The 72,089-nt window shown below is 36.6% G+C and overlaps 1 protein-coding gene across 1 annotated transcript; it reads left to right on the top strand.

Moving 5' to 3' along the window:
* Positions 1-3,917: 3,917 nt before the first annotated feature.
* LOC112044891 (charged multivesicular body protein 7) lies at positions 3,918-28,258 on the top strand. The gene is made up of 11 exons (XM_024080886.2): positions 3,918-4,366; positions 5,288-5,507; positions 7,002-7,176; positions 9,387-9,553; positions 10,539-10,675; positions 12,064-12,151; positions 13,054-13,201; positions 14,243-14,404; positions 15,716-15,865; positions 18,832-18,976; positions 20,503-28,258. Exons 1-11 carry the CDS (start codon positions 4,098-4,100, stop codon positions 20,645-20,647), a joined length of 1,806 nt encoding a protein of 601 aa, XP_023936654.1. The 5' UTR covers positions 3,918-4,097; the 3' UTR covers positions 20,648-28,258.
* The last annotated feature ends 43,831 nt before the right edge of the window (positions 28,259-72,089 follow it).

Here is a 72,089-nt window from a genome sequence, read left to right on the forward strand (position 1 = left end):
AATAAAAATTGTTTTTAAAGTCTGTAGTTTTTTTTTCCACCGCTAAAAGCGGAAAAAGTAAATAACCATTTATTCTTCCTATAATTTAATCTACCAAATGTAATCAGTCTCAATGACACTCGAGTAACTGCAAATTTAGCATCCCGGGCTCCCCTACTATTATTCTTTAATCTGTGAATGATTATAAGAAAATGGAATAATTACTTTTTTTAATTAGAACACCGTATCTGTAAATGTAATTTAGCAGAGATTAAAATATGTGACAGAGATAAACTGAGATTAGCTGTTTGAAGATAGCATTGATAATATAATTATTTTATAATTATCAGTGTATTTATTGAATATAATTTGCTAATTCCTCTTCATACTATTAAAAAATGTAAATATTCAAAGGGCTATTTTATATAACAATTAAATCTCATAGACCGTGCCTATTATTCTTTAATCTATAGATTCTATAGACACATGCCTATTATTCTTTAATCTATAGAATCTATAGACACAAATATTACCGTGCCTATTATTCTTTAATCTATAGATTCTATAGACACATGCCTATTATTCTTTAATCTATAGAATCTATAGACACAAATATTAGTATTTCATGTTATCACCATGCGGGTGCTCTTTCCATCCCAATCAGAGCAGGGTTGTGACCAATGGGTGCAGGGTTAAAGGATTCCTTTAAAACTACTTAAAACCCTCCTTCTCTATTCACATTGGTCTCCTTGACCAGTTAAATTTACTATATTTCTACTAGAGCAGCTTCAGATTCTAATATAGAATTTGCTGTCAAGATGCACTATTTCAACAAAAAACAAATACTGGATAGAAACAGGCATTACTTTGCGGAATTTCATCATGAACGCGAGTCAATATCTCCCGAGGATGCTCCGGTTTCGGGGTGAAACATACGTAGAGAGTATTTTGTCGGACCAGAGTGACATTGTCGCATGGGTTTGTCGGCTTTTCAAGGATGACAGCAAAATAAACAAATTATTATAAAAACACATACATCTCAAAGGTGAATTCTACTTATATTAGGTGATTTAGTTTAGATTTATTATAAAGCAAAAGTGTTTTTATCATTTTTTTTTCTGTAGCAAGCTGGGTTTAAAACAGTCAGGCTCTTTTTATTATTAAGATTAAACATAGATAGTTAAATTCTTTATTGCACACAAAAAAAGATTCTTATTATAAATACTGACTTGAAATAAGTAAATGTCATTTCTGTATTTAAATCAATAATATAAAATGAACTCCCACATTATTTGTGAGAATTTTACAATAAAGTAAGTAATAAAACTGTGATTTTATAGCTTTAAAACAATGTTATCATTTTATGAATTCTATATTTATGACTTGAGAATCTCGCGGAATAAATAAGTACGCAAATACATGTAATGAAACAAACAAAAGAAAACAGGTTTCGTTTGTATGTACATGTAGTGGTATACTTTTTTAATGCAAAACGTGTATGTATATAACAAATCTAGGACCAAGAACCGTAACAAAAAACTTCAAACTTCAAGTACTTATGTCTTGGATAAACTAATAAGATAATCGTTAGTAAACTAGTATATCCAGTAACTCAGCTACCGTATCAAGTAATACAAGTACGAAATAATTTCATAGTTCCGCGTAAATGATTAAGAAAAGTGGGACGTTCAATTACCTTCACCGTAACAACTCTCAACCTACTAAAATAAATATTTCATTTCACACTATTTTTCTACGCATGTGTTATAATAACAAACTTACAGTCTAGTTACTTACCAAACACAGTTTCGATGAAGTCCTCTTTCAACAAAATTGAAGTTATTGGTAGTGAAATTATTGTGAAAATTGAAAAATTTTGGTGAAAATGAAAACGTGACGTACAATCTCACGGCGATGAGCGCAGTGTTACCAACTCTCCAAAATATTTATCCCTAAAGTTGTTGTCAAAAACTCCTAAAATCGCCTTAATTATTGAGTTGTCCCCCTAAAAAATATAAATTCATAATAATTTAGAAATAATATGCTGTCATATGTTTCAAAAGTCTATATTTAATACAGACAAAATACTACGTCTTTATCTGAAGATTCAGATTTTTTGAAATCATACATGATCATGAATAAATTTACCAATTTTTTTTATTCGATGAAAATTGCCTCCAATTGCCTCAGAGTGGTTGAAGAATAACGTATTATATGTCGTTATAAGTTGCTAGGCCAAGAAAGAAATATTAAAATTATCATCCATTTAAAAATATTAAAGAGTCAAAAAAATCCCTGAAAATACCCCTAAAAATTTCAGACCCCTAAAAAAATCCCATTTCACTTATTTGTCCCCTAAATCTGGGGGGAAAACCCCTAAGTTGGGAACCCTGGATGAGCGAACCACCACCGTTCTACCAGAGACAATAATTTATTGTCTAAAATAACTTAAACGTCAAATGTCAACTTGTCATATCGTGCGAGACATAGACTTTTTTTTATATTTTGTCCCCAACCTTGGGACCTTAGATACATAGATAATAACTTGGGACAGGCAAAGACGGGACATAGACAGGTGCTACGTTCCACTTGTAGATTCCAAAGGTCGAGCATAGTGTTTATAACTTTACCGTTCCATTTATTACGAGCGTTGCAATCCTAAACATATAGGAATAGGACCGTTTTAAGCGTTGACTAATCCAAAATAGCAAATAAAAAGTAAAATTAAAATTTTGCTCTATTAATTTTTATTCAATTCATTTCTGACCGTTAAAACCATGTTATAAAAATTTTAATTACCTAATTATGGTGTTTCTAAGTTTAATAACTCTTTTGAAGAAATTAAAATCATCAAAACTAACACGTTTTTTTTATTCAATGACGACTGCAATCTCACCGTTACGTGACGATGCTTTAGAAGTTTAGAAGATGGTGGCAGGTTTATTTGATATTTCAAGTAAGCCTGCCTACATGCCTGGTAGGTGCCAGTTTATCCATCATACCGGAACGCTTAATAACTTGGCAATACCTACGTCTGTGCCGGTAGTATGGTAATAGTATCCTATTAATCTGTGGTGGGGGTTTGAAACGAAGTCCATGGTAACGAATAACAATACGAGTAACAATTTTTGTTACGAAATTTTGAACATTTACAGATTAGTAAGTATACTCTACTAAAGTAGTCCGAACAAGCCTTCATTGGCATTTAATAATGGCGGTCTTACTATCTATTGTGTAAAGCACTGTCAATTTTAGTTCAGGTTTTAGCCGCGGGACTTCTTACCTATCTAACAAAAGCGACCGCACCAACCCATTTCTTGAAAAGAGTTGTTGTGAGCCTTTCATGAGAAAAATAATGACATTTCGCCGCGTCATCGAACAAAACGACTACGTGTGCAGCAGTATTTTGGATGTTCTGTTACCAACTGGAACGTAGCCTACGAATAAGTACCTTCATTCCTCAGACGAATACTTTTCTGTCAAAGTATATGATCAACGATCTAATGCAATTATAAATACTGTATCTCTAGAATCGATGTTTTATAGTTGTCATCGTGTCCATCGGTTTATCTGCTCCGTAAAAATACCTATTTGTGTAGTTGAATAGTTTAAAAGACAGCTAACAAATTCTTAATCAGTTTATGATGTAGTCCTATCATAATCATAATCATATCATCATCATAATCTAAGCTCGTTTTCTTCTAAAATTGACAGACATTGAATTTGGGTGCAATACTAGTCCTTAAGTAATTAGTCTGAGGCTAATATGTAATCTATCGTCCTGTTTAAGATTTTAAGGTTGGTAATGGTACATATTTTTTTTTTTTTTTTTTAATTTATTTTACGGCCTTGGATACAAGCCTTTATAGGCCTAATGGTACATATTTTATTTTAAACCACAGACCACTTCAATGGAAATGGTTTATGTGGTTTAATTCAATAATCAATCATTCATATTTCAACGTCAAAAAGTGACCAAAAGAAAAAGAAAAGTCAAACTGCAAAAATTAAAAATGCGTCGAAGTAAAAATACAGAATAAAGTGTCCTATATTTCTTTTAACCCATCCTGTGTGCCTTGATTGTATATTTAGCGTATTAGCAATAGAATATAATAACAATGGTGATAGCCGACGGATTTCCCGAGGACAAGTTACCGCAATGCTGGTCGGACGATGTGCGTATGAACGCACTGTTCGCTCCCTTCCGCTTGCGTTCCACGAATCCAGAGTCTTGGGAGATGAAGATGAAATTCTGGTCGGATATGGTGCGACAATGGTGCCGGTACAAAATGGACCCCATAGTGTCTGCAGCGGACGTGAGATGCGTGTTCCAGAGACGAGGGCGGACAGCTGCGTGTTTGGACATCGTTGTGGAGGAAATGTTTCGGTGAGTCTTTGTTTATCGAAGCTAGCGGACGCCCGCGACTTCGTCCGCGTGGAATTTAGTTTTTACAGATCCCTCGGGAAATAGTCGAAAAGTAGCCGGCAAACTTAAAAAACGTAATTGGAAATCGATTAATGCATACAAATTCTGATGTTAGTTAATAAGATAAAGTTGTCAGTACGATAACTCAGAGTCTGTTAAAACTAGAAAGATGAGATTTACTAAGAGTATGTAATTAATATATGTATATTAAATACATACTCTTATATAATAAAGTGGTAAAAGGTTCCAAATTTCAGCCAAATCGCTTCAGTAGTAACAAACACCCAAACACACATACATCCATACAAACTTTCACATTTATAATTTTGTAGTTACTTGTGTACAAAAGTGTTCTAAAGCCGATCTGGACGTATGGCTTGGAGCTGTGGGGCACAGCCAGTCACTCCAATGTTGAAATACTCCAGAGATACCAGAACCTAGTATTCCGCACAATACTAAACGCCCCCTGGTTCACCAAAACAGCAGACATGCATGAGTATCTTGAAATGCCGACTGTCAAGGAAGAAATAAGAAAGTACGCCATAAAATACAAAAGCAGACTACAAGAACACACAAATAGTCTTGCCAAATTGCTTATTATGCCTGGTAAGACCAAAAGGCTAAAGCGATCCACTGTGGATGAATTATGTGGTGGACAGTAATACCCCAAAAAAGGACCATAACACGAAGAGTCACTTAATGGAATGACCTTTAACTAGAAACATGATCTGCTATGAAAAATTCAGTTTATAGTCAAGCGACTGATCACTGATAGATGTAACTGAACACAAAAAAAAAAAAAAAATTTGTAGGATTGCTCATTAGAGCCATCACTAAAACTATGTGAAGTTTTAACATCATCCGGTTTTCTATTCACTGCAGGAATGGCGAACTGTCACCCATAACAAAATACCAACAGATATTACACAATGGGCCCGAAGGTTGGGTGAGGTGGGGGGCCCGCCTCGCGTTCAAGCCTGCAGCCCTGGCGCTGACTGCTGTCACATCTCTATTGCCTGCCCGACATGCCACGGATGCTAACGGATTGCCGAAAGCTAGCGTGGATTCCACACAGCGTTTTGTTTTAGAAAGTGCTGTGAAGGTGAGTTTTGTCTTTATATTTTACTAGCGGACCCGGTCAAGCTTCGCTTTGACTAATGTGCACTTCTTTTCTAACCTTACCCTACACTACCCTACTCCTACACTAGCCCTACTCTACCTCTACCCTACCTTACCCTTATATTTTATAACTAGCAGGTGTCCTGTGATTTCACCCTCATAGTTCTTGTTCCTGTGAGAATACAGAAATAAAATATAGTATACACTGACAAATAAAGTGGCTTTTTGTGTGGTAGAATTTTACAATAACACCATAAACTTTACCTCTTTAAAATAGATTAAGCAATTTCAAAAAGGGCACATGTTTGAAAATTTAAAATGTCTAGGAATTAAAAAAACTATTATTAGATATTTAAAATTGAAAATGTTGACATAATAATTCAAAAAATGTCTCTTGCTCATGAACAAAGACTTCACCATTACGTAAACATCGAGGCAATCCTTCTACTTGACGTAACGAATAAAGTGAGAAGACTTAAACGGACTAAACCATTTGAGTGTTTAGTCACTAGTGATAGTGTAGTGTCAAGTGCTACATGGAAAATCACGTGAACACTGCAACTTAAAGACATAATAGCAGAATAAAAATAGTGATAGTCAGTGAAAGACTAAGATTTTGTTATTGAGTACAAGAGTTATTGGACATTATCTTAGTATAATAATAATATATTATAAGTCTAGGTTAAAGATAAATTACTAATTAGTCACATAAGTAGGCTAGATCGTAATTTTATGAAGTACCATATTGGTACTATACAAGAAACAAAAAAAAATTAGACATTTTATATTTGTGAGATGTATAGAATATCTGACATGAACCCATTTCGAAGTTGATTTCATAAATAAGGAAACCAATGTCGAACAAAATGTTATGTGTATTGGTTTTATATATATATATATTTTTTTTTATTTTTTTTTTTTATTCTTTACAAGTTAGCCCTTGGCTACAATCTCACCTGATGATAAGTGATGATGCAGTCTAAGATGGAAGCGGGCTAACTTGTTAGGAGGAGGATGAAAATCCACACCCCTTTCGGTTTCTACACGGCATCGTACCGGAACGCTAAATCACTTGGCGGTACGTCTTTGCCGGTAGGGTGGTAACTAGCCACGGCTGAAGCCTCCCACCAGCCAGACCTGGACAAATTAAGTAATTAATTAACAATTAATTAATATTATAAATTAATCTCAATCTGCCCACCCGGGGATCGAACCCAGGACCTCCGTCTTGTAAATCCACCGCGCATACCACTGCGCCACGGAGGCCGTCATATATATATGTATATTCACAACTTTTGTCAGGACAACTGAATTAACAAATCAAACTGTAACCAAAATAAGACCTCAGAAGTGCAGAGAATGACCTTGAGTGTTACATCAAATGAAAGCTCTTTGGGTAGAGGATTTTAAAAATATTTTTATTATAATTTTGAAATATATAGTTTCTAAGTTATTAATATAATGATATTGGTTCCAGGACCAGGCCATAGAGTTTCTAAACAACTTCCCAAGTGGAGAAGATCGTATCGGCACCATCGAGGAGCTGATGAGAGCCAGCGGCTCCAGCTTCAGCCGCGAGGTGTTCGAGGTGTACCTAGGCTACTTGGTGGCTCAGGGGATGGCGGTCAAGCAAGGCGACGTTGTTAAACTTGGTATGTTTTTTTTTTTATATGGAGCTCGTTTTCCTCAGACTGTTCGTGAATTTGGGTGAGATACTGGTTGTTATATAATTTAAAACCACCATGCTGCAATATGTTTTTAAATTTTAAAAACTGTACACAAAAACTAAAGAAATGAGATGGAGTATTTATTTATTGGTAATTATTGATTATAATATTATATACTAGCGGACGCCCGCGACTTCGTCCGCGTAAAAATCGATATCTACTTTCAACCCCTATTTCACATTCTATTTTGCAAGTTTTATAACTTATACCTAATAAATAGTCCACTTATCATTTTACATTTACAAATGTACGTAGAAAAATTAAGGACTTTCCGTACAAACTTTCTACCACTACTTCACCAATTTCTGATTTTGTTTTCGCGACAAAAAGTATCCTATTATCCTTTGAGACCATAATCTACGTATTATGGTCTCAAATCGTCTTAAGTATCATATGAATTCATTCTGTAGTTTCAGCGTGATGCCCGGTCAAAAAAAAGGCAAATAGACAGACAAAAAATAGAAAGTAGGCTTCAGTATCTCCTACCTCTACTCTACTCCTACCCTACCCGTACCCTAACTGTATCCTACCCCTACCCTACCCGTACCCTACCCTACCCGTAATCTTCCCTTTCCCTACCCCTAGGATAGGAGTAGGCCCTACCCCTAACCTAGGCATACACTCCCCTACCCTGCCCTACCCCACCCTACCCCTACCCTACCTTTACACCTACCCTACCTGTACCCTACCCTACCCTACCTTACCCCTACCCTTAGCAAAATCGGTCCAGCCCTATGAGCGTGGTGCGATGACAAAGGAAAATAGAGACTTCTATGCTAAAATTATAATCTTTGGATCTACTGGACCGATTTGAAAGATTGTTTTACCAATAGAAAGCTACGTTATTTGCGAGTGTTTTAGAGTTATTGGCTATGTTTGATTCCCATATTCACACAGGAACGGGAACTACGTAATTGAAAGCGTGGGGCGTCATATAGCGGAATTTCTGCGTCTTTTAGAAATTTTGTATTATCTCCGAAACTATTGAACTAATTAACATACTATAAAGGGAAAATCTTATCTCCATAATATCCTTGTGATTATTAAATAATTTATTTTGATAAGGATTTAAGTTAAGTAGCATAAATAATGACGCAAACCTAAGTATATAAAATTTATAATTTTTAAAACACAAAAGGTACTTTATCTGCTAATATATAGAAGATAGATATATGGTGTCGCGGACTTTTTTGTAGAACTTTTAAAGATACATAAATCCTCTATACATTAATTTCAATTTTACACAATGGTTAAGGCAGCGCATGCGAATAAGTCTGCTTAAGAGGATTTTCGGTCCGACCTGTATGACAAAAACTGTGTTAACTCGGCGAATATATATCATACTAATATAAAATATAGCCTATAGCACTCCCCGATAATGTAGCATTCTACTGGTGAAAAAATTTTTGAAATCGGACCAGTAGTTCCGAAGATTACCCCATTTAAAAAATGTGACAAACTTACAAACTTACAAACTTTACCTCTTTATAATATTAGTATAGATATATTATAATTATTGATTATAATATTATATAATATTATACTTATAACTAGCTGACGCCGCGCGGTTTCAACCGCGTGGTTCCAGTTCCCGTAGGAATATGGGGATAGTATATAGCCTACAGCCTTCCTCGATAAATGGGCTATCTAACATTGAAATAATATTTCAAATTGGACCAGTAGTTCCTGAGATTAGCGCGTTCAATCAAACAAACAAACTCTTCAGCTTTATAATATTAATATAGATATATATTAATAGTAATTGTTGTTAGTGTATAATTTTGAAATAAGTTTGTTTATGCGGCTGTCTCAAGGAGATGCGTGACGTTTGTTTTTTTAATGAGTTTCACTGGCTTTATTATGTTGCTTGTAAAGACTCAGTATGGTTACTCTGTGTTTACAACAAAAAAAATAATTAAATAGTGATAATTGTTGTCTCAAATAGTGAAGGAAAAACATTGTGAGGAAACATGTCAAGTTTCTTAATTCTCTGCGTGTGTGAAGTCCAATCCGCATTGGGCCAGCGTGGGACTAAAGCCTAACCCCTCTCATTCTGACAGGAGACTCGTGCTCAACAGTGAGCCGATTATGGATTGTTAATGATGATGTTGTTGAGATGTATTATTATTTTTCAGCGGAACCAAACAAAAAAGTAACTCCAGTAACGGAATTGGACGAAGCGCTCGTCAAACTGATGTCGACCGAGACGCGACTGTCGGGCGAGGTGAAGCGACTGTCGCGAGAAGTTGCGACCGCCGACTTGGAAGCCAAGGCAGATCTGAAGTTAGGGAACAAATTAGCTGTAAGTATTAATATTATAATTGAGTTATTAGGTACAAGCTGACGCCGCGCGGTTTCACCCGCGTGGTTCCTATTCCCGTAGAAATATGGGGATAATATATAGCCGGAACACGGAAAGAATTTTTCAAATCGGACCAGTAGTTCCTGAGATTAGCGCGTTCTTTCAAACAAACAAACAAACTCTTCAGTTTTATAATATTAGTATAGATTTTGAGTTTTAGAAGAAAAACTGAAAATGTTCAGTTTAAATTCCTCAGCCTACAGTTGGCCACAAAAAAAAAAGACGTACCGCCAAGCGATTTAGCGTTCCGGTACGATGTCGTGTAGAAACCGGAAGGGGTGTGGATTTTCATCCTCCACCTAATAAGTTCCAGAAGTCCGCTTCCATCTTAGATTGCATTATCACTTACCATCAGATGAGATTGTAATCAAGGTCTTACTTGTAAAGACTAAAAACCTAATATTATGAAAACTAACAAATATTCACTATCAAGAGGTACCCTGATCAATATATCGATCAGATCTGTCATTCTCATATATACAGACCTTCTGTTTTGTGCCCTTAATTATAAGGCACAGATTCATCATCATCAAAATCAACCTATATTCAGCTCACTGAGCACAAGTCTCCTCTCAGAATAAGAGGGGTTGGGCCTTAGTCCACCACGCTAGCCCAATGCGGATTGGCAGACTTCACACACGCAGAATTATTAAGAAAATTCTCTGGTATGCAGGTTTCCTCACGATGTTTTCCTTTACCGTTTGAGACACGTGATATTTAATTTCTTAAAATGCACACAACTAAAAAGTTGGAGGTTCATGCCCCGGACCAGATTGAAACCCACACCCTCTGGAATCGGAGGCAGAAGTCATATCCACTGGGCTGTCACGCCATTTAGCTGAATATGGGTTGATAATGATCTTGTTAAGTTGACGATGAGAATGACCATGATGACGATTATGATGTAACAGGGAACTGTTTCCAGGCAAAGAACCACCTCCGTAAGAAGCTGAAAGCTCAGCAAAGGCTCGGCAGATGTGAAGCTGCGCTGGAGAACATCCAGGAGCTGGTGCTGCAGGCCAAGAACACTGACTTCAACACTGCAGTCGTTGATACTTACAGGTAAAGAGATATATTACAAAAAAAACCACATAAATTCCATAAAAATATCCATGTTCCCAGAAAACTTTCCAGTAGGAATAAGAATCACAACATATGTCTAAAACAGATTGGGTTTCTCAACCCTGTTAAAATTTCCAAGTGACAGCGAAACCCTTATTAACTAATGACCCCCCCCCCCCTTCCCCTAAAGAAAAAATATAATTTGACTGTTCAAGAAAATTAGGTTTTTATTTGAAGAAAAGTTAACACATACAGTACCAAAAGAAATGTCTTTGTAATATTACTATGCTTGTTTTTTGTCGCAAATGGATTCAATGTTAGGAGTAATTTTGGACAATTTTAATCTTAATTCTGACTCCGTATCAGTTATCAAGCCACCATTGTCAAATCTTGTCGCGAACCCCTGTCGTCGAATGGCGAACCCCTAGGGGTTCGCGTACTCCACTTTGAGAAACCCTGGTCTAGAAGATAGAAAGGAAAATGTAGAATATCATTGTTTTTCATTGACTAGAGGTGACCATTGCTATTGGTTGACACTTGTTTTGTTAAATTATTTTTTTTCTAAATAAATATGTGCATTTCTTTTCTTTTCACAAGAAATCTCGTAGTGCACATCTTAAGTCTACAGCATACATCTATTAAAAAGTGGATGCACAATCAGCAACCAAAAAACGTCCCCACTCAATGAGTGTCAAACACATCATCTTGGCACTCAATTTAGTAGTCGCATTTGCAAATTCAACCTTAAACTCAATCCTTAAGATGTAATTTTCTCTGCATTTCGATTTTATTGAATATTGGACTATATTTAAAGGCTTTAGATATAATTTTCTTTACCAATAATTCTAAATCTGTCAAAGCAATATTGGCCAGTTTTTAAGTGAAATTTTCTACATGATTGTGCGTTCTTTTATTATAAGAGGTCAATGGTCTACAGGAAAGAAAGTGATCTATAAAATAGAATAGAATAGAATAGAATCTCTTTATTTGTCCACACAGAAGTAATAAAATAAAAATAAACAAACAGAACATACAATACATACGTCTGGTCGTGGACAAAAAAGGTATCCACCTCAGCACGATGCCACAGCGAACTGTGGCGCTGGTTTTCAAGTGAAACCTTGTGTGTTCACGGACCTGCCTACTGGACGTGTCTTAATTTATAATATAATTTATACTAAGTAAAATAAAATAATGAAACAAAAAAGAACAGAGTCAAAAAATAACAAAATTAACATATTTTAAGAAATTAAATTTTAGGAAAATAAATTAAAAGGAAAAATCAAACAATAAATACGAGTAACCCGTAAAGTGAACGATCTGCCAGAAATAGAATAATGTCTGCTTGTTTTATTTTTAATTCATTGATGGTTTGGTTTTTATTGCAGGACAAGTGCCCAAGCCATGAAACGCACCATGAAAGATGGTGGCTTGGAGGAAGACTCTGTGTACGACACCATGGATAACCTGAAAGAAGTTAGTATCTGTCTAATAAGAAAATATTGCAAGTGTTGAAATATAGATTCTTAGATCCATATTTCTTTACATAAAACAATACATTGATTATAAAACAAAAAACTCAAGAATAGTAGACAGACATTTTTTGTTATTCACAGTCTTGTACCTCGTAGTGTTTACGCTCAATTATCTATTAATTGTTTAGTTAGGTATTATTGTGTACATAAACAATTTTCATGTTTCTTTTATTTAGTTGATATTTTCATATTTTAGCAATATTGCAATAAATACCTACTAAAACTTGATAGGTGTTCTCGCGAAGACAGTTGAACAAAGAATGCCGCCATGACAGCCAGCATCGTCTTTTATAGCCCCACTCTGTGTCAACACCAATATGGCGTCTGCCGCCATTATTGGTGTTTGTTCGTGGCCGGAAGTCATTGTCCAACCGTGTTCATTACATTCACTCATGTTTTCTATTTCAATTAAATCAAGTGACATTATTTTTATAACTAAGATTATTATAGATCACTAGTAATAGCTGAGCTGTGATAGCCCAGTGGATATGACCTCTGCCTCAGATTCCGGAGGGTGTGGGTTTGAATCCGGTTCGGGGCATGCACCTCCAACTTTTCAGTTGTGTGCATTTTAAGAAATTAAATATCACGTGTCTCAATCGGTGAAGGAAAACATCGTGAGGAAATCTGCATACCAGAGAATTTACTTAATTTTCTGCGTGTGTGAAGTCTGCCAATCCGCATTGGGCCAGCGTGGTGGACTATTGGCCTATCCCCTCTCATTCTGAGAGGAGACTCGAGCTCAGCAGTGAGCCGAATGTGGGTTGATGACGACTAGTAATAGCTAACACAAATGACTGAGAATCACCCTGCATCAAAAAGAAAATCTATAAACATTTGCAGGTAATGGACAGTTACAATGAAGTGGAGAAAGCACTCGGTGGCACCCTGGATGACCTGGACACGGCAGAGTTGGAGCAAGAGCTGAATGAGTTACTCTCTGGTTCAGGCCCCACGGGAGGCACTCCGGGGAAAGAGAAGAGTAGAGTCGGTGAGCTATTAAAGCAAGAGTTATATAGTTATACAGGGTGCTCGGGAGTATTTCCCCCATAACTTCAACGGAGGAGTCCACTTATAGGACCTTTTTTTTTTTTTTACTTCGTAGGGGGGAATATCCTCATGGACACCCGTTTGGGTACCGGCTAAAAACCCTCCTACCTCCAAAAACACTTATCACTTATAGGAACTGGACTGATATTTTTTTTTTACTAAAAAGTAGGTAGATTTACAAGACAGGTCCTGGGTTCGATCACCGGCTTGGCTGATTTAGGTTTTCTTAATAGGTCCAGGTCTGGCTAGTTACCACCCTACCGGCAAAGACGTACCACCAAGCGATTTAGCGTTCCGGTCTATCTATGGTTCTACTATGTCGTGTAGAAACCGAAATGGGTGTGAATTTTCATCCTCCTCCTAAGAAGTTAGCTTGCTTCGTTCTTATATTGCATCATCACTTACCATCAGGTGAGATTGTAGTCAAGGGCTAACTTGTAGAAAAAAAGTTTTATTTCAGTCGTTTTTTTAGCAGCTTATATTAGCTTTACTTGTAACTATGTATGTAAGAAAATCTTGCCATCTTAGTTTAACCCACTTCCTGGTCTTCGATTAGGATGAAAATTCCATCTTAGGTTGTATCGTCACTTACCATCAGGTGAGATTGTGTTTAAGGGCTGACATGTAGAAAAAAAGTATTATTTCAGTCGTTTTTTAACACGCTTATATTAGCTTCACTTCTAAGTATTTATGTAAGAAATCTTGGGTTAAATTTTGCACACGCTCTTAGTTCTGATGACAATACATGACTAGTTAATAAACGTCATCACAAATCCAATATGGCGGCCTCCCCAAGATGGCTGACAGGCTGTTTGAAATCCACCCCCATGATATGGATATTAAATGAAAATGTTATCAGGAATACGAAAAAAATAGTCACGTGACTTAAATCCAATAAGGCAGGCTATTTGAAATGTACCCCTACAATATGGGTATCAAGTGTGTTTTTTAGTTTTTTTTAATTCATGTTATTTTCTCACAGGCCCACTTCCATCCCCACCGAACGAAACTCCAAGGAAGCCCCGGAGGAAGACTGAGGACTTTGTGTTTGATGGAGAGGAACAGATGCTGGCGGAGCTGGACAAGTTGGGAGCTGATGAGAGCGGCTCAGCCAAGAAGGTAGCAGTGGCTGAGGATGTTGAAGGTATGCAGAAGCAATAGCCTAGAGCCGTGATAGCCCAGTGGATATGACCTCTGCCACCGAGTCCGGAGGGTGTGGGTTCGAATCCGGTCCGGGGCATGCACCTGCAACTTTTCAGTTGTGTGCATTTTAAGAATTTAAATATCACGTGTCTCAAACGGTGAAGGAAAACGTGAGGAAACCTGCATACCAGAGAATTTTCTCAATTCTCTGCGTGTGTGAAGTCTGCCAATCCGCATTGGGCCAGCGTGGTGGACTATTGGCCTAACCCCTCTCTTTCTGAGAGGAGACTCGGGCTCAGCAGTGAGTGAGTGACGCGATATATTACCACTGTATTATATCACTGCAAATGCCAATCACGCTGTTATCTCTATGAATGACGTCACTTGCTAATGTGTTGTTTCGCCAGCAAAAATTTTACGTAGATATTTTTTTATTTATATTTTTTTTTTATTGACGGGACAAAATAAAATATACTTTATAATACTTCAATAATTCAGTTTAACTGTTTAAAAAAGAGGCAAGTAGCTTATTAGAGGGGAACAGGAATATTGGTAATACTTAAAAGACTAGAGGACGTCTGCGTCAAATCGATGTTAACTTTCAACCCCTATTTCACCCCCTTTTCGGACATAGGCTGACCGCTGGTCAGCGGAAGTGTTTTTTTTTTTATATTTTTCTTTTTATAAAGAATATTTGCCATATCTTTTTAAATATGACCAATATTCCCATTCCCTTCCAACTAGTCGGGGAAGACTGTATTAGGAGGGGGTACGACAATAGACCAACGGGACGGGGATCGAACCACCACCCCTCGGTGATGAGTCCGACCGCTCTAACCGTTGAGTTATTGAGGCTATATAATTATATTGTTTATGTATGTTTTATAGTTTATCTGTACTATATTATGGTAGTCAAACCAACTCTTCTCGGACCAAGGCGCGTTTGGAACCTTCTAACTTTAATTTTAAGTTTTCGACTATTATTACCACCATTAGATTAAATTCAGACATAATCCTGACATTTCAAAAGTGCTTGTAAACTAAGCCTAATTGAAATAAATGAATTTTGAATTTTTGAATTATAACTGACTAGCTGACGTCGCGCAGTTTCACCCGCGTGGTTCCCGTTCCCGTAGGAATAAGGGGATAATATAGCCTATAGCCTTCCTCGATAAATGGGTTATCTAACACTGAAAGAATTTTTCAAATCGGACCAGTGGTACCTGAGATTAGCGCGTTCAATCAAACAAACAAACAAACTCTTCAGCTTTATAATATTAGTATAGATTTTGAATTATCTTTCTTCTAACAGATACATCGCCACAATCAAAGCCAAAGAAGAAGGAGAAGTCCCAGGAGTGGGATCCCACCACCAACAGGAGCGTGGACACGTGGGGCAACCGGCTCGACAGCCTGACGGAGAACTATGGAGAACTTCGCCAGGACAACAGACTGCATCCTGGTGAGTTGCACAACTACTGTGTCTCCGTGTATTTGATACATAGATTATTCTATCTAAACCTATACTTATAACTAGCAGACGCCCGCGACTCCGTCCGCGTGAAACTCGATGTGAGCTTTCTACTACCCCAATCCTACCCCTACCTACCCCTACCCTACCCCTACTCCTACCCTATTAAACCCTATCCCTACCTACCTTACCCCTACCCTACCCCTACCCTACTCCTACCCTACCCCTACCCTACCCAACCCTACCCCTACCCTGCCCCCTACCATACCCCTACCCTACCCCTACTCCTACCCTATTAAACCCTATCCCTACCCTACCTACCTTACCCCTACCCTACCCCTACCCTATCAAACCCTATCCCTACCCTACCCCTACCATACCCCTACCCTACCCCTACCCTACCCCTACCCTACCCCCTACCATACTCCTACCCTATCCCTCACCTACCCCTACCGTACGACGATTCGAAAGTACCACGAAACGTTTCATAAATATACCTTAGTGACGCCTATTTCGCAACGGGCCATGCAGCAGAAATCGTAATATTATAATATCGCCATAACTTCAAAACTGAACGTCCAATTTTAATCATTCAAAGACCAAATATTAACTACATAAACTGTACTTAGTGATGAAATCATTTATTTTGATAAGCATAAGTAAAATAAATGCGTTTAAATGTAGTCCAAAAAAATACAAATATTTAAAAAAAAAAATGGTTGTTGTGCCTCACTCGACATAGATAGGTATAGTGTGTCGCGGACTTTTTTGTAGATATTTATAAGATCTACAATTAATTAGAACATTTTATGGTTCTATCTTTTATAGTTTAGGCAGCGTACGCAAAATAAGTAACTTTTCTGGTTGATTTTTTACACCTTGTGTCCGAAACCCAAATATCTTACGGAACCATATTTTTTTTCTAAAATAAAATTTAGCCTATGTTAATTGTGGATAATGTAGCTTTCGAATGGTGAAAGAAATTTTAAAATCGGTCCAGTAGTTTTTGAGCCTATTCATTACAAACAAACAAACATACAAACAAAGTTTTCCTCTTTATAATATTAGTATAGATAAAACAGCCCCCTAGCCAAGTGGCATGTCGATTCTCTTTCTACGATCGCTAACGCTTCGATAACTAGAAAGATGTATGGGAATGACATTTGCCATCGACAGGTCACGTGATCACGATCTGTCATTTACATACATTTTTCTAGTTATCGAAGCGTTAGCGATCGTAGAAAGAGAAACGACGTGCCACTTGGCTAAGGGGGCTGGTCGGATTCTGTACATTTATTCGTAACTAGCTGACGCCGCACGGTTTTACCGGAGTGGTTCCCGTTCCCGTAGGAAAACGGGGATAATATTATATAGCCTTCCTCGAAAAATGGGCTATCTAATAGTGAAAGAATTTTTCAAATCGAACCAGTAGTTTCTAAGATTAATGTGTTCAATCAAACAACCAAACAAACAAACAAACAAACTCTTCAGCTTTATATAGTAGTATTAGTATAGATTTGAGATTTTACTTATACCATTTGTAACATCAAACGTTACCGTGGCATAACGGACGCCAGCGCCATCTAGAATCTATACTTATAATACGAATTCTGTACATTCTGTACATTGAAGATACGTTATAAATTTTTGTTGCAGGGCATTATACAATCTATACAGAAGCCAAAAATATTTTTTTTTTGATTTTTTTGTCTGTATGGCTGTCCGTATTTTTTTGTTATTCGGGCATCACGTTGAAACTACTGAATGAATTCAAATGAAACTTGGCACGGTTTCAGAACATAATACGGAGAAGGTAGTTTTTTATTGCGAAATAAAATAAGAAGGCGGTAAGATAGGGGGTTGGAAAATCCTTCATTTTTAGAGTTACAGTTTTAATTTTTTTTTTATAAATCGAAATATAATGTGATTCAAAAATTTTTAAAATTAAACCTCTTAAGTGGTGAAATAGGGCTTGAAAGTTTACATCGATGTCCACGCGGACGAAGTCGCGGGCGTCCGTTACTGAATAATGTACGGAACACGACGGTGTCGTAGTCACTCTAAATACAAAATTCAAAAAGTAATACATTCTCGAGTCAGCACGACACGAACCGTCGCATCAGTAATTTTCAATATTATTCAAGAAGAATGACGTCTTTAAATGTTTGAATGATGTTTTTAAATGTTTTAAAAACTGTTCACAAAAACTAAAGAAATAAGATCGAGTATTTTTTATTGGTTATTAATGATTATTATATTAATTTACGTAATAAGGATGATGACAGTTTTTTAAATTATATATAAATTAAGAGTATCCTAATAGCAAAGCAATTTTGTTAAGCAATAAAAGCAACAGGGTATCTGCGATCATTACTTTCGGAGCTACAGGGATTTAAAGGGTCAGATTTGCAGCGCTGCCGCGGATCCCTGAAAAACGCCCCATGCAAAATGGTACGAATTAGTGGCTTGCTGATCGTTAGGTTTGTATGGGCGTTCAAACACAATTAGTAATATCTTTGTTATTTATGCGTTTGTGTTTATAGTTAATTTATTAAAAAATGTCACATTTAATGTAAGAAAGCTAAAACTGTATGAATTTTCATCGAATTATGATGAAAAAAATTTAATAGATTTTGAAATTTTATAATCTCATTTATTTTGCAAATATCCAGGCAATTGCTTTTTATGTATAAATTAGTTAACGTTAACCTTATTTACCCGAATGGATCATAAAAATTAATATATTCAAACCTAGTCATCATTTAACACAAAATTTTGAAATACAAATTATGGGATGTTGGTGACTCGAGACCGTTTTGTTTGGGAGTCCGTGCAAGAGATGACGTTTAGCAGTGGACGTCCATCGGCTGATGATGATGATTATGACTAGTCCTTAAGTAATTAGTCTGAGTGTGTAACACATGCACCACAATATATATTTGTGAATATATCCCCAGGTCAACCGCTAGACGTGGACTTCTCGTCGCCGCCTCGCCACTACAGCGCCGAGTTCCAAGTGCGCGACCACAAGGCGGCCAACGGCGTCTGGCTCTTCAACAGCAAAGACGGCGACAACCTCACCCCCAGCACGGAGTACAGCAGGTATCCATCATCATCATCATCATCCATCAGTCAATGCTGGATATAGACCTTCTTTTAACTGACTTCAAAAAAAGGAGGAGGTTGAAAGCTAGCTGACGTCGCGCGGTTTCACCCGCGTGGTTCCCATTCCCGTATGAATACGGAGATAATGTATAGCCTATAGCCTTCTTCGATAAATGGGCTATCTAATACTGAAAGAATTTTTCAAATCGGACCAGTAGTTCCTGAGATTAGCGCGTTCAATCAAACAAATTAACGACAAACTCTTCAGCTTTATAATATTAGTATAGATTCATCGCAAAGAAACATTATTGTATGTTTCTTTGTGATTTATATGATGATAAATACAATAAAATTACTAAAAATGCACAATAGGCGACCTTATCGCTAACAAGCAATATCTTCCAAGCAACCTAAAGAAGAACAATAATAAAAATAATGAAGATAGGGTATACAGAAGTAATATATGTATAAAAGGAAATAAAATTCAAATTTAAGGCGTATATATTTTTTTTTCAATGTTTGTTACCTCATAACTTCGTCATTCCTTAACCAATTTAAAAAAGATTGGTCCTATTTAATTTTCATGAAAATTTTCACAGCAACCTTATGTTCAAATGAAAATAACGAAATTGCCTGTACTGAGGCGCTTTCATTACATAAGAAGCTACTCGTAGGGCACACTAAAAATAGAAAAATTAAATATTTTTAACAAAAAAATTCAACCGACTTCAAAATCACAAAAAAACTTAAAAGCGTAAAATAACATCGTATGTGCTACCTTCTGGTCACTTGGAAGGCGGTAACGGCACTTTGAAGATTTTATATAGACTTGCAAACATTGCGGAAGCGAGCCACCAACATAGGGAAATGCATCGAGACTAAGACCAAGGCAGCAGCTAATAAATTCGGCATTCTAAATATGGTGAAGCGGTACCTCACATCCTCAAACTAGTTACATAGGGACTCGTACAATATTCACGAACAAAATTGTCTGTCATATTATGAAGAAAACTAACTAAGGTATATTATAATAATAATAATAAGTTTCTTTATTTATGGCTACAAAGGCCCATTGGCTAGTTACAATCTTAAAAATTATGTTAGTAGGTACACAAATTACATTTAAGAAAATAAAAATTAATAATAAACTGTCTCACCGCACCAAAACAGAAATAAATTTCTGCAGGATCGGCGAGTCATTCTTGCTGGCTAGATATTTGAATTGGGTAACTCTTCTTAAAGAAGTCCCACTGAGACTGATATTATATCTTACTAGTGAACCCGGTCAAGCTTTTCTTTGTCTTATGTGCGCTTCCTTCCTACCTACCCTACCCATACCCCTACCCTACAAATGATTTATACAAACTTCCACCCCTCATTTTAGGGAAGAAAAGAAAGTAGCCTATGTCACTCTCCATCCTTTCAACTATGTCCACTTAAAAAATCTGTAAAACTTGAAATTAGTTCTTTGCTATTGTATCTTAATCTGTGATTAAGTTTTCTAACCAATTAATTTCTTCCAGTTCAGAGAGTCCAGGCAAAGCATCGAGCAGTCACTTCCAAATGGCCCCGGGGGGTGAACGGAGAAAACCTGACCCGTGGCCCAAAGACGACAACCTGGAGGACCTGGAAAGGAGGTTGAAAAACCTTAGAGGTTTCAACCTATAATGTTTAGTTGTCATCAACCCATATTCAGCTCACTGCTGAGCTCGAGTCTCCTGTGTACGAGGGGACAGGCCAATAGTCCACCATGTTGGCCCAATGCGGATTGGCAGACTTCACATGCAGAGAATTAAGAAAATTCTCAGGTATGAGACATGTGATATTTAATTTCTTAAAATGCACACAACTGAAAAGTTGGAGGTGCATGCCCCGGACCGGATTCGAACCCACACCCTCCGGAATCGGAGGAAAATAATATGTGATAGTACCAGGCAATCATACATTAATGGAGTTTATTATAAAACATCCTGGCGTCGAGTTATGTTATATATTGATTCCAAGCCAAGCGATTTAGCGTTCCGGTACGATGTCGTGTAGAAACCGAAAGGGGTTTTTTCATCCCCCACCTAACAACTGGTAAAAAAAAATACATATAGATGAAACTAATGAAGAATTACTTCAGTCGCTTGGTCAATATATGAAGAACACTGACTGAACATTTTTAACTGACTTCAAAAAAAGGAGGAGATTCTCAATTCCAGTGTATGTTAGTTTTTGAAGCGTTTGTAGAAAGAGAATCGATATGTGACATGACTAGACCGTCAGGTCTAAAAAGGCGACAGTCTAAAGGTCATAGCTCATTAGAGCCACCAGGCACCTGTCGGCTATGTATATTCGGATCCAATCTTTGTGTCATTTCAAAACTTTGTGCGTTAAGCTGCGCACTGTAACCGGTTCAAATCGCAAGGTATCACCGGTTTCGATGGGGCGCGGCTACTTTATGTATAAACTGCGCGTTGGGATACCCGCAGCTCATTTCAGAGACGTCACAACGATTGCATCAGTGATTCAAAACATGAGCCCCTTCATTGATTTTCATAATATTTTCCTTTTTGCGATGATATGAATGGTTATTTTATAGAAATGACATTATTTTACATCAAGTGACAGTGATTTTTTATTTCTACAATAATCTAACGTGATTATTTAAATGAAATTTCGTAAATTAACGATTTTTCGATTAAAACAAAAGTTCCTACTTACTACTGCCATGCTACTAGTATATTACTACTATACTATATTATTACTACTAAAGACTAATATTACTTTACGTAAAATTACCATAAACATTTATCACTATAATACGAATTTTCTGTAACCTTGCGTTTAGTGTGTCCACTAACACGCTTCGAAGTTATTGAATTGATCTGCTGGCGCTGACTGGCTTTAATGAGCTATTACCTTTATCTGTAAAATAAATAAAAAAGGTTTCATCTGTAAAATGTCTTTCTTTATATAAATAATAATCTTAGAAAATTTCAAAATACAGGTTCTGTGTGTAAAAATTAGTTTTAATTTGTTGAATAAGTCTTTTAATGGCTTTTAACTAGTCCCAGATCATAATTCAGGCTTCCACTCTAAATAAAATTTATTATTGTGTAAATAATTTATAATATACTTGAATTAACTATTTTTTTTTTTAGCTTGAGTATGTTTAGTGACAATTATAAAAATTACACAAAAATAATAAAAATGTGGTTATGATATAATATTGTACATATGTATTTGTAAACCTATAAATTTAGTGTTATAAAGTGTAAAAAATAATATTTTTTAACTTAGGTACTATATTATAAAATTTTAGATTATAAAAACGCTTGAACAGATCTTAAAATTTTAGCTAAGACACAGAATACATAATAATGTAAAAGTGCAGAAGATTCACTCGACGTAACTCTGCAAATAAAAAGCGACTCTCGCTACAACACAATAAGGCGCATTTCGGTTTGAACAAAATTGATGGCCAACCGTTTTATTTACCTACAACTCTATGCTGGGGAGTATTTTCCGTAACTCTGGGGTTATATTCTTTAGAGAAAATTAATTGAAAATGTTCAAGGAACACATGTTCTAAAATTAACATTTTAAGTAAATAATATTTCTTTTGTAAATAGATCTTAAAATGTGTCCCTTATACGCCTATAACCTTATAATTATGACGTAGCCAAGATTTTCGTATTTTAAAATGCAAGGACAGAAAAAAGCATGAGTTATTTGGATAGATAGATAGATTTATTAAAATTACTTCGTATGAAAATATAAAAGCTTTTTATTTTTTAGTTAAAAAAATAATTAGTTATGTAGTTCGGCTCCTATAAGTTGACTTCAACTTGAAGTTATGGGAAATCCGAGCACCCTGTATAGCTAAGAATAATCTCGATCACGTCAACTAGCAGACTCCCGTCTTTACCCGCATAGTTCTCGTGGAAATACGTGAAAATATAGCCTATGTTAATCGCTGATAATGTAACTTTCCATTGGGGAAAAGAATTTTTAAAATCGGTCCAGTAGTTTAGGAGCCTATTTTTTATCAAAAAATACCTCTTATTAGTATTAGTTTAGGTAGTCTTCATTTTTTTAGAATCTACGGTGCTACAGACAGATACCTAACACCCCTCTTTTTATATTGGAGGTTAAAATTAAAAGCTGGTAAATATGGATTTGGTTGAATTTCCTATAGTTAGTAAGATTTTGTGTCATGTTTGTAATTTATAAAATACCAGGATATCATAATATATTCAGAGTTATAACGTTTACTGGCTTCCAATAGTTGACTGGATTACATGAAAATATTAATTTTGAAATATGTTTTTGACAATACGAGCCAAAACGCCTGTCGGCCATGACAGTCTATATTTCAACTGTTTCATGACGTCACTACAATAAATCCCATTTAAACGGAGCGTTTGACAACAATATTAGTTGACAATTAGTTCGACGTTTAGTACATCAAGGGTGTTAGTGACGTCACGAAATGGACGACAGCATTTTTGACGTTTGGAAAATTTGAAAAAATACGTGATATTTAAATTAAGTTTTAAAAGAAATCCTTAACCCTTCGGATTTGATTGAATTTCCTATAGTTATTAAGTTTTTGTGTAATGTTTGTAACTTTTGAAATACCAGGATATCATAATACATTCAGAGTTGTAACGTTTACTGGCCTCCAATTAAATTGTTTTCATCATCATATCAGCCGATGGACGTCCACTGCAGGACATAGGCCTTTTGTAGGGACTTCCAAACATCACGATACTGAGCCGCCTGCATCCAGCGAATCCCTGCGACTCGCTTGATGTCGTCAGTCCACCTGGTGGGGGGTCGACCAACACTGCGATTTTCAGTGCGGGGTCGCCATTCCAGCACCTTGGGACCCCAACGTCCATCGGCTCTTGCTACTATGTGCCCCACCCATTCAGCTTCACATGTCTTATACTTGACGCCCTACGCGGATTCGCTCGCGTAGTTCCCGTTCCCGTGGGAATACGGGGATAAAATATAGCCTATGACACTCACAAATAACGTCGCTTTCGAGTGGTAAAAGAATTTTCAAAATCGGTTCAGTAGATCCAGAGATAATCCTCTACAAACACCACAAACTTTACCTCTTACTAATATAGAAGTACCAGGATATCATAATGTATTCAGAGTTATAATGTTTTGTAAGTATTAGTATGTATAAAATTAATAATTTGTTTTAATAGATAAATAAATGTAGGAACTGGGATACTATTTGTAAAAAAAATGCTTAGTGACAATTATAAAAATTACCTAAAAATATCAAAAAATGTGATTGTGTAATATATTAATGTTTTTAATTTTGAATAGGGATGATGACAGTTTTTTAAATTGTATAAAAATTAAGAGTATGCTAATAGTAAAGCAATTTTGTAAAAGTAACAGGGTATCTGCGATCATTACTTTCGGAGCTACAGGGATTTAAAGGGTCAGTTTTTGTGGTACTGCCGCGGATCCCTGAAAAACGCCCCATACAAAATGGTACGATTTAATGACGTCGTAGGTGCATAATGATCGTTAGATTTGTATGGGCGGTCAAACAAAATTACTAATATCTTTGTTATTTGTGCGTTTATGTTTATAGTTTATCTATTAAAAAATGTCACATTTAATGTAAGGAAGCTAAAACTGTATGAATTTTCATCTAATTATGATAAAAGATTTTTAATAGATTTTCAAATATTATGCAAATATCCAGACAATCTTTGCTTTTTATGTATAAATTAGTTAACATTGACCTTATTTACCCGAATGTATCATAAAAATCAATATATTCAAACCTAGTCATCATCCCTATTACGATTTCCAAAATGTGTGATTAGCATAAGTTATGTGTTTTGTGTAATCGTGACGTAGATAGGAATGAAAATATTTTGAAAATTTAAAAAAAAAAAATAAGCTGCTGTCTTTGTACTCAGGGTTATAATATCTCACTCCAGCAATTACTGTTAGCAGTGCTAACATGCGACCAAGTGTAAAGAAATAGACAATTTTTTTTTTTATTTTTTTTTTAAGTATCTTGCATCTTGTATCAAGATACTACAAGTATCTAATACATCACTGAATGTGAATGTGACTCTGAGTGACAGGTGTGAAAACACCAAAAAAAAAGCTCGTTAGTTTATAGCCCGACTCAGGATTCGAACCTTGAACCTCGTGAACCGAAGTCACACAGACTAACGATTGGACCAACGGCGGTTAAGTATTTTAATCATAATAATGCTTATAAGCAATATTTTTTGTAATTAATACGCACAAAAATTTTTAATGTGGTGATATTTTTTTATTAATAATAATTTTCGTCTTTATTAGTTTTACAATTTGTAAAATAAATTGATTGTATTGTAAAAATAATGTAAATTAACTGTAATATTGTGTAAATATGTTGTATTATAAAACTGTATACCTCACCGCCAGTATAAAGTGTTTTTTTGATTATTCATCATCGATCTCATATTGAAAAAGTGGATGCACAAAAAAACCGTCCCCACTCATTTAGTGCCAAACACAACTTCTTGGCACTCAATTCAAGTAGTCGCATTTGCAAATTCAACCTTAAACTCAATGCTTAAGGTTGAATTTGCTCTGACTTATGGATTTTATTGAACTGAACATTGGACTATATTTAAAGGTTTTTAGGGATAACTTTCTTTACCAATAATTCTAAAACTGTCAAAGCAAAATTTGCTAGTTTTTAAGTGAAATTTTCTATATGATTGTGCGTCCTTTTATTATAAGAGGTCCATGTTATTCATCCTTCTTGGTTGCAAAGAGTTTGTTGGTGTTGTTTAATTTTTTTCATAAAAAAAAAACAATTTTAAATTGAAAAATTCTACTGTATTGTCAGTAATGTCATGAAAATGTTATTCTATTCAGTTGTCATAAAAGGACCTACAAGATTTTGTATTATTTCCTAAGTAAATTAATATTTAAAAATATAATTTAAATATTTTGTGTGCATCCTATAAATAACGTGCGATTCTTAAGTATTTGTCAATTCATCCAAATGGTCTTCCAAATCAAGAACATCAGAAAAATTCCAATGCTTGATAAAGCTTTTTTGGAGCCTAGTGAAAAAAAGCTGCATTTCCGACGGTGGGTTGAGGAATAGCCCCTCGAATGTGTTAATACAATATTTGCTGTTCTCTCGGTGATTGAAAATTTACCAGATTATTGTTAAAAGTTAGATACATACGTGTTGCTGAATTGTGATTTGATTGCAATACATATGGATCTATATCAATTATGGTTAAAAATGGTTGGATGGTTTCCTTTTGGTGTCCAGTACGGACCTGTACAGTGTACAATGGTTGAGAAATATTTGTTTTGAAAACTAGTGGAAAAAATTTTTGTTCCGAGGATGGATAAAAAAAACAGTCGTTTCGAAAAAATTCGGTCTTCTGATTGAAAATGTACCAGATTATAGTTAAAAGTCAGATACATACGTGTTGTCGTATTATAATTTGTCTGCAACACGAATGGATCTATAGGTATCAATAAAATAGTGGTTAAAAATGTTCGATTGGTTTGTTTCCTTTTGATCAATAATATGCCGTCCAGTACGGACCTTTACAATGGTTGATACAGCTTTGTTTTGAAACCTAGTGGAAAATGTGGCTAGTGAAACGAACACGAAAAAAAGTATTTTAAAAAATTGTTATTTTTGATTGAAAATATACCAGATTATAGTTACAAGTTAGATACATACGTGTTGCCGAATTGTAATTTGGCTGCAACATGTATGAATCTATATCAATTGTATTTCAAAATGTTTGGTTGGTTGATTCCTTTTGATCGATAATATACCGTCCAGTACGGAACTGTACAGTGGTTGAGAAAGCTTTGTTTTGAAACCTAGTGGAAAAAGTTGCTGTTTCGAGGGTGGGTTGAGGTGGAGTAGTCCCTCGTAAACGCAAAAAAAACAGTCATTTAAAAAAAATAATCGGGCTTCTGATTGAAAATATACCAGACTATAGTTAAAAGTTAGATACATACGTGTTGTCGTGTTATAATTTGGCTGCAACGCGTATGTATCTATATAAATTGTAGTTAAAAATGCTTGATTGGTTGTTTCCTTTTGATCGAAAATATACCGTCAAAACAAAGCTTTCTCAACCATTGTACAGGTCCGTTACGACCTCTAAAATGGTTGAGAAAGCTCTGTTTTAAAACCTAGTGTAAAAAAGTTGCGGTTCTGAAGGTGGGTTGAGATGGTATGGTTTAACACGGAAAAAAAATGGTCGTTTCCAGATGATAGTTACAAGTTAGATACATACGTGTTGCCGAATTGTAATTTGGCTGCAACACGTATGGATCTATATCAATTGTGGTTAAAAATGTTTGGTTGTTTGTGTTCTTTTGATGTCCAGTACGGACCTGTACAGTGTACAATGGTTGAGAAAGCTTTGTTTTGAAAACTAGTCGAAAAAGTTGTTTTTCCGAGGATGGATGAAAAAGTCTTAAAAAAAAATCGGTCTTTTTAAAGACCGGTTAAAAGTTAGAGACATATAATGATAATTATATCACACGAATGTGATAGTAAAAGGCTTGCTTGCGTTTCCATTAATTAAATATAATTTTTATTTACAGTATTAAGTTTACATTAAATTATTAAATTAAACTAAATCTTACCTATAAATAAAATATAAAAACAACATCCAAAGCCATTATTTACATTAGTTCTTAATATTTTATATTTTAATAAAAATTTCAATATTTTGTCAAAAATATGTCGAATATTATCTTGTAGGTATCAATTGTGGTTAAAAATATTTGGTTGGTTTTTGATCGAAAATATACCGTCCAGAACGGAACTGTACAATGGTTGAGAAAGCTTTGTTTTGAAACCTTGTGCAAAATGTTGCTATACTAATAGCATTAACAACTGAGTCTTAGGGCCATAAATCATTTCTCTATATCTATCTCGCTTGCACTTATGGGTCTTATGGAGCCGTCTAGTGAAGGGTGTAACAATGAAAGACATATTATCGATAAGTAAAGTTTATTATCGTATCTTGTTCACAAAATTAAAAAAATTAACAATATTTGATTTAATATAATACATATTTCATATTATATAATTATTAACTAAATAAAATTAATCTTCATCTGAGTCTTCATCATCAGAATCTTCGTCTTCTGCCAAATTTATTATATATTAGTATCCATAGTGCGCAACGAGTAACACATGAATGTATTTATTTAATTGCAGTAAACACATTTATAGCAAAAAAAATACGCAATGCAATTACATTAGAAACCGACCAATCAGAATCGTCCAAATCATTATTGACTCATCATTAGCACGTGCGCAGGTAGCCGTTTATCGATAATTAGGGTGCGCAGGTAGGCGCGCTGCACATTCCTATCTTTTTTGACTTTTATGACCGGACGACTCAGATGATAATGCGCATACTATAGTGACACGAACACGAAAAACAGGAATTAAAAAAATACTTTTTTTTTTATTGAAAATAAACCAGATAGTTACAAGTTAGATACATACGTGTTGCCGAATTGTAATTTGGCTGCAACACGTATGAATCTATATGAATTGTGGTTAAAAATGGTTGGTTGGTTGTTTTCTTTTGATCGAAAATACACCGTCTAATACAATGGTTCGTACACGCAAAAAAAACAGTCGTTAAAAAAAAATTGGGCTTCTGATTGAAAACATACCAGATTATAGTTAAAAGTTAGATACATACGTGTTGCCGTATTACAGTTTGGCTGCAACACATATGGATCTATATCAATTGTGGTTAAAAATTATTGGTTGCTTGGTTGTTTCTTTCTGATCGAAAATATACCGTCCAGTATGGACCTGTACAATGGTTGAGCTAGTCATTCGAACACGAAAAAGGAATTAAAAAAAAAACCTTTTTTTATTGAAAATAAATCAGATTATAGTTACAAGTTAGATACATACGTGTTGCCAAATTGTAATTTGGCTGCAGCACGTATGAATGTGTATCAATTGTGGTTAAAAATGTTTGGTTGTTTGTGTTCTTTTGATGTCCAGTACGGACCTGTACAGTGTACAATGGTTGAGAAAGCTTTGTTTTGAAAACTAGTCGAAAAAGTTGTTTTTCCGAGGATGGATGAAAAAACCAGTCTTTTAAAAAAAATCGGTCTTTTGATTGAAAATATACCAGGTTATAGTTAAAAGTTAGATACATATAATGATAATTATATCACACGAATGTGATAGTAAGAGTGCTTGCGTTTCCATTAATTAAATATAATTTTTATTTACAGTATTAAGTTTACATTAAATTATTAAATTAAACTAAATCTTACCTATAAATAAAATATAAAAACAACATCCAAAGCCATTATTTACATTAGTTCTTAATATTTTATATTTTAATAAAAATTTCAATATTTTGTCAAAAATATGTCGAATATTATCTTGTAGGTATCAATTGTGGTTAAAAATATTTGGTTGGTTTTTGATCGAAAATATACCGTCCAGAACGGAACTGTACAATGGTTGAGAAAGCTTTGTTTTGAAAACTAGTGGAAAAAATTTTTCTTCCGAGGATGGATAAAAAAAACAGTCTGTTCAAAAAAATTGGACTTCTGATTGAAAACATACCAGATTATAGTTAAAAGTTAGATACATACATGTTGCCGTATTACAGTTTGGCTGCAACACATATGGATCTATATCAATTGTGGTTAAAAATTATTGGTTGCTTGGTTGTTTCTTTCTGATCGAAAATATACCGTGCGGTACGGACCTGTTTGAGAAAGCTTTGTTTTGAAACCTAGTGGAAAAAAGTTGCGGTTCACACGGAAAAAATCGGTCGTTTCCAGATTATAGTTAAAAGTTAGATACATACGTGTTGCCGAATTATAATTTGGCTGCAACACGAATGGATCTCTATCAATTGTGGTTAAAAATGGCTGGTTGGTTGTTTTCTTTTGATCGAAAATACACCGTCTAATACAATGGTTGAGAAAGCTTTGTTTTGAAACCTAGTGGAAAATGTTGCTGTTCCGAGGGTGGGTTGAGGTGGACTAGTCACTCGTACACGCAAAAAAACAGTCGGTTAAAAAAATAATTGGGCTTCTGATTGAAAATATACCAGATTATAGTTGCAAGTTAGATACATACGTGTTGTCGTGTTATAATTTGTAACGCTGCAACGCGTATGTATCTAAATCACTTGTAGTTTAAAATGATTGGTTAGTTGTTTATTTCTGATCGAAAATATACCGTGCGGTACGGACCTGTTTGAGAAAGCTTTGTTTTGAAATCTAGTGGAACAAGTTAGATACATGCGTGTTGCCGAATTATTATTTTGCTGCAACACGCATGGATCTATATCAAGTATTGTTAAAAATGGTTGGTTGACAGAAAATATACCGTCAAGTACGAATCTGTACAATGGTTGAGAAAGTTTTGTTTTGTAACCTAGTGGAAAAAAGTTGCGGGGTTTTGAAGGTGGGTTGAGATGGTATGGTTTAACACGGAAAAAAATCGGTCATTTCCAGATGATAGTTAAAAGTTAGATACATACGTGTTGCCGAATTGTAATTTGGCTGCAACACTTATGAATCTATATCAATTGTGGTTAAAAATGGTTTTTTTTTGACATTAAAAAAATTTTGATTTCCAATACGGACCTGTACAATGCTTGAGAAAGCTTTTTTTTGAAATCTAGTCGAAAAAAGTTGCTAAGTTGAGGTGGTGTAGTCACGGAAAAAATATCAGTCGTTCCCTTCTGATAGAAAATATACCAGATTATAGTTCAAAGTTAAATACATACGTGTTGCTGTACTTTTTTTTTGTTTGGCTGCAAAACGAATGGATCTATATCAATTGTGGTTATAAATTATTGGTTTCTTGGTTGTTTCTTTCTTTTCGAAAATTTACTAGAACGATAACTTGTACAATGGTTGAGAAAGGTTTTTTCGGAAAAAGTTGCTGTTCCGAGGGTGGGTTGAGGTGGAGTAGTCTCTCGAATACGAAAAAAAAATTGTCGTTTCCAAAAAATCTTCTTTTTGATTGAAAGTATATGTAAAACAAATTCAGTCGTCTCCTTCTGATTGAAAATATACCAAATTATAGATAAAAAGTTAGATACATACGTGTTGCCGAATTGTAATTTGGCTGCAACACTTATGAATCTATATCAATTGTGGTTAAAAATGGTTTTTTTTTGACATTAAAAAAATTTTGATTTCCAATACGGACCTGTACAATGCTTGAGAAAGCTTTTTTTTGAAATCTAGTCGAAAAAAGTTGCTAAGTTGAGGTGGTGTAGTCACGGAAAAAATATCAGTCGTTCCCTTCTGATAGAAAATATACCAGATTATAGTTCAAAGTTAGATACATACGTGTTGCTGTATTATAATTTGGCTGCAACACGCATGGATCTATATCAATTGTGGTTAAAAATTATTGGTTGCTTGGTTGTTTCTTTTTTATCGAAAATTTACCTGTACGATAATTTGTACAATGGTTGAGAAAGGTTTGTTTTGACGAAAAGTTAGTAGTCGGAAAATGTTGCTGTTCCGAGGGTGGAGTTGTCATTCGAATACGAAAAAAAAATTGTCGTTTCCAAAAAATCTTCTTTTTGATTGAAAGTATATGTAAAACAAAGTCAGTCGTTTGCTTCTGATTGAAAACATACCAAATTATAGATAAAAAGTTAGATACATACGTGTTGCCGAATTATTATTTTGCTGCAACACGTATGGATCTATATTCTGTATTGTCGTGTTTTTTATTATAATAAAATCCTTTTATTTCTTATTAACTTTGTATTAGTATCACTTAGAACGCTGTGCACGGCGCAAAACGTCGGGCAAGAGAGGGATGCTTGTCCTTGTCAAGTTGTCAATAATGACAGCATGACACAAGACAGTTGACAATATCAGCTGTCATTGTGTTCCGATTCACTCTATTACATGTTCATTGTGTTTAAAAATGGTTGTTTCCTGTTGTTTATTTGTGCGTTTATGTTTATAGTTTACGTATTGAAAAATGTCACATTTAATGTAAGGAAGCTAAAACTGTATGAATTTTCATCTAATTATGATAAAAGATTTTTAATACATTTTGAAATATTATAATCTTATTTATTTTGCAAATATCCAGTCAATCTTTGCTTTTTATGTATAAATTAGTTAACGTTGATCTTATTTACCCGAATGTATCAAAAAATTAATATATTCAAACCTAGTCATCATCCCTATTACGATTTCCAAAAAGTGTGATTAGCATAAGTTATGTGTTTTGTGTAATCGCGACGTAGATAGGAATGAAAATATTTTGAAAAATTAAAAAAAAAAAATAAGCTGCTGTCTTTGTACTCAGGGTTATAATATTTCACTAGCAATTACTGTTAGCAGTGCTAACATGCGACCAAGTGTAAAGAAATAGACAATTTTTTTTTATATATTTTTTTTAAAGTATCTTGTATCATAAAGATACTTTGTATAGGGTATCTTAATTACTGAATGTCATTAGGTCCCACGGCTTAATGTGGATCTCTGGGTCACAGGTGTGAAAACACCAAAAAAAAAAGCTCGTTAGTTTATAACCCGACTCAGGATTCGAACCTTGAACCTCGTGAACCGAAGTCACACAGACTAACGATTGGACCAACGGCGGTTAAGTATTTAATCATAATAATGCTTATAAGCAATATTTTTTGTAATTAATACGCACAAAATTTTTAATCTGGTGATATTTTTTTAGTAATAATAATTTTCGTCTTTATTAGTTTTACAATTTGTAAAATAAATTAAGTGTATTGTAAAAAAATGTGTAAATTAACTGTAATATTGTTGTGTAAATATGTTGTATTATAAAACTGTATACCTCACCGCCAGTATAAAGTGTTTTTTTGATTATTCATCATCGATCTCATATTAAAAAAGTGGATGCACAAAAAAACCGTCCCCACTCATTTAGTGCCAAACACAACTTCTTGGCACTCAATTCACGTAGTCCCATTTGCAAATTCAACCTTAAACTCAATGCTTAAGGTTGAATTTGCTCTGACTTATGGATTTTATTGAATATTGGACTATATTTAAAGGTTTTTAGGGATAACTTTCTTTACCAATAATTCTAAAACTGTCAAAGCAAAATTTGCCAGTTTTTAAGTGAAAATTTCTACATTTGTGCGTCCTTTTATTATAAGAGGTCAATGTTATTCATCCTTCTTGGTTGCAAAGAGTTTGTTGGTGTTGTTTAATTTTTTTCATAAAAAAATTAAATTGAAAAATTCTACTGTATTGTCAGTAATGTCATGAAAATGTTATTCTATTCAGTTGTCATAAAAGGACCTACAAGATTTTGTATTATTTCCTAAGTAAATTAATATTTAAAAATATAATTTAAATATTTTGTGTGCATCCTATAAATAACGTGCGATTCTTAAGTATTTGTCAATTCATCCAAATGGTCTTCCAAATCAAGAACATCAGAAAAATTCCGATGCTTGAGAAAGCTTTTTTGGAGCCTAGTGAAAAAAGCTGCATTTCCGGCGGTGGGTTGAAGAATAGCCCCTCGAATGTCTTAATACAATATTTGCTGTTCTCTCGGTGACTGAAACTTTACCAGATTATTGTTAAAAGTTAGATACATACGTGTTGCCGAATTGTAATTTGGCTGCAGCACGTATGAATGTATATCAATTGTGGTTAAAAATGGTAGTTTGGTTGTTTCCTTTTGATGTCCAGTACGGACCTGTACAGTGTACAATGGTTGAGAAAGCTTTGTTTTGAAAACTAGTGGAAATAAAATTTTGTTCCGAGGATGGATAAAAAAACAGTCGTTTCGAAAAAATTCGGTCTTCTGATTGAAAATGTACCAGATTATAGTTAAAAGTCAGATACATACGTGTTGTCGTATTATAATTTGTCTGCAACACGAATGGATCTATAGGTATTAATAAAATTGTGGTTAAAAATGTTTGAATGGTTGTTTCCTTTTGATCAATAATATGCCGTCCAGTACGGACCTTTACAATGGTTGATACAGCTTTGTTTTGAAACCTAGTTGAAAATGTGGCTAGTGAAACGAACACGAAAAAAAGTAGTTTAAAAAATTGTTATTTTTGATTGAAAATATACCAGATTATAGTTACAAGTTAGATACATACGTGTTGCCGAATTGTAATTTGGCTGCAACACGTATGGATCTATATCAATTGTGGTTAAAAATGTTTGGTTGCTTGTGTTCTTTTGATGTCCAGTACGGACCTGTACAGTGTACAATGGTTGAGAATGCTTTGTTTTGAAAAGTAGTGGAAAAAATTTTTGTTCCGATAATGGATAAAAAAAACAGTCGTTTCGAAAAAATTCGGTCTTCTGATTGAAAATGTACCAGATTATAGTTAAAAGTCAGATACACACGTGTTGTCGTATTATAATTTTATCTGCAACACGAATGGATCTATAGGTATTAATAAAATTGTGGTTAAAAATGTTTGAATGGTTGTTTCCTTTTGATCGAAAATAAACCGTCCAGTACGGACCTGTACAATGGTTGAGCTAGTCATTCGAACACGAAAAAGGAATTAAAAAAAAAACTTTTTTTATTGAAAATAAACCAGATTATAGTTACAAGTTAGATACATACGTGTTACCGAATTGTAATTTGGCTGCAACACGTATGAATCTATACTTATCAATTGTGGTTAAAAATGTTTGGTTGGTTGTGTTCTTTTGATGTCCAGTGCGGACCTGTACAGTGTACAATGGTTGAGAAAGCTTTGTTTTGTAAACTAGTCGAAAAAGTTGTTGTTCCGAGGATGGATAAAAAAACAGTCTTTTAAAAAAATCGGTCTTTTGATTGATACCAGGTTATAGTTAAAAGTTGGATACACATAATGATAATTATATCACACGAATGTGATAGTAAGAGGCTTGCTTGCGTATATTAAATATAATTTTTATTTACAGTATTAAGTTTACAATAAATTATTAAATTAAACTAAATCTTACCTATAAATAAAATATAAAAACAACATTCAAAGCCATTATTTACATTAGTTCTTAATACTTTATATTTTAATAAAAATTTCAATATTTTGTCAAAAATATGTCGAATATTATCTGTAGGTATCAATTGTGTTTAAAAATGTTTGGTTGGTTTTTGATCGAAAATATACCGTCCAGAACGGAACTGTACAATGGTTGAGAAAGCTTTGTTTTGAAACCTAGTGCAAAATGTTGCTAGTGACACGAACACGAAAAACAGGAATTAAAAAAAAAACTTTTTTTTTAATGAAAATAAACCAGATAGTTACAAGTTAGATACATACGTGTTGCCGAATTGTAATTTGGCTGCAACACGTATGAATCTATATCAATTTTGGTTAAAAATGGTTGGTTGGTTGTTTTCTTTTGATCGAAAATACACCGTCTAATACAATGGTTCGTACACGCAAAAAAACAGTCGTTAAAATAAAAATTGGGCTTCTGATTGAAAACATACCAGATTATAGTTGTTGTTGTTGCCGTATTACAGTTTGGCTGCAACACATATGGATCTATATGAATTGTGGTTAAAAATTATTGGTTGCTTGGTTGTTTCTTTCTGATCGAAAATATACCGTGCGGTACATATACCTGTTTGAGAAAGCTTTGTTTTGAAACCTAGTGGAAAAAAGTTGCGGTTCACACGGAAAAAATCGGTCGTTTCCAGATTATAGTTAAAAGTTAGATACATACGTGTTGCCGAATTATAATTTGGCTGCAACACGAATGGATCTCTATCAATTGTGGTTAAAAATGGCTGGTTGGTTGTTTTCTTTTGATCGAAAATACACCGTCTAATACAATGGTTGAGAAAGCTTTGTTTTGAAACCTAGTGGAAAATGTTGCTGTTCCGAGGGTGGGTTGAGGTGGACTAGTCACTCGTACACGCAAAAAAACAGTCGTTTAAAAAAATAATTGGGCTTCTGATTGAAAATATACCAGATTATAGTTGCAAGTTAGATACATACGTGTTGTCGTGTTATAATTTGTAACGCTGCAACGCGTATGTATCTAAATCACTTGTAGTTTAAAATGATTGGTTAGTTGTTTATTTCTGATCGAAAATATACCGTGCGGTACGGACCTGTTTAAGAAAGCTTTGTTTTGAAATCTAGTGGAACAAGTTAGATACATACGTGTTGCCGAATTATTATTTTGCTGCAACACGCATGGATCTATATCAAGTATTGTTAAAAATGGTTGGTTGACAGAAAATATACCGTCAAGTACGAATCTGTACAATGGTTGAGAAAGTTTTGTTTTGTAACCTAGTGGAAAAAAGTTGCGGTTTTGAAGGTGGGTTGAGATGGTATGGTTTAACACGGAAAAAATCGGTCATTTCCAGATGATAGTTAAAAGTTAGATACATACGTGTTGCCGAATTGTAATTTGGCTGCAACACTTATGAATCTATATCAATTACCACAATTGATATAGATTTATAAAAATGGTTTTTTTTGACATTATAAAAATTTTGATTTCCAATACGGACCTGTACAATGCTTGAGAAAGCTTTTTTTAAATAATATCAGTCGTTCCCTTCTGATAGAAAATATACCAGACTAGCGGACGCCCGCGACTTCGTCCGCGTAAATTTCGATGTCAACTTTACTACTACCCCTACCCTACCCCTACCCTACCACTACCCCACCCGTACCCTACCCAACCCCTAAATCTACCCTACCCCTACCCTAGCCTACCCTACCCCTACCCCCACCCTACCCCTACCCTATTCCCACCCTACCCCTACCCTACCCCAAACCTACCCCTACCTTACCTACACCATACCCCCATCCTACCCCTACCCTCCCCGTACCCTATCCCTTTCTTACCCCTATCCCACCCGTACCCTTATCTCCCGCCTACCCTACCCCTACCCTACCACTTCCCTATCCTACCTGTACCTCTACCCTACCATTACCCTACCTCTACCCCTACCCTACCACTACCCTAAACCCGGCCCTAAACCTACCCTACCCCTACGCTTCCCTACCCGTACCCTACCCTACCCTGTAACTTCTCTATCTTACTCCTACCCTTAGCAAAATCGGTCCAGTCCTTCGAGAGTGGTGGTATGACCAAGAGAAATAGAGACTTCTATGCTAATAATATAAAGAGGTAAAGTTCGTGTGGTTGTAGGAGGTAATCTCTGGATCTACTGGACCGATTTGGAAAATTGTTTTACCAATAGAAAGCTACGTTATTTGCGAGTGTCATAGGCTATGTTTGATCCCCATATTCACACGGGAACGGGAACTACGTAAATGAAAGCGCCGGGCGTCATATAGCGGAATTTCTGCGTCTTTTAGAAATTTTGTATTATCTCCGAAACTATTTAAGTAATTAACATACTGTAAAGGGCAAATCTTATCTCCATAATATCCTTGTGATTATTAAATAATTTATTTTAATAAGGATTAAAGTTTAGTTGTATAAATAATGACGTAAACCTAAGTATATAAAATTAATAATTTTTAAAACACAAAAGGTTCTATATCTGCTAATATATAGAAGATAGATATATGGTGTCGCGGACTTTTTTGTAGAACTTTTAAAGATACATAAAGTCTCCATACATTAATTTCAATTTTACACAATAGTTAAGGCAGCGCATGCGAATAAGTCTGTTTAAGAGGATTTTCAGTCCGACCTGTATGACAAAAACTGTGATAACTCGGCTAATATATATGATATCAATATAAAATATAGCCTATAGCACTCCCCGATAATGTATCATTCCACTGGTAAAAGAATTTTTAAAATCGGACCAGTAGTTTCGAAGATTACCCCATTTAAAAAATGTGACAAACTTACAAACTTACAAACTTTACCTCTTTATAATATTAGTATAGATTATAGTTCAAAGTTAGATACATACGTGTTGCTGTATTATAATTTGGCCGCAACACGCATAAATCTATATCAATTGTGGTTAAAAATTATTGGTTGCTTGGTTGTTTCTTTCTTTTCGAAAATATACTAGAACGATAACTTGTACAATGGTTGAGAAAGGTTTTTTTCGGAAAAAGTTGCTGTTCCGAGGGTGGGTTGAGGTGGAGTAGTCTCTCGAATACGAAAAAAAAATTGTCGTTTCTAAAAAATCTTCTTTTTGATTGAAAGTATATGTAAAACAAAGTCAGTCGTTTGCTTCTGATTGAAAACATACCAAATTATAGATAAAAAGTTAGATACATACGTGTTGCCGAATTATTATTTTGCTGCAACACGTATGGATCTATATTCTGTATTGTCGTGTTTTTAACCGACTTCAAAAAGGAGGAGGTTCTCAATTCAGTCGGTATTTTTTTTTTTTTTTTTTTTATGAATGTACACCGATTACTCAAAGACGCCTGGACCGATTTCAAAAATTCTTTTTTTGTTTGAAACGGTATAGTCCCCATTTGGTCCCATTGCCATAATGACAAGATCTGATGATGGAATCCTGGAGAAATTGAGGGGAACTTTCGAAAATTATATGGATGTCTAGTGTGTTCGTAAACTTTTCCATTTAGTACCTTAAAGAAATACAAAATTATGAAGGTTTAAAATCGATCTGATGATGGAGTCAGAAAACAGACGAGGGAACTCCTTGGCGATTTACAGCAGTTACCTTGTGTTTGGGCTTGATTAATTTGTATTAATGAGAACTTTCCACATAGATAAGTTGTGACTGTCATTTAGGGGTTTGGTGATGAAGACCAAGGACAATTAAGGGAACTCCTTAACAGTTTACCGTAACTACCTTGTGTTTGGCCTTGATTAATTCGTATTGCTGAGAACTTTTTACCTAGATGAGTTGTGTCTGTTATTATGGGTCTGATGATGAAGACCAAGGTCAATGAAGGGAACCCCTTGACGGTTTACGGTAGCTACCTTGTGCTTGGGCTTGATTAATTTGTATTGTTGAGAATTTTGTACTAAGATGGGTTGTGACTGTCATTAGGGGTCTGATGTATTCGTTTGAGATGAAATTTTTACACTAAAAATTGTAAAATAATAAAAATTTTAATAAAAAAATACAACCGACTTCAAAACCTAAAAACATACCCACTAAACTAAAAAGCGAAAAATAACATCATAATATGTTCTACCTGCTGATCAGTATGAAGTCGGTGCTTAGCCGGTGTTGTCTTAATTTAAGCCATTTCTGACAGGACCACATGAAACAACACTGTCTGCAAAATCTAAATCTATAAGATATGCTCACATGGCTTGAATTAATACATCACCGGCTTAGCACCGACTTCATACTGATCAGCAGGTAGAACATATTATGATGTTATTTTTCGCTTTTTAGTTTAGTGGGTATGTTTTTAGGTTTTGAAGTCGGTTGTATTTTTTTATTAAAATTGTTATTATTTATTATAATAAAATCCTTTTATTTCTTATTAACTTTGTATTAGTATCACTTAGAACGCTGTGCACGGCGCAAAACGTCGGGCAAGAGAGCGATGCTTGTCCTTGTCAAGTTGTCAATAATGACAGCATGACACAAGACAGTTGACAATATCATCTGTCATTGTGTTCCGATTCACTTACATGTTCATTGTGTTTAAAAATGGTTGTTTCCTGTTGTTTAATGTCACCGTCACGTGCGAATATCCAGTTGTTAGGAAGTTTTTATTAATTTCTTCCATATTTCTTCTTTATAACTTATTTTATTAGTTTGATTTGCACAGGCCATTTTTGCTTATATCTTTAGTAGTGAAGGAAAAGTGAGCCTTGTTCAAAATACTCTTCTAATGCTTCGCGTTTGTACTAAATACACACGTTGGTGATATAGGCGAAAATGGACAGATATTCTCTATAAGTAACGAAAATGTTATGTGTGTGTGTGTGTGTGTGTGTGTGCTATTTGGGATTCCTTTTTCAAGCTTGTCGAAAACATTGTGTTGAATACTCGCAGGCTTGATGGATGAATAAATACACTTAATCAGACGGAACAATCACATGCCGAAACGGCTTCTCAAATTTTAATCTTCCAAGGTCCTCAGATGTTAGGAGGCATATTTTTTTTTATAATATTCAAGATCTGATCTGCGTGACAACAATTGGCTTAAGAGGCATATATCTTTATACATATGTCAATATCGAATCCTCCAAAGTCCTCAATTGCTCATCATCCTGGTTATTTCCATATAGACACCATCCTTGTAGTCTTGGGTGTTGGTTTGCAGTGTTTATTGAGGTTAAACTACGGATATCATCTATTTGTGTTGAAGTAAAGCGCAGCCGTTCAAGTTGAGCTTCGTCCAGCAGATGATGTATCACTGACTGATCAAACAGTCTGCTGCGCTTGTACCAGCAGTCACGGTGACTGCTGGCTCAAGAGTCTGGAACAGAGAACATTCTTGATCGGTACGCAGCAAGGGTAGTCCCCCCCCTTTTTCTCCGCATCCATGGCGCTCTCATTTATCGAACGAGAACATCTCATGTCCACTACCACCGGTTGCGGAAGCACTCATTGGAGCCCGCAATCTCTTGCCTCAAGCTCATCGGCATTGGCGCACCGTCGTCATCTTGTTGGTGGTCTGCTGACTACTCGTCGTTCCCGTCACCGTTTGCTGACATCTCGACGAGTTCTTTGCACTGTAGTGGGCGTTACATCCTCCGCAGATGTTGGCGGGGATATTTAGCTCTACGGCATGTCTTATCGCTGTCCAGCCTTTATTTTTATGTATCACAGAAGGTACCTGACAAGTTCTTTGCAAAAGCCCGCAGCGCCTCTTGCCCCAAGCTGTCTGGCAGTGGCGAACCGTTGTCATCTTGTTGGAGGTTCTGCTGGTGAGTCCCAAATTCGTCCGACGGCGACGATGACGTCGAAAACGGTACATGGCTGTTATCTTTGATTTTTAATAGATTTTGAAATTTTGTAATCTAATTTATTTTGCAAATATCCAGTCAATTAGCTTTTTATGTATAAATTAGTTAACATTGACCTTATTTACCCGAATGTATCTTAAAAATCAATATATTCAAACCTAGTCATCATCCCCATTATTACATGTAACATTTTTCTTATCGGGATCCATTGTGAAATGTTGCCATACGACTGATTTCTTAGATTAGATGGTCGCGGCATTTTTAAGTCAGTCGCGCCCTTATTCTTGAACCAGTCTGAAATAAAACGGTCAACGACTAAATATCTTTCTTTGACTGAGTAAAATGATTCATAGGTTGTTTAAATATTTGTTTAGAATTTAACCACAAAACAAACCTAAGCTGTAAAATCGAGAGAGCGCACAAAAAGCATACGTAAAAGGCGAAAGCAATCTATCAATAAAAAACCGGGTCCTGAATTCGTCCGACGGCGACGTCGAAAACGATTTATGGCTGTTTTCTTGTTCGTTTTATGTTCTGCTGCCACCTGTTGCATTTTCTTCGAATTGTAGAGTAGAGTAGTTTCTAATAATTTTGTCAATTTGTTCTAAAACTGGCAGGTTTTTCCAAAAATGGGATGATCTGAGACAATGAGTGAATTTGGGGACGAAAAGACAATATCAGATGGTAGTGAATGCAGATTTTATATTTATTTCTAATAATCTGTCTGAAAATTCACAACAATTTTGATTTTTTTCCTCTATAAAAGAATAAAAACCGTCTTCTAAAATTGTGGACCCAAGGAGGTGCAGGTTCGATTTGTTTAAAGTTTTTATATTGGGTGTTAAAACGTTTAATTGGACTTAAGCCAATCGTTTGCAATTCCTTTTGTAAAAAGGTGAAATCTTTAATAATTGTCTCTAAATCTTTTAAAATCCCATCATCTAAATACCACATGTATTACAATAATTTTGATTGCGAGGCTGGTTTAATTAATTGGAAAGTAACTGGTCCTAGAAGGTAACCCTGTTGACATCCAACTGCAGATGTCAAAAGTTTGTCCTTATAAAGTAATTTTGTGGGGTACCTGTATCATTGCCAAAGAAATTTAAAAGTTTTGGGTGTTTCTAATTTAGCTTGAGTCAGCAGTGTCCCTTTTTATAGAATTAAAAACATTTCTGAGGTCAACCTTCAGGATTACATCACCTTCTGTTATCGCCGTTTAGTGTTGGAAATAGTAGTCTGTGACAGATATGGCGTCGCTCGATCTCGTGTTGGCTTCAGTGTGCTCGTGGCGTTCGAGCCGTCCACATCTCTTGTTGTGTAATTCTTTATTTTTTACTTAAGATAGGCGGGGAGAGTGACTTGAGTGGAAAAGGGGAGTGTTTGATATCAGTCAAAGGTACCTTTAACCCTACACACATCGTTCACAAGTACGTTACTCCACTCAAGGTCATTCTCTGCCATTCTAGGGTCTTATTTTGGTTACAGTTTGATTTGTTAATTAAGTTGTCCTGACAAGTGTTGTGAATCATAACCTTTGTTCAATAATAGTTTTCTTATATTTGTTATCACCTTTTGAGTCCTATAATACTTCACCACAGCCGAATGTTAGCCAACATAATGGGGACGTATATAAAACAGCATTATAATTTTAGTGGCAACACGAAAAAAAAAAAAGAAAAATGTAATTTCATGTTGGCGGCTAAAAAATCAAGATAACGATTGACTCTAATTTAAAATACGAAGTTATTGTTTGTTTTAACTTACCATTAATAATCGTTTTACGTTTGGAAATAATGTGAAATTATGTGTTAACTATCTAAAGAATCTCTAATGATGGTGAAATCAAGAAGTTGAAATAGACGTTTCGTTGATAAGGCATGTATGGCATCCTCGCAGCCCCCTTTTGAGCCAAGTTGGGGGGGGCGCTGAAATGTTTCCTTTTATCTTTTGTAAAGCGCAGAGGTTTAGTTTTCAAATGTACGTATCGTCATGGAGGTTTTATATATTAGGTTTACTTGAATGAAGACGACGATTTTATTGATATGTATATTTATTCACTTTACTGATTATAATAATTGTATACGGATATAAAATAAAAGTACCATCAAATAGATATGGAATGTGAATGTAGATGTAGATGGCCTAACCTAAAGTAGGCGAACGAAAATTCAAAAAGTTTCTTTTTTACTTCGTCAATCCTGTTGTGTCCGGAGGCATTCTAAATCTGAAAATAATCAGGATGGTTATGATACCGGGATACTTATTGAGCTTATCTAGCTCGGGACCCAGGAGTCGTATCATATCTTTGTAAGCGGAATCGGACACAAGGAAAGCGTCATATTTATTGACTATTTTCTTGCTAAGGTTATTGATGCCCTACTTAAAGAAATTAGCTGTACGGGGGAAGGCAACAAGTTCTTCAAAGGCATTTTGGCCTCTCGGGTATTGAAATTTTTATCTCGTCAAGAAATTATCCTCATTCTGGAAAAGTATTAGTCAGTAGGCGTACGGTCTGGCGAGTAGGGCAGATGACGGAGAGCTTCCAACCCCAGTTCTTGCAACTTGGAGACCGTCTGCTGTGCAGTATGAGGTCGCGCGTTGTCGTGCAGGAGCAGCGGAGAGGAGCAATTGACCAATGCTGGAGATGTGCCAGCTTCTCCATCATTGTGTTCAGTTCTTCACAATACACATCTGCAGTAAGGCTCATCCCGTTTGGTAAGAAGCTGTGATGAATCACACAACGCGCTAGACCACCAAACTGTGATTATCACTTTTCTAGGGGTAAGTTTTGGTTTAGGGCATTGTCTAGGTGCTGAACCAGGATCAAACTAGCTTGCTGAGCGCTCAGAACAGAATCCATTTGCTGTTAAGCAATGCAAGGCATGTCTCGCGTACGCGTACTTCGCGCTGGCGATCATTTAGTTCATGGAGCACCTATTTGTCAAGCTTTTCAGCTATATATTAGGAGATAAGATATTCAGCTATAGATTTTCATCAGCTTCCACAATCGTCTTTAATTCGTCATTGTCTACCAAAGTCTTCGGACGTGAGGTTCATTTTTCAGGTCGAAATTCCCAGAACGAAAGCAAGCAAACCAATAACAGGTGGTGCGTTGGTTTGTAGTGTTAGCTCCGTAAACGTCGTTAATGTTGCCTGCCGCTTGTGCCGCGTTGCTGCCACGACGGTACTCATTTTGTGCCGCAATGTCGTGCGACGCACTTGAAAACTTCTGCTGGCCGTGGCTACTGGCTTACCGTCTCTTATGGCGTTTAACGCCAACGTCACCTTATGCGGTGAATATTGAAAAGTTTCCTTTTACTTCATCAATCCTGTTTTGTTTTAAAGGCGTGCCTATTTTCTCCGGAGGCATTCCAAATCTGAAAATAATCAGGATGGTTATGATACCGGGATACTTATTGGACTTGTCTAGCTCGGGACCCAGGAGTCGTGTCATATCCTTATAGGATCATTCCGGTACAAGGAAAGCGTCATATTTATTGACTATTTTCTTGCTAAGGTTATTGATGCCCTACTTAAAGAAATCAGCTGTACGGGGGAAGGCAACAAGTTCTTCAAAGGCATTTTGGCCTCTCGGGTATTGAATTTTTTATCTCGTCAAGAAATTATCCTCATTCTGGAAAAGTATTAGTCAGTAGGCGCACGGTCTGTCGAGTAGGGCAGATGACGGAGAGCTTGCAACTTGGAGACCGTCTGCTGTGCAGTATGAGATCGCGCGTATGAGGAGCAGCGGAGAGGAGCAATTGACCAATGCTGGAGATGTGCCAGCTTCTCCATCATTGTGTTCAGTTCTTCACAATACACATTTGCAGTAAGGCTCATCCCGTTTGGTAAGAAGCTGTGATGAATCACACAACGCGCTAGACCACCAAACTGTGATTATCACTTTTCTAGGGGTAAGTTTTGGTTTAGGGCATTGTTTAGGTGCTGAACCAGGATCAAACTAGCTTGCTGAGCGCTCAGAACAGAATCCATTTTTCATCGCAGGTAACAATGCGGTTCAAAATTCCTTCAATTGTGTCTGTTAAGCAGTGCAAGGCATGTCTCGCGTACGCGTACTTCGCGCTGGCGATCATTTAGTTCATGAAGCACCTATTTGTCAAGCTTTTCAGCTATATATTGGGAGATAAGATATTCAGCTATAGATTTTCATCAGCTTCCACAATCGTCTTTAATTCGTCATTGTCGACCAAAGTCTTCGGACGTGAGGTTCATTTTTCAGGTCGAAATTCCCAGAACGGAAGCAAGCAAACCAATAACAGGTGGTGCGTTGGTTTGTAGTGTTAGCTCCGTAAACGTCGTTGATGTTGCCTGCCGCTTGTGCCGCGTTGCTGCCACGACGGTACTCATTTTGTGCTGCAATGTCGTGCGACGCACTTGAAAACTTCTGCTGGCCGTGGCTACTGGCTTACCGTCTCTTATGGCGTTTAACGCCAACGTCACCTTATGCGGTGAATATTGAAAAGTTTCCTTTTTACTTCATCAATCCTGTTTTGTTTTAAAGGCGTGCCTATTTTCTCCGGAGGCATTCCAAATCTGAAAATAATCAGGATGGTTATGATACCGGGATACTTATTGGACTTGTCTAGCTCGGGACCCAGGAGTCGTGTCATATCCTTATAGGATCATTCCGGTACAAGGAAAGCGTCATATTTATTGACTATTTTCTTGCTAAGCTTCTTATCGTTTTTCATCTTTTTAGAGTCCAAACTCACACAAGGCATGTGTTTTGGCCTCGTTACAGTGCTGTTTGTCCCCTGGGATGCATACTGACATTAAAGCATTTATGCTGAATTTATAAAATTTGATCCAGGAAGATTGGAGACACACAAGGAAAGCGTCATATTTATTGGCTATTTTCTTTCTTATCGTTTTTCATATTTTTAGAGTCCAAACTCACACAAGGCATGTGTTTAGGCCTCGCTACAGTGCTGTTTGTTTCCCAGGATGCATATTGACATTAATGGCTTTGGGTTTTGCTTCAGCATTTATGCTGAATTTATAAAATTTGATCCAGGAAGATTGGAGACACACAAGGAAAGCGTCATATTTATGGGCTATTTTCTTGCTAAGCTTCTTATCGGTTTTCATCTTTTCTAAAGAGTCCAATCTCACACAAGGCACGGCATGTGTCCTGGCCTGTCCCCCATGATGTACGCAGTCATAGAGGGCCTTGGGCTGTGCTTCAGCATAAATGATTCATGGATTTTATGGAATTTGATCCAGGAAGATTGGAGCGTTTGTTCTATAGCAATCGTTTTTTTGGAGTGATTTCTCCTTTGCGTTCGAGATTATCATCAAATTATGAAGTACCTAAATATGCGATATAAATAAATAAAAAAGAAAATATAAAATTATAACCACTTTATTATAAAATATTGATACGTGCTAGGTGGGCTGACGACGTGAATCGTCGAGGTCACCAATTTGGTCCCATTCTCATGGTTCTCATGGTTCTCATGGTTATAACATAAATATATTCCAATTGTTGAAAGTACACAATAAACCTATCACAAAATGGAAGCGGTATGATATTCCAGGCTGTTGTAAAATATTTAAACCGAGTGTATTTTTCATTTGTATTAATCGAAGTAATCACCCATGCAATGAATGCATTTTGCCAACGCAGTGGCAGTTTATTGATGCCCTACTTAAAGAAATCAGCTGTACGGGGGAAGGCAACAAATTCTTCAAAGGCATTTTGACCTCTCGGGTATTGAAATTTTTATCTCGCCAAGAATTTATCCTCATTCTGGAAAAGTATTAGGCTGTAGGCGCACGGTCTGGCGAGTAGGGCAGATGACGGAGAGCTTCCAACTTGGAGACCGTCTGCTGTGCAGTATGAGGTCGCGCGTTGTCGTGCAGGAGCAGCGGAGAGGAGCAATTGACCAATGCTGGAGATGTGCCAGCTTCTCCATCATTGTGTTCAGTTCTTCACAATACACATCTGCAGTAAGGCTCATCCCGTTTGGTAAGAAGCTGTGATGAATCACACAACGCGCTAGACCACCAAACTGTGATTATCACTTTTCTAGGGGTAAGTTTTGGTTTAGGGCATTGTTTAGGTGCTGAACCAGGATCAAACTAGCTTGCTGAGCGCTCAGAACAGAATCCATTTGCTGTTAAGCAATGCAAGGCATGTCTCGCGTACGCGTACTTCGCGCTGGCGATCATTTAGTTCATGAAGCACCTATTTGTCAAGCTTTTCAGCTATATATTAGGAGATAAGATATTCAGCTATAAATTTTCATCAACTTCCACAATCGTCTTTAATTCGTCATTGTCGACCAAAGTCTTCGGACGTGAGGTTCATTTTTCAGGTCGAAATTCCCAGAACGGAAGCAAGCAAACCAATAACAGGTGGTGCGTTGGTTTGTAGTGTTAGCTCCGTAAACGTCGTTGATGTTGCCTGCCGCTTGTGCCGCGTTGCTGCCACGACGGTACTCATTTTGTGCTGCAATGTCGTGCGACGCACTTGAAAACTTCTGCTGGCCGTGGCTACTGGCTTACCGTCTCTTATGGCGTTTAACGCCAACGTCACCTTATGCGGTGAATATTGAAAAGTTTCCTTTTTACTTCATCAATCCTGTTTTGTTTTAAAGGCGTGCCTATTTTCTCCGGAGGCATTCCAAATCTGAAAATAATCAGGATGGTTATGATACCGGGATACTTATTGGACTTGTCTAGCTCGGGACCCAGGAGTCGTGTCATATCCTTATAGGATCATTCCGCTACAAGGAAAGCGTCATATTTATTGACTATTTTCTTGCTAAGCTTCTTATCGTTTTTCATCTTTTTAGAGTCCAAACTCACACAAGGCATGTGTTTTGGCCTCGTTACAGTGCTGTTTGTCCCCTGGGATGTATACTGACATTAAAGCATTTATGCTGAATTTATAAAATTTGATCCAGGAAGATTGGAGACACACAAGGAAAGCGTCATATTTATGGGCTATTTTCTTGCTAAGCTTCTTATCGGTTTTCATCTTTTCTAAAGAGTCCAATCTCACACAAGGCACGGCATGTGTCCTGGCCTGTCCCCCATGATGTACGCAGTCATAGAGGACCTTGGGCTGTGCTTCAGCATAAATGATTCATGGAATTTATGGAATTTGATCCAGGAAGATTGGAGCGTTGTTCTATAGCAATCGTTTTTTGGAGTGATTTCTCCTTTGCGTTCGAGATTATCATCAAATTATGAAGTACCTAAATATGCGATATAAATAAATAAAAAAGAAAATATTAAATTATAACCACTTTATTATAAAATATTGATACGTGCTAGGTGGGCTGACGACGTGAATCGTCGAGGTCACCAATTTGGTCCCATTCTCATGGTTCTCATGGTTCTCATGGTTATAACATAAATATATTCCAATTGTTGAAAGTACACAATAAACCTATCACAAAATGGAAGCGGTATGATATTCCAGGCTGTTGTAAAATATTTAAACCGAGTGTATTTTTCATTTGTATTAATCGAAGTAATCACCCATGCAATGAATGCATTTTGCCAACGCAGTGGCAGTTTATTGATGCCCTACTTAAAGAAATCAGCTGTACGGGGGAAGGCAACAAATTCTTCAAAGGCATTTTGGCCTCTCGGGTATTGAAATTTTTATCTCGCCAAGAATTTATCCTCATTCTGGAAAAGTATTAGGCTGTAGGCGCACGGTCTGGCGAGTAGGGCAGATGACGGAGAGCTTCCAACTTGGAGACCGTCTGCTGTGCAGTATGAGGTCGCGCGTTGTCGTGCAGGAGCAGCGGAGAGGAGCAATTGACCAATGCTGGAGATGTGCCAGCTTCTCCATCATTGTGTTCAGTTCTTCACAATACACATCTGCAGTAAGGCTCATCCCGTTTGGTAAGAAGCTGTGATGAATCACACAACGCGCTAGACCACCAAACTGTGATTATCACTTTTCTAGGGGTAAGTTTTGGTTTAGGGCATTGTTTAGGTGCTGAACCAGGATCAAACTAGCTTGCTGAGCGCTCAGAACAGAATCCATTTGCTGTTAAGCAATGCAAGGCATGTCTCGCGTACGCGTACTTCGCGCTGGCGATCATTTAGTTCATGAAGCACCTATTTGTCAAGCTTTTCAGCTATATATTAGGAGATAAGATATTCAGCTATAAATTTTCATCAACTTCCACAATCGTCTTTAATTCGTCATTGTCGACCAAAGTCTTCGGACGTGAGGTTCATTTTTCAGGTCGAAATTCCCAGAACGGAAGCAAGCAAACCAATAACAGGTGGTGCGTTGGTTTGTAGTGTTAGCTCCGTAAACGTCGTTGATGTTGCCTGCCGCTTGTGCCGCGTTGCTGCCACGACGGTACTCATTTTGTGCTGCAATGTCGTGCGACGCACTTGAAAACTTCTGCTGGCCGTGGCTACTGGCTTACCGTCTCTTATGGCGTTTAACGCCAACGTCACCTTATGCGGTGAATATTGAAAAGTTTCCTTTTTACTTCATCAATCCTGTTTTGTTTTAAAGGCGTGCCTATTTTCTCCGGAGGCATTCCAAATCTGAAAATAATCAGGATGGTTATGATACCGGGATACTTATTGGACTTGTCTAGCTCGGGACCCAGGAGTCGTGTCATATCCTTATAGGATCATTCCGCTACAAGGAAAGCGTCATATTTATTGACTATTTTCTTGCTAAGCTTCTTATCGTTTTTCATCTTTTTAGAGTCCAAACTCACACAAGGCATGTGTTTTGGCCTCGTTACAGTGCTGTTTGTCCCCTGGGATGTATACTGACATTAAAGCATTTATGCTGAATTTATAAAATTTGATCCAGGAAGATTGGAGACACACAAGGAAAGCGTCATATTTATGGGCTATTTTCTTGCTAAGCTTCTTATCGTTTTTCATATTTTTATAGTACAAACTCACACAAGGCATGTGTTTTGGCCTCGTTACAATGCTGTTTGTTTCTCAGGATGCATATTGACATTAATGGCTTTGGGTTTTGCTTCAGCATTTGTGCTGAATTTATAAAATTTTATCCAGGAAGATTGGAGACACACAAGGAAAGCGTCATATTTATGGGCTATTTTCTTGCTAAGCTTCTTATCGGTTTTCATCTTTTCTAAAGAGTCCAATCTCACACAAGGCACGGCATGTGTCCTGGCCTGTCCCCCATGATGTACGCAGTCATAGAGGACCTTGGGCTGTGCTTCAGCATGCTTGAACATTGAAAATCACGACCGCAGGCCGCACGTATTTTAAAAATTCCTAAACTTCAAGGTGTTAGCTTGTATAAACTTTACTGATAAGCTTGGTAATGCCCTCTTAAAAAACACCATCCGCATTCTGCATACTATGGAGGACATTTGAACCGATGAATTTGACCTCGCCGTGTGCAGTTTTTACTTTCTGAAAACTAACCTTGAAACTGACTGTGACCTTCCCCTTGGCTGTGATGTGGCTGTAGACTGATTAAATGACTGGCGTTGATGAAATACATTAGTAGACTCCTTGAACTCTCCTGCAGGGCTAGCACGGGCAAGGGATAAAATTATCCACGGGGAGAGGATAAAATGTTTATCCCCCCACACTCGTTTTATCCACTCACCGCGCATGGGCACGCCGGTGGATATATTATCCCCGGTGGATAAACGGAGGGAAAGACTTGTCCACCCATTTGTAGATAACTTATAAATTGGCATTAGGTATATCAATAGTCCGAAATAAACGTAAATTTGATAATATTTGGTTATTTTGTGCATATTATTTATCTGTTTTCTGTTGGCATTGTTTTGTTTGGTGATTGTTTTTTGCGGTGGTTTGTAGTAGGTATCTATAGTAAACGGTGTTTTAAGACTAATATTAGTAGAAAAAATGAATTTCAAAAAGTGAGTTGTTTTATATAAAAACAAAATGTACCTAGTATAAAATCTTTTAGTTAAATAATCATATATTTGGTTTTATTTAGACAAAGAAGTAACAAAAAGCAGATTCTACCCCTACCCTACCCCATATTGCGAAGCAATTGTTAAAGACCAAAACATGCGAGACATAATTGTTTTTTAAGTAAAGTTTTATCCCCACATCAACTTCACAGGGATAAATTTATCGCGTTTAAATGTCAAAAGTCCCAAAGTATATCATTTTATCCACTCCATATGCCATAGTCGAGGAAAAGATCTCCACGCGTAATGTCAATCGGGGATTAATTTGTCTTTTCCTTGTGGCCATGCTATGACGGGTGGATTTATATCCTTAGTCAGTGGATATAATGGGTGGATAAAAATTTTATCCCTTGCCCATGCTAGCCCGGCTGGATGAGATCTAGCAGTGCTCTTTGACAAATTCCTAGCCCTTTCTAGTGTTAATTCATCTTCAAGCAGCAACCTTTCACGGACATGTTAAAAGCTTTCATGAATTTATTTACCAGCCTCTCTTCTAAATTGCCAAAATCGCAAGACTTGCTTTTATTTATTAAGATGGTTAGGAAATCTTCTAGACTTTCATTGCCATTTCGTGTAAAATAACATTCATTTCTTTTTGGAACGAAATAGTCCTGATACTTCTACCAATTCGTTGAATGTGAGCTTCTCAAAGTCTACGTTAAAAGTGTATGAAAATTCCAACTATCAATACTTTCAATAAAGTGTAACAAATAGCCACTTTTCTGTCATCAGCCTTTTCCAACATTCGACTTGCCTTTAGAAATATTGTGAATTCTTTTTCAATTTATTGCCAAATTCCTGTTAAACCATTGGTTCGATATTGGCTGTGAGGTTATTTCTTTTTGATTGTGAGCTACTTTCATATTCTTGTTCTTTGCCCGTGCCGACATCACTACGTGCATGCAGTTTTTTCGTTTCCTTCATGTGTTTGACTTGAGTATTGGACCACTTTGAAATGAGCCACTTCTGAAACCATTTGTTATATGGGGATATCGGAAGATATAGTAATGACTTGAATCTTCATTATAACGGCATTGAGTTTTAGAGTCGAAGTTACAAGTCCGCTCCTACAAGCGGACTTGTCAACACCTTGAAGAACTTCATAATTATTAATAAAGTAATTATTCCAACTATCCATGTAACAACGCCTTTATCTATCAGTGCATTTTAAAATTTTAAAGTCTGGCTACGTCATAATTATAAGGATGCGTATAAGGGACACATATTATGATCTATTTACAAAAAAATATTATTTACAGTGAAGACTGATGTCTGACATGGATTTTTAAATAAGAGAACTACATTGTACCTAGGTATCCACACGGCTGAGCCTACATTTCCATTGGTTGTTAATCTAGAGGCATCAGTAAACATTAAGGTCCGTCCCATCCATTTTCTCCTAAGTCTTCATAAAGCTTTCTATTTGCTTCTCTATCATTCTTGGATATACCAAGGTCTAATCAGACATTAGCTTTAAAGATAATTGCATCAAAGCTACAATTAATTTTTGCATATCCTATAACTTCTAACAAGTCTAGGGGGATCCTTATTTACCCAGTAGTTGTCATTATTAACCTTTTGTGATAAAGAGTCTAAATATGGTAATAGGGGGTGTGAACTCACTTGTCTCCGCAGATCTAAGGGGGTAACAACACACTCTACCATCAAAGCTGCATTGGGGGAGGATTTCATGGCTCCTACAATCGCAGTACAAAGTGCCATAGAGAAGAAAGAAGAAGAAGAAGAAGAAGAATGCCTTTGACGTTTGACGTGACATATTATAAAGACACTTCAGTGAAAGATTGCCTCCGAGATGGCAACAATGACAGGTTTATTCTGGTTAATAATTGATATTAAGTCATGTTTTTGGGTCTAATACTTTGGCTATTTCATTGAAGTATTGCTGTTGGGGCCATTTTTAAGAATATTAAACAGTTGAGTTGAGACAATGCTAACTAAAAATTTCGATCCTCCATTCATATAGCTCCTTCATTTTTCCTTGATATGAAAGGAAAACATTTTGAATTTTGGTTGGACCCGAGGGCACAACTCTCGGTCCCACCAAAATGGGAAGGGATTGGGAAGGGATGATAAAGGAGTGTTCACAAAGGATGCACGAGCTTGTTTGTCGTATCTTTTACCTAAGGGGGCACGATAACGAGGGGAAAGAAGGATAGTTTCTCTGTATGATTTACGGGGAGAGACTAGGGCGTGGAGAGTTCCTAGAGTGAAGTGGAGAGGACGATGGGCAAGTTGAAATTGCCCTATCTGCGTAAGATCTGCGGACAGGGGGAAGAGAGATGCCGCTTCTATATAAGGTATGTTTTCTTGGGACATTATATGTTTGATATCCTGCTGTCTGGTAAACTCCGGGCAATCCTTGTCCGAGGCAAAAAGGTTGCCTGAGCAATATAGGCATGTAGATTTTTCTTTAGTCACCTCACACGAATCTTCAGTGTGGGGTTGCGCACACCTGTTACACCTGGGCTTTGATCTGAACTGAGTGCGAATATGGCCAAAACGTCAACAGCTCAGACATTGTATCGTGGGATACTTATATGTTTCTATTGGTAGGGAAATGTAAAATAAAAAAAAAATTGGTGGGAGGACTTGACCCCTAAAAGTAAGAACCACTAACTAGATTGAGATTTTCTATCCCATCACCACTGGTCACTTTGCGGTTTAGTCTATGGGTTTTCAGTACTTTACCAAAACCTGTCAGCAATTCTAAAGATGCAACAAATTCGTCCATGTGCCAGTCTGTAGGGACTCCCCTTACTCGACTCATGCCAGTTACGTTGTATGTCGGGATTATGGCAAGATTTGCAGATAGGGAAGCGTGATCATATGTTCTGTTCTATATAAGGTATGTTCCTCACACGAATACTCCAATATGGAGTTGCGCACACCTGTTACACCAGGGCTTTGATCTGAACTGAGTGCGAATGTGGCCAAAACGTTAACAGCTCAGACATTGTATTGTGGAATACTTATATGTTTCTACCGGTAGGGAAATGTAAAATTAAAAAAAAAAAATGGTGGGAGGACTTGACCCCTAAAAGTAAGAACCACTGACTGGATTGAGATCCATTATACCATGCCGTCATTGGTCACGTAGCGGCTTAGTCTACGAGCTTTCAGTACTTTACCAAAACCTGTCGGCAATTCTAAAGATGCAACAAATTCCTCCATGTGCCAGTCTGTAGGGACTCCCCTTACTCGACTCATGCCAGTTACGTTGTATGTCGGGATTATGGCTTGCTATTTAGCTAATTTAAGAATCGGACTATAAGGGATTAAGTATGTCGATTGACGGAAGCAAATTCCACGCTCTTTTTGTTTCGCCCTATATTTTTTACTCCGTCATTTGGTATATCAGTAAACTTATTTCTCTGTAAAAAAATGACCAAATATTGGCCTGGAGTCCTACAATCTTTACAAGATTTTGCCACTATTGTTAAACATTTTGTCAGTTATTCAACAATAAAGATTTGTGTGCTCTTTGTGTATCTGGCGTATTTTTATTACCAAGACCTTTACATTTCCAAAAAAGTTTTCCAGTTTTTTCCTCATTGAAATTTCTTGTGAACATCAAATGAATATTTACAAGACCAAAGATTCCATAAGCTTTTAATTCCCTCAATCGTTTTGATTATATTGTTTTACTTTGGATGTTTCAACAAATCTAATTTTGTTATTGTCATTACATTTTACAACTTTTGTAAATTAAGCATTTTAATGGCATCGTTCCATAATTTATGGTGTGTTGAGTTTCTTTTTACTCAACCTCTATATATTTTACCATTAGGTACATGAAAAGTGCTGCTGTTTAAAAAGTCTAATAGATTGTCTATCATTTTCGTGAATGGAATAATATTTCTACATTCCTGTGGTACCTCGCCTCTAGCGGTCGACTGTTCCGTGACGATGGCGACGCTATGGCTGAATATTTGCACCGCCGTTTTAACCTTCATTTTTTTTTATTTTTTCTCGATATATATGTTCATCTGTTAATGTTTATCTGTTAATTTTTGTAGAAGTTCGAGTTCTCCGTAGGATTTATCAGCTTCATAAACTTGTTTATAGTTATCCCATTTTATAACCTTTTCTTCTTTACGATCCGCGTCAAAATATTTTAAATCTTTTGTCTGTATTTGTTATTTCTCAACTCAAATTTTTAACAGTTTCCTTAATTTTTAAAAACACGGTTTTGTTTTTTTTTCTTCTTCTGTGTTAGTAGGCTCTTTAGAGTTCTAGTCTATGGTAACTTGAAGAATTTCGATAGCAGGTTGTCGTTTTTAGGACTTCTTTTGTATATCGATAGGGATAAGACCTTTTCTGTTAAGGTGAACGTCCATTAGGTTTCTTCGGTGTCTGTTTATAGGCAATAAATGAAAATTAGCTAGTAGGTGGAGTGATGGTACTGCTGCCATAGAGTTCAGACGATTGTTGCAGTTTTTGTCTTGCTCTTTAAAATGCCTATCGCATACAACTTTTCTTTGGTAATATTCATAATCTTGCGGTTTTTCCAATCCAATTGAAGCGCAGAGCGAACATTTTATTAATTCCTTCGATACGCAACGCAAGCAACGCAAGTTTAGTGGCATAATAGTAAAATCATTTAGTTACAAAAATAGAACGTATCACGTAGTAAATTGAGTTCAAAATGCAATTGAAAGCAAGCCAGTGCAGCTATGACGACGTGGATGGTCGTAGATCAGGAATCGTCGAAAAATTTACTTAATTACGGATAGTATTTTCACTAACCCTTTAATCTCTGAGTCTTATTTATGAATAAATATCTTGAATAATATTTATCTAACCGAATAGTAATCATTTATACAAAACAGTCAACTAAAACACGACTTTTTCCAATTAATAAACGAAGCACACATATAAACGGTTCGAGTGACTGTCACCGACCCAATCTTATATCATTCTTATTATATTATTAAGACAGCCATGCTGAAACAGCCTACCGGCAATCCTTTGGCATGAAAATCCGTGAATTCCAAATGTATTTACCTCTTTTCCACATGGACATTTGTGCTCCAAGCACAGCGGTGTACCCACAGAACCAACCAACAGAACAGCTACAGCATTAAACTGTTGACTGTAAGGAGGAAGAGGGATTTGGGAATAAAGGAAGGAGTGCCTCATAAGGATGGCACTACCAGCACTACCGTCATCCCTGTCGTCCCGCAAGCAAGAGAAACGTGGAATCCGAATACGAGAACCTGGAATCAGCCATGTTTCTGAGACAGCAACAATGACAGGGTTATGCTGATTTATGAGCGAAATTAGTTCATGTTTTTAGAACGTAGGCTTTTACAGTTCCATTGATGTTGCGTTATTAGATATATTATTAAGAATTCTAGAGGAGGAGGAATGCATTTATTTTGCTACCTCTGAATACAAGGTACGAACACGAGGGAACTGAGACGCTGCCTCCATGTACGATACATTGTTTTGCGACACAACCAGTTTTATGGATTGCTGACGAGTAAATTCAGAGCAGTCCTTGTCTATGGCAAAGTGTTTGCCAGAACAATATAAACAGGTAGATTCAGCCTGTGTAACAAGGCATGAATCACCTGAATGAGGTTGAGCACACCTGTAGCATCTAGTTTTCGACCTGCAAGCCAGTTTAATAGCAGCGTTTTACCTGAAATAAAACGCATATTAAAATACTTACCTCACTGGAAACTTTATATTGAGAGTAGCATTTCCGTTTCCGTCGATTTCATACCACTTTTCGTACTTTTATTGACGTCACGTCGGGCTATGTGGCGCCACCTGGCGGTGTCGGGCTCGGGAAGTTTCGTAAATCGCTGAGCGCGACTTTAGCTCATTGGCTCAATATATCACCAGGCAGGAATTACTTAAAGTTTCCAGTGAGGTAAGTATTTTAATATGCGTTTTATTTCAGGTAAAACGCTGCTATTAAAATATTGACCGTAACTGGAAACTTTATATTGAGAGCCTGTTTGTTTTCGCCTGGTGACGCCACATTATGGTATTATTTCGCCAATGTGATTATTAAAATAAAACTTTTTATAACAATATTATCTCTAATTCGATTAGGCTTTATTTAGAGAACAAGCTAGTAACGAAGTTTGACTTACTGTGTCTGTGCATAATACAATATTCCATTTTGTTGGAATGTAGCAAAAATACATGTCTACGGTACAATGGTAGCCAGTAATAAGTATCTATTGTCTGTGGATATTATTTATTCAAACTGTCAACTCTTTGACATTCAAGTGTCATTATATGTCATCAGCCATTTACTATATTTTACAAATATTAATAAATAGAACAGTTAGCAGTGCTTAACGTCTTTTCGTTCATCTCGCGACTCCAACTCTCAGCACATTCAAAAATAAATCAATGAACTAAAAACATACCATACATTTTTTGGATTGGAGTTCAATACTTTTAATTTTAGGGATTTCATCATATAATTGATATTCACACTAAATTATTTAGGAAAAACACTGCTGACCGATATAGTCGTTATGAAGATTTCTTACGTGACGTCTTTACTCATTCTGCTATAACCATATGCGTGGCGGTTTTTTAAAAAATTCATTACAAAGAAATTAATATTAATTCTTACTGCATTTAGTCGTTGTGGATAGTTATTTTATTTAATAATGAAATAGACTTATTATTTCCTAAAGAAAAATTATGATAGTCATTATTTTATTTACAAATAATTTCCAGCTAGAGTAAATACTTCTATCGGGTTTTGAGCCAAATTGCGGCCAAAATTGAATAAAATCATCAGATTTTATACTATGTTATCCCTATAATAAGTAATGTTAGGTCATATACACGCCTTTCAGAGTGTACCCACAAAAATATAACTATTGAAAAAATAACTTATTAAGAAGTTACTGACATTCCAAACTGGTGGCATGGAATTTTTAGGCTTTCTTAACAATTTGGTATGAATTTAAGGATATACTTTACAAAGTTATTGATCTCTTAAGTAGGTTACTTGAAAATTCTAGAAACTAAAACTGAGTCAGTTCTTAGACATTAGGTCATATAATGTACTAAAACTTTTACTTTTAGACAAACACTACACAAGCCGATTTTTAAGTTTTGACAGGAAATTAAAAATAATTTCAGGTTTTCCCATATTTCTTGAAGACTACCTCTAACAGTTTTGTAACTGCGAAGTCCGTTGTCGTGATTATAATAAATTTGTCTTCATTCTATAGAATTATCGGTACTGCTAGCACTCGGAATCTGAGATCCAAATGACATAAGACTTACTCTTATCAAGGCTATTAAATATATTCCTGTCAACCGATTCTGATGATTCTCTGAGAATCAGTGTAAGTGGTGGCGATACCATAAAGCAAGTGGGAAATTCCCTATACACACTGTACACATCGTATAAAACAACTTGAGCGTAAGTTACATCTCGGGATACGTACAAGTAATCATGGACTACGTGTACCTTATTTAATGAGTCAGATCAGAATAGTTAGATAGATCAGTCACCGACATACCCTATTTCACAATCACTTTTTCTATGCTACAGTAATAAAAGCGCCAAGTATGGAAGATGGCGATGTTGTATAACAAGTGATTTGCATGCTTGTTGTTCCTGCCGCGTATACTATTGTGTACTGTTGTGAACTTAGTGATAGTCTAATTAAGGTTACTAGACAAAGATCTTGCAATTTTAACTGCTATATTTAAACTCATTTCTCTTTTCCTCCGTAATATGTAACGGCAGTCATTTTGTCCAATTGAATGTTGCTTAGGAGGTGAGTTTGATTCTAGGGACATATACGAGTAGTATGACATACATTTCCTTTTTATTGGAATGCAGTACCTATTCCTCTCGTGACCATGAATACCTCAGAGGGTGAATGTTTAGTAACGCTGCCCAAGCGTGGTCAAAGGCATCTGCTACTAACAAAAACACTGGCTGAGGGTGTCAGTGAAGTAGGTAGCTAGCAGTCTGATTATATTAAACAAGGTCATTCATTCATTCAATGGTAACGGGCAAGTTTTCGATATAGTCTACATCTACGCTTCGTATTATTTTCTTAGTAAATGATAAAATTGTCTATTCTTAATTCTACATATCTCTTACAAAACATGCTGCGAATTCGATAGCATTGAGAAAGTATTTGAGAAAGAGACATGCATAGTTCAAATGACAAGGAAGTAATGTCCAACAATTCCCTGTATACAAAACGTAGGAAGCACCTTTGGGATTTTATTACATACACATGCAAGTAGGCTTGTGTCTATTCTTCAAACTGAGATTTTGATGCTGTGCGTATTTAGCAAGTGGAAATGAGGTTAAATATTGGTCCGGCTTCAGTATTAGCAACAGAGCATGGTGCTTTTATGATCCTTTGTATTTCATTAAGTAGACAATTGTTGATATTTCTTCCAAAACAGGAGTGTGGAACGATATTCTATATAGATTAAGAAAAACACGAGGTTATTCGAGAGAACGGTAGGAGATAACCTCAGATTAACCTCAGTACGTTTCTGGTGCCACCATTTTCTCCCATTGAAAAAGGTGGTGAAAAAGGTGGCTAAAAAGACCGCTTGAAATGAAGTCTATTTCAAAATACTTTATGTTTTCTGGATGCATTAAACTTTAAAGCATAGATAATACCCTTGATGGGCCTCGAGCCCCTGAAAAAGGATTCATTTAGAATCCTTTGTTTTAATAGAAATTTATATGTTACCGCTTATGCGTTTTTCTACATTTGCTAGGTGACGGAGGGTATCATAATATGTTTTACCTTTTCGTTTGTTTCTAAGTTTTATGAAACCTGGAGTATGGTTATAAATTTTGCAAATAATAAACTGTATACATCCAGTAATACCTTTAGAAAACTTTGATGTATTCGGAAAAATAAGTTTCCTGCCTTTAACCTCTATACCAAAATGTACATGATGTTTTAATCTGACGCTTTCATTCATCAGATTTTTACGCCATTGTTACAAAGTAATTAATTCACCCATTGGTTACAAATCTAGTTGGCCTATTCACTATTTTGGTCTTTATTATCAACCTATATCAATTGGAAAAATGTCATTTACCTACTGTGGGATATTCACGAGTAAGCAATAAATGACATTTTTACATAGAAACTCAATTTTGTATATGTCAACTAGCAAACGTAAAAGATAGTGAGTCAGCCTGCAAGGGCTTTAGGACATTAGTTTCTTGTACATTGCTGATAAACACCCTGCGAGAGTGGATTATAATGATCATACAAGCAAGGCTGCGCAAGCGTTCCAAGCGATGGAATCTTAACATTTTTCATGCATTACCCTCGCGAGGGGTGGCGATCACACACACACGACATCGACAAGGGTATTTGAATAATTTATATAGATAGATAAGATATTCGTATCCATACATCGTTGATAAACACCCCGCGAGGGTGGATTGTATTGATCATGCAAGCAAGGCTGTGCATGAACGTGTGCGCATTACAGATATGTATATTCCGTGTTGTATGTTCCACGCGATGGAACATTACTCTTCATGCATACGCCCGCGACGGTGGCGATCAAGGACACCGGTATTTGAATAATTTATATAAAGAGATAAACACCCCGCGAGGGTGGGTTGTAATTATCATGCAAGCATGGCTGTGCATGAGCGTTTGCGCATTGTATGTATATTCCGTGTTGTGTGTTCTACATGATGAAATTTCAACACTATTCGTGCCTTGCCCATACGAGAGGCGGCGATCCTCAGTATTTGACTGGAAATACGTCTAGGAATGTTAACACTTTCTATAACCTCGTCCCCATGAGGGGCGGTAATCTATTAGTCCGGTATTTGACTGTGCAAATACGTCTAGGAATATTTAAACTTTCTATACCTTACTCAGTAAGTTGGTTTTGCAAATACGTCCAGGAACGTTAAAAAAACTGTGTATACCTTGCCCCCGCGAGGGGCGGTAATCTATTAGACCTATATTTGACTGCAAATGTGTCCAGCGACGTTAACAGTGTCTACGCCTTGCCCCTGCGTGGGGTGGCGATTTATAAGGCCAGTAATTTACATCCAATCAAAATTCCTGTGTTAAATTCTGGCGGAATTTGTGAACCTTTTTTCAATGCCGGTTTGAATTGGAGTAACAATATGTTTGAGTAACTTCCAAAAACTCTTTGTCTAACTTGTCTTCGAGCATTCGTAATTTATGTACTCCTCTGAAACGAAAGCCATTGGCCACGCGTTCGTTTTTGCAGTATATATGTTAGACAACAGTCTATTGCTAGAACGTTCACTTTGGTTTCTGAGTTCACATTTTTAGGAAGCCCGCTGGGCCCCGCCACTTTTAATACTATTTTAACTGTTGAAAAATAACTACAAAGAAAATATTATTACATGCAAGTACGAAAACATTTGCATAAAAGCAAGACTTTCAAACACATGAAGTAGTGATCCGAACGGAAAAACCGTTAAAATAATGATCACGTACTATTTTCAAATGAAATTTGAAATTTTTACATAATTTAACGTTAATTACATTAACGTTGTATGTTACAACGTAATAATTACAACGTAATAAAATATAAAGTACTCACAGCGAATTCACTTCACTTATTACACTTTATCTTGCAATGTCGGGTACCAACTGATTGCAAGATGTTGCTTCGACGGTAAACAAAACGCCAATGAGCTAAAGTCGCGCTCAGCGATTTACGAAACTTCCCGAGCCCGACACCGCCAGGTGGCGCCACATAGCCCGACGTGACGTCAATAAAAGTACGAAAACTGGTATGAAATCGACGGAAACGGAAATGCTACTCTCAATATAAAGTTTCCAGTTACGGTCAATATTTTAATATGGCCATACCGGCAACAGTTTTGACACTGTATGGTAGGGAATTTGTATATTTCGATTGTCGACAGGGAGAGAGGAGTGGTAGTCACTATATTTGCACAATAAAGGACATTGACCAAGTGACTATGAAGATTTGTATCGGTATCGGTATTTTTTGAGATTAGTCGTTTAAGCCGCTTTCGATAAGGAAAAAAATTTTAATATGTTGACTTTACTTACCGATGCCCATGATGTATTTAAAACTTAAGAGGTACCCTACAATAATCTATAATGTTCTTATATGTAGACTAGGAACAGCTACAGCATTAAACTGTTGGCTGTGGGGAGGAAGATGGATGGCACTAACAGCACTACCGTTATCCCTGTCGTCCCGCAAGCTAGAGAAACGTGGAACCCGAATACGAGAACCTGGAATCAGCCATGTTTCTGAGACAGCAACAATGACAGGGTTATGCTGATTTATGAGCGAAATTAGTTCATGTTTTTTAGAACGTAGGCTTTTACAGTTCCATTGAAGTAGAGTTGTTAGGTCCATTATTAAGGATTTTAAAAAGTTGGGTTAAGTTATGGGCAACGTTGGGCGGTAGTTGGATTTCGCTACAAGGAGCTATATTTACTAAAAATTCAGATAAAATTTCTAAAATTCTACCCTGAGAAGGAGCATCAACATTTTATTGAGAGCGCAACCATTTGGTTGGGATGAGGAACATTCACCAACAATATTCTGATGAGCTCTTTTATCTTGCCCTTTCCCCAGAGTGCACGGGGTCGAGGTGAGCAGAATATCGTCTGGCGATATGATGTTGTTGACGGATGTTGAGATCTTGATGGAGGGAGGAGGAAGGCATTTCTTTTGCTATCTCTGAATACAAGGTACGAACAGGAGGGAACTAAGATGCTGCCTCCATGTACGATACATTGTTTTGCGACATAACCAGTTTTATGGATTGCTGACGAGTAAATTCAGGGCAGTCCTTGTCTATGGCAAAGTGTTTGCCAGAACAATATAAACAGGTAGATTCAGCCTGTGTAACAGGGCATGAATCACCTGAATGAGGTTGAGCACACCTGTAGCATCTAGGTTTCGACCTGCAAGGCAGTTTAATATGGCCATACCGGCAACAGTTTTGACACTGTATGGTAGGGAATTTGTATATTTCGACAGTGGTAGTCACTGTATTTGCACAACAAATTTAGTACCAAGAAACGGTCACCTAACTCTTTAATGTCTTAAATGAGGGTCCCAGTCTATTATAATTAGAATTATGTATTTCATTACCAATTTGAACAGGTGCAGCTCCGCTGAAAATTGTAGATTTTGTTGTGGCTGCAACTGCTGTCTGGTCCTAAATATGTCGCTAGTAGATGTTATAGTTTTTTTTGTGTTTCAGTGAATCGAGTTGTACGATTTATGAATTTTAATTATTCCTGTCTAATTATCGCTATAGTTTGTTCTAATGTTTCGATGTCCTGCACGTGAACACTTAAAGCTAATAATGGCGGAAGTTGGTCTAAAAATACGTTGATCGCCATCTTTTCATAATATCCTTTTTTACTAATTCTATGTTGACTAAACTACACATTACCTCTCGGATTTTTCCCACGAAGGTTTCAATGTCTAGCCTATCTTTTCATTGCATCAACTCTTGAACTATTTGGATTTCATCGCGAACTTCCCCAAATCTTCTAATTGATATATCTTCAGATCAGTTCAGATTTTCATTCAACTCGTTTTATTCGTTCAACTCTCCCACGAATGAAAATCTGAACATTTAGAAAACGCCTCAACGGCTTAACCCGTTAAGTTATTTCTAATTAAGCCAGCGATGATGGGTTGATCCTTGTTTTCAACGAGGCCTAAAACACTGTCCACGCTTCTTGTGAATAATAATAATTAATAGCTAAGATTAGATTAACACGATCCCGTACGACTGCGGCCAGTTAATAAACGGGATGGAAACTTGCTTTTTAAAAAAAAATTATAGAAAAGTAATACAGAAAATGAAATGTGACGAACGCACAACCGATCGCTCAGGATGATGGTACAAGAGTGAATAATATAAAATGAGATTTTACATTAAGCTCCTTATCTTAATAGCTTATAACTAAACTGAAGCGGATGCCTAACTTTAGCATGCGTTACGCTCATGTAACTCGGGACTGTCTCATCGATGTTGAATTTTTTCTTTTACAAGAAGTCCTCTCCTCCGTTTTATTTATGTGTTCTATCAATAAACTTTTCTTAATAAACTTAATTTCACTCAATTTTCTTGGCAAAAATAATCTTGACTGCACTCCTTTCTTAAAATTTTCTTCTCAGTTGTTGAACATTAAATACGCAATTTCTTTTTAATTTATTCAATATTTCTGTCCGCTACTCCCGCTATTAAAATGGTCTGGGGTTAGTTCTCGCTTGCAACATTTTCTTCTGAATACTTTTCTATTTTGATTCAATTAATAAACGAAGCACACATAAACGGTTCGAGTGACTGTCAATCAATCTTCAATCAGTCAATCTTATTATATCATTCTTATTATATTATTAAGAGAGCCACGCTGAAACAGCCAACCGGCACTCTTTTGACATGAAAGCCCGTGAATTCCAAATTAATTTACCTCTTTTCCACATGGACATTTGTGCAGTAAGCAAAGCACAGCGGTGTACCTAGTCAGAGTTCTAGAGCCACATGAATACTTTCATTATCCAATAAAGATTTTTACATTATTAATGATTGATAAAACTTTATTAATGATTAATAATACTGATGAATTAGAATAATGCTTATTATAAACTTTGACAAGCAGAATGAATCAATTGTCATTAGTTCTCTCTATTTTTTTTCAATCAATCGATTTATTTATTTGCAGATACACATGCATTATATATACAGGTGGTCGGTAGATGTAGATGGTAAATGTATCTTGCTATATATCTATATCTCTATCTCTTCTCTTCTCTTCTTCTCTCGATTATTTGAATTTTCACTGAATTCCTGTTGTGTCCTGTTTCGCCGAACCTTTCCGAAATTTCATTGTACCATGAGACCGGGCCTTACATCCAATCTGTGTTGGGGCCAAAATATTATTTGCCTCCATATGAATATTTATTTTTTAGGTCAAAATTAATGTAAGTAGCTTATAAAATTATAGATGGTCGGTAAACAAGTAATCGGTCGGTAGTTTTTGGGTCTGTGGTACTTTCGGATTTGTGTAGTAGGAACTTGACACCAGTTGTTATAAATATCGGTAACGATCCAGTGTCTTTAGCAATCCGAACCTGGGCATTTCCAGTTTTAAGCCGGACGAATTGCTTAATTTACATTTTCCGTTGTGATGGTTATCGGATCCGTTTGTTCCACCATTGCACTTTTTTCCGTGCCAGCGCTCATCCCATCGCCTTCAATATGGCCTACGGGGGGCGACCAGATGCCACGCCATAAGTCTGACATAGCATCAGAAGTCAGAGGTTCTCCATCTATCACACAAACACCTGATCGTTCCCAGTTCCTATACATTTTCCATTGGTAATTTTGGAAGATCCTATTTTGATGATATCGGTCTATACGCTCTTTATAACGTCTGACGAGTTGTGCCCATGCATAGAATTTCTGCTTCAAGACAGAAATCCAGTATATCATCAGCAGAGGAGCAAACCCGTTAATGGCATAACATGGTGAGTGTTGAAGTCACCCATGACTATGACGGGACTGGCAAGAGAAGATAGGATAGATTGAATTTTAGGAAAAACAGAAGAAGAAGGGTGAGGGATAAACAGAGACAAAAGAAATATGTAGACTAGGAACAGCTACAGCATTAAACTGTTGACTGTAAGGAGGAAGAGGGATTTGGGAATAAAGGAAGGAGTGCCTCATAAGGATGGCACTAACAGCACTACCGTTATCCCTGTCGTCCCGCAAGCTAGAGAAACGTGGAATCCGAATACGAGAACCTGGAATCAGCCATGTTTCTGAGACAGCAACAATGACAGGGTTATGCTGATTTATGAGCGAAATTAGTTCATGTTTTTAGAACGTAGGCTTTTACAGTTCCATTGATGTTGCGTTATTAGATATATTATTAAGAATTCTAGAGGAGGAGGAATGCATTTATTTTGCTACCTCTGAATACAAGGTACGAACAGGAGAGAACTGAGACGCTGCCTCTATGTACGATACATTGTTTTGCGACATAGCCAGTTTTATGGATTGCTGACGAGAAAATTCAGGGTAGTCCTTGTCTGTGGCAAAGTGTTTGCCAGAATAATATAAACAGGTAGATTCAGCCTGTGTAACAGGGCATGAATGACCTGAATGAGGTTGAGCACCTGATCCTATTCTGATGATATCGGTCTATACGCTCTTTATAACGCCTGACGCGTTGTGCTCATGCATAGAATTTCTGCTTCAAGACAGAAATCCAGTATATCATCAGCAGAGGAGCAAACCCCTTATTGGCATAACATGGTGAGTGTTGAAGTCACCCATGACTATGACCGGACTGGGAAGAGAAGATAGGATAGATTGAATTTCAGGAAAAACAGAAGAAAAAGGGTGAGGGATAAACAGAGACAAAAGAAATATGTAGACTAGGAACAGCTACAGCATTAAACTGTTGGCTGTGGGGAGGAAGAGGGATGGCACTAACAGCACTACCGTTATCCCTGTCGTCCCGCATGCTAGAGAAACGTGGACCCCGAATACGAGAATCATGGACAACCAACATATGGGAATCAGCCATGTTTCTGAGACAGCAACAATGACAGGGTTATGCTGACTTATGAGCGAAATTAGTTCATGTTTTTTAGAACGTAGGCTTTTACAGTTCCATTGAAGTAGAGTTGTTAGGTCCATTATTAAGGATTTTAAAAAGTTGGGTTAAGTTATGGGCAACGTTGGCCGGTAGATGGATTTCGCTACAAGGAGCTATATTTACTAAAAATTCAGATAAAATTTCTAAAATTCTACCCTGAGAAGGAGCATCAACATTTTATTGAGAGCGCAACCATTTGGTTGAGATGAGGAACATTCATTCACCAACAATATTCTGATGAGCTCTTTTATCTTGCCCTTTCCCCAGAGTGCACGGGGTCGAGGTGAGCAGAATATCGTCTGGCGATATGATGTTGTTGACGGATGTTGAGATCTTGATGGAGGGAGGAGGACGGCATTTCTTTTGCTATCTCTGAATACAAGGTACGAACAGGAGGGAACTAAGATGCTGCCTCCATGTACGATACATTGTTTTGCGACATAACCAGTTTTATGGATTGCTGACGAGTAAATTCAGAGCAGTCCTTGTCTATGGCAAAGTGTTTGCCAGAACAATATAAACAGGTAGATTCAGCCTGTGTAACAGGGCATGAATCACCTGAATGAGGTTGAGCACACCTGTAGCATCTAGGTTTCGACCTGCAAGCCAGTTTAATATGGCCATACCGGCAACAGTTTTGACACTGTATGGTAGGGAATTTGTATATTTCAACAGTGGTAGTCGCTGTATTTGCACAACCTATTATTTACCAAGAAACGGTCACCTAACTCTTTAATGGGGAGTGTTCACAAAGGATGCACGAGCTTGTTTGTCGTATCTTTTACCTAAGTGGGCACGATAACGAGGGGAAAGAAGGATAGTTTCTCTGTATGATTTACGGGGAGAGACTAGGGCGTGGAGAGTTCCTAGAGTGAAGTGGAGAGGACGATGGGCAAGTTGAAATTGCCCTATCTGCGTAAGATCTGCGGACAGGGGGAAGAGAGATGCCGCTTCTATATAAGGTATGTTTTCTTGGGACATTATATGTTTGATATCCTGCTGTCTGGTAAACTCCGGGCAATCCTTGTCCGAGGCAAAAAGGTTGCCTGAGCAATATAGGCATGTAGATTTTTCTTTAGTCACCTCACACGAATCTTCAGTGTGGGGTTGCGCACACCTGTTACACCTGGGCTTTGATCTGAACTGAGTGCGAATATGGCCAAAACGTCAACAGCTCAGACATTGTATCGTGGGATACTTATATGTTTCTATTGGTAGGGAAATGTAAAATGAAAAAAAAATTGGTGGGAGGACTTGACCCCTAAAAGTAAGAACCACTAACTAGATTGAGATTTTCAATCCCATCACCACTGGTCACTTTGCGGTTTAGTCTATGGGTTTTCAGTACTTTACCAAAACCTGTCAGCAATTCTAAAGATGCAACAAATTCGTCCATGTGCCAGTCTGTAGGGACTCCCCTTACTCGACTCATGCCAGTTACGTTGTATGTCGGGATTATGGCAAGATTTGCAGATAGGGAAGCGTGATCATATGTTCTGTTCTATATAAGGTATGTTCCTCACACGAATACTCCAATATGGAGTTGCGCACACCTGTTACACCTGGGCTTTGATCTGAACTGAGTGCGAATGTGGCCAAAACGTTAACAGCTCAGACATTGTATTGTGGAATACTTATATGTTTCTACCGGTAGGGAAATGTAAAATTAAAAAAAAAAAATGGTGGGAGGACTTGACCCCTAAAAGTAAGAACCACTGACTGGATTGAGATCCATTATACCATGCCGTCATTGGTCACGTAGCGGGTTAGTCTACGAGCTTTCAGTACTTTACCAAAACCTGTCGGCAATTCTAAAGATGCATCGAATTCCTCCATGTGCCAGTCTGTAGGGACTCCCCTTACTCGACTCATGCGAGTTACGTTGTATGTCGGGATTATGGCTTGCTATTTAGCTAATTTAAGAATCGGACTATTAAGGAATAAGTTTGTCGATTGACTGGAAGCAAATTCCACGCTCTTTTTGTTTCGCCCTATATTTTTCACTCCGCCATTTGGTATATCAGTAAACTTATTTCTCTGTAAAAAAATGACCAAATATTGGCCTGGAGTCCTACAATCTTTACAAGATTTTGCCACTTTTGTTAAACATTTTGTCAGTTATTCAACAATAAAGATTTGTGTGCTCTTTGTGTATCTGGCGTATTTTTATTACCAAGACCTTTACATTTCCAAAAAAGTTTTCCAGTGGTTCCTCATTGAAATTTCTTGTGAACATCAAATGAATATTTACAAGACCAAAGATTCCATAAGCTTTTAATTCCCTCAATCGTTTTGATTATTTTGTTTTACTTTGGATGTTTCAACAAATCTAATTTTGTTATTGTCATTACATTTTACAACTTTTGTAAATTAAGCATTTTAATGGCATCGTTCCATAATTTATGGTGTGTTGAGTTTCTTTTTACACAACCTCTATATATTTTACCATTAGGTACATGAAAAGTGCTGCTGTTTAAAAAGTCTAATAGATTGTCTATCATTTTCGTGAATGGAATAATATTTCTACATTCCTGTGGTACCTCGCCTCTAGCGGTCGACTGTTCCGTGACGATGGCGACGCTATGGCTGTATATTTGCGCCGCCGTTTTAACCTTCATTTTTTTATTTTTTCTCGATATACAAAGTGGTGCCAGGAATACGACCTTAAATTAATACACAATCGCTAACAGTCAATCAAAAAACGATTAGGTGATTAAATTAATTATTGTATAATAAATAAAAAAACTAAATTTTCAAACAAAATAAATTCGGAAATAATCTAAAAAATTCACAACATCCTTTATAATAATATAAAACTAACCTCAAGTGACCTGTAGGTAAAAGCGGCAACATCGCGTCTCCTAGTTTTTGGTTATTTGGCGGTCCGTTTGTAGTGCGTAAAGTTCTTTCATGCACTCGTAGGTACTTATCTACATAAGAATAATCGCGTCGCGCCGGCGGGGGGGAGCGCCAAAATTTAATTAATTTGTATTTTGTACGCCGCACGAGACGAGTAGATATTGTTGTTAAATGTTACTAATCAAAACTCACACATTTTAAACATGATAGGTATAGGTAGGTACTCGTACGTATTTACAGTACTTAGCTTAAATTTTTAAATGCTGGAAATGTCCACCATTGATTAAAATACACATGTTACAACGTCGCGAGATATCGGTATACTCAGTAGCAGTATTACCGAAACGTGGCATTATGTTTCAATACCAAAACACACTTCACAATAAAAAAAACTACACAAATCACAAGAAATGTTTGATTTGTATAAAACAATGCGCAAGGGTAGCAACTGGCTATCACACACTGAGTCACTATTCAAAAGACGCCGCCCGCGCTGGGAACCAAATCTAGCAAAAACACTAAATGTATTTCTATCCTATTCCCACTTAGTAAATCTTCCAAACACCTACAGTTAGCTAAAAACAAATGATATTGAATGAAAGCCCTTATAGGCCAGGATCCGGTGAATATTTTAACAGTTGATGACTGTCAAGTTAATTTTCCGTGAGTAGCTTCGTCTTGATGAGGCGCCCAACTTGTAAATTTTCGAAAATTATTTATTTTGGTAGCTAACAGAGTTACTAGATAACATAAATGTCTGAGCATAGGAACGAAATAACTGACCACGCTATTTGTATGACAATATGGCTGATAAGTTGTATAACTATTAATTTATACAACTTTTCAGCCATATTGTCCTACAAATTCAATGTTATTTATGCCTCATCAAGACAAAGCTACTCACATAAAATTAACTTGGTAGTGATCAACTGTAAAAATGTTCCCCGGATCCTGGACTATTAGTGTCCAATTGACAACGTCGCAATTTTCGTTTGTTTACATTAAAAATAGGTACAAAATTTGTGGTGCCGAATAATTATTGTAGGTAAGTATGGTAAAGATAATAAGAATTTTTATTCTTATGTGCATTAGGTCTAAATTTCAATAGGATTTTTGTTTTTTGTAAGTTACCAATATTTTTTAAAACGCACATTTTAAATTGTTATTTTGGTTTATCAAGGTGAATGACCTAGTGAATTTTCGTGAGGTATTTGTAATACATTTACAGCGTGTTCAAAAATTGTTTAAGTGAAAAAATTATCCTGTGGCTAAACCACTGCATAGAAATTAATAAAAATTGGCGTGCAGACTACTTACACGATACCCCATATGTGGTTGAAATTAAGGTCGTAATCGTTTCACCACTTTGTATATGTTCATCTGTTAATTTTTGTAGAAGAATAGTTATCCCATTTTATAATCTTTTCTTCTTTACGATCCGCGTCAAAATATTTTAAATCTTTTGTCACAATATTATTTGTTATTCCTCAACTCAAATTTTTAACAGTTTCCTTAATTTTTAAAAACACGGTTTTGTTTTTTTTTCTTCTTCTGTGTTAGTAGGCTCTTTAGAGTTCTAGTCTATGGTAACTTGAAGAATTTCGATAGCAGGTTGTAGTTTTTAGGACTTCTTTTGTATATCGATAGGGATAAGACCTTTTCTGTTAAGGTGAATCAACGTCCATTAGGTTTTTTCGGTGTCTGTTTATAGGCAATAAATGAAAATTAGCTAGTAGACGGAGTGATGGTACTGCTGCCATAGAGTTCAGACGATTGTTGCGGATTTTGTCTTGCTCTTTAAAATGCCTATCGCATACAACTTTTCTTTGGTAATCATAATCTTGCGGTTTTTCCAATCCAATTGAAGCGCAGAGCGAACATTTTATTTATTCCTTCGATTCGCAACGCAAGCAACGCAAGTTTAGTGGCATAATAGTAAAATTATGTAGTTACAAAAAAATAGAACGTATCACGTAGTAAATTGAGTTCAAAATGCAATTGAAAGCAAGCCAGTGCAGCTATGACGACGTGGATGGTCGTAGATCAGGAATCGTCGAAAAATTTACTTAATTGTTATAAATGTCGGTAACGATCCAGTGACAGTGGCATTTTTTAAATTTTTACCAGAACTTTTGCAATCCGAACCTGGGCATTTCCAGTTTAAGCCGGACGAATTGCTTAATTTACATTTTCCGTTGTGATGGTTATCGGATCCGTTTGTTCCACCATTGCACTTTTTCCGTGCCAGCGCTCATCCCATCGCCTTCAATATGGCCTACAGGGGCCGACCAGATGTAACGCTAGAAATCTGACATAGCATCAGAAGTCAGAGGTTCCCCATCTATCACACAAACACTAGATCGTTCCCAGTTCCTGTACATTTTCCATTGGTCACTTTGGAAGATCCTATTCTGATGATATCGGTCTATACGCTCTTTATAACGCCTGACGCGTTGTGCTCATGCATAGAATTTCTGCTTCAAGACAGAAATCCAGTATATCATCAGCAGAGGAGCAAACCCCTTATTGGCATAACATGGTGAGTGTTGAAGTCACCCATGACTATGACCGGACTGGGAAGAGAAGATAGGATAGATTGAATTTCAGGAAAAACAGAAGAAAAAGGGTGAGGGATAAACAGAGACAAAAGAAATATGTAGACTAGGAACAGCTACAGCATTAAACTGTTGGCTGTGGGGAGGAAGAGGGATGGCACTAACAGCACTACCGTTATCCCTGTCGTCCTGCATGCTAGAGGAACGTGGACCCCGAATACGAGAATCATGGACAACCAACATATGGGAATCAGCC

The sequence above is a fragment of the Bicyclus anynana genome, chromosome 26 (assembly GCF_947172395.1).
Source record: "Bicyclus anynana chromosome 26, ilBicAnyn1.1, whole genome shotgun sequence".
NCBI lineage: Eukaryota > Metazoa > Arthropoda > Insecta > Lepidoptera > Nymphalidae > Bicyclus > Bicyclus anynana.

Excerpts from the sequence above, each read along its gene's own strand:
- LOC112044891 (XM_024080886.2), top strand. The coding sequence starts at position 4,098 with ATGGTGATAGCCGACGGATTTCCCGAGGACAAGTTACCGCAATGCTGG. Across the intron at positions 13,202-14,242 it reads GAAAGAGAAGAGTAGAGTCG|GCCCACTTCCATCCCCACCG; the intron begins GTGAGCTATTAA and ends ATTTTCTCACAG. Across the intron at positions 18,977-20,502 it reads CCCAGCACGGAGTACAGCAG|TTCAGAGAGTCCAGGCAAAG; the intron begins GTATCCATCATC and ends AATTTCTTCCAG.